General features: G+C 39.4%; 5 protein-coding genes across 6 annotated transcripts; 4 read left to right on the forward strand and 1 right to left on the reverse strand.

Annotated features, from left to right (window-relative positions):
• The first annotated feature begins 15,372 nt into the window (after positions 1-15,372).
• Positions 15,373-21,480, forward strand: LOC120626303 (inorganic pyrophosphatase). The gene is made up of 5 exons (XM_039893772.1): positions 15,373-15,584; positions 19,907-20,511; positions 20,619-20,680; positions 20,749-20,858; positions 21,371-21,480. Exons 1-5 carry the CDS (start codon positions 15,389-15,391, stop codon positions 21,400-21,402), a joined length of 1,005 nt encoding a protein of 334 aa, XP_039749706.1. The 5' UTR covers positions 15,373-15,388; the 3' UTR covers positions 21,403-21,480.
• A 9,351-nt stretch (positions 21,481-30,831) lies between these two features.
• Positions 30,832-42,652, forward strand: LOC120626417 (proteoglycan Cow). The gene is made up of 11 exons (XM_039893939.1): positions 30,832-31,107; positions 31,828-31,879; positions 34,387-34,489; positions 35,190-35,264; positions 35,966-36,143; positions 38,487-38,562; positions 38,633-38,725; positions 39,138-39,236; positions 39,322-39,612; positions 41,174-41,343; positions 41,654-42,652. The coding sequence occupies exons 1-10, from the start codon at positions 30,832-30,834 to the stop codon at positions 41,332-41,334; spliced, it is 1,404 nt and encodes a 467-aa protein (XP_039749873.1). The 3' UTR covers positions 41,335-41,343; positions 41,654-42,652.
• Positions 42,653-44,613: 1,961 nt separating this feature from the next.
• On the reverse strand, positions 44,614-44,986 carry LOC120626352. Its single transcript, XM_039893849.1, has one exon. The coding sequence runs from the start codon at positions 44,850-44,852 to the stop codon at positions 44,676-44,678; it is 177 nt and encodes a 58-aa protein (XP_039749783.1). The 5' UTR covers positions 44,853-44,986; the 3' UTR covers positions 44,614-44,675.
• Positions 44,987-45,641: 655 nt separating this feature from the next.
• LOC120626343 lies at positions 45,642-46,975 on the forward strand. 2 transcript variants are annotated; one of them, XM_039893839.1, is made up of 4 exons: positions 45,642-45,793; positions 45,899-46,231; positions 46,277-46,474; positions 46,553-46,975. In XM_039893839.1, the coding sequence occupies exons 1-4, from the start codon at positions 45,695-45,697 to the stop codon at positions 46,682-46,684; spliced, it is 762 nt and encodes a 253-aa protein (XP_039749773.1). In that variant the 5' UTR covers positions 45,642-45,694; the 3' UTR covers positions 46,685-46,975. The 2 variants fall into 2 exon arrangements, with proteins under 2 accessions (XP_039749773.1, XP_039749772.1); XM_039893838.1 differs by having other exon boundaries at positions 45,899-46,474; positions 46,553-46,972.
• Positions 46,976-49,756: 2,781 nt separating this feature from the next.
• LOC120626418 (protein ST7 homolog) lies at positions 49,757-55,846 on the forward strand. The gene is made up of 5 exons (XM_039893940.1): positions 49,757-49,796; positions 49,945-50,112; positions 51,270-51,449; positions 54,757-55,502; positions 55,555-55,846. The coding sequence occupies exons 2-5, from the start codon at positions 49,969-49,971 to the stop codon at positions 55,844-55,846; spliced, it is 1,362 nt and encodes a 453-aa protein (XP_039749874.1). The 5' UTR covers positions 49,757-49,796; positions 49,945-49,968.
• Positions 55,847-72,089: the final 16,243 nt, after the last annotated feature.

Genomic DNA, 72,089 nt, shown 5'->3' on the forward strand with positions numbered 1-72,089 from the left:
GGTACAATATTGATATGATATTAAAAAAATACCATTAATAAATAACATAATAAAAGACCACCACTTTTATAGAGACATAACGCCACATAATTATAAAAAGTATAGTGTGTGGATCTAATCAACCACCACTGGCACCAGACCCTCAATGCCCTTAAATTTTACCTCGTTAAAATATTTAAAGTGTACTCATTCCGATTGCGAGACCTCGTAAGAGTCCCGTATCGTTATTTTTCGTCACTACCTACCCGTACCTCCCCCCTGTGCGGGGTACAATATTGATATGATATTAAAATAATACCATTAATAAATAACATAATAAAAGACCACCACTTTTATAGAGACATAACGCCACTGTGTGGCGCCGCCATCAGTCTCCTTAGACTCGGTACTTTGTCGTCGCCGTCGACTTCGCACCTTCGCCCCATAAAGTAGTGGCGCGGCGCGACGGGCCTGTAGTGTATTGATTATAAATATATATACACACACACCGGCGAGGCGTGCGAAGGTGAGGGCGCGGGGAGGGATAGCTCGCCGCGAGCTTGCCGTTCGGACGCCGCGCGGTCGAGATGTGTTGTGGAGTAAATTGGTGTTTTATTGGTGAAACCTGATCCTGTACAAGTGGCGACCCTGCCAGAAACTAAAATATTCAAGGTACGTGCCTATACGCCAATAAGAAAAACATCAAAGATGAAACTTAGAGGTAGATCAATAAACATGATTGATTTTATCACGTTGCGATATTTTATACTAAATAAAGGAAGATGTAACTTAATGAACTAACTATGTAAAACTTTCAAATATAAAGCCGGATGTGTAATATTGATTGGTACCTAAAAAATCTACAATCCTAGTACCTACATTATAGTATCAATGATGGATGCTTTTACTTGTTGTCAACATTGTAAACCTATGAAAGTGTATATTACCATAAAGTATCGATACCATGAACTTACATTAATATTTGATGGTTAAGTTATGACCATTATTTACAAGTCGTTCGGTTATAAATACTACGATTCGACTATTGTTCTCATAAGACGAAGGGAAGACGCAGGCGCCTTTAAATAGGCTCGTTTTATTATATGCATTCAGCGACGTTGTTTAAGCTGAAAATTACTTCAGGTTTAAAATCATAACAAACCAGTGATACCTACCTACATTGTAAATAATATGTTAGTAGGCAAAATGAGCCTTAACCTACTGTGTTATTTTAATAATATTTTTTTTAATTAACTACCCGTTTTCATTACGGCTTAAAACGTTAGTATTGTTGTTTATAGTTTTTTTGTAACACGAACTTCAATCATAATCTTTGTTGATATACCTACTTACGTTGGTAATTCTTTTTTTAAAACTACATATTATGTTGACAACAAGTGAAGTTGATGCTGAATGTGAGAGGTAGTTTGACTAGCCAAACTGTACTTAAATGGGTTTTTAGTTTGGTAAACTATAAAGTAAGTTATTAAACAAGTAAAAAGGACAATCACATTATAAATACCAAAAGTTCAGAGGTAGTTCGATGAAATTCGGAATGGTACCTACAAAATTCCAAGAGGTAGTTCTAAGCAAACTAGAACGGTACCTAGAAAAAACCAAGAGGTAGTTCTATGTAAATTAGAACAGTACCACCTACAAAAACCAAGAGGTAGTTCTAAATAAATTAGAACAGTACCTACAAAATACTCAAGAGGTAGTTCTATATAAATTAGAACGGTACCTACAAAAACTTAAGAGGTAGTTCTATGTTCTTAGAACGGTACCTATAGAAACGCTTGTTTGCAGGCAGTTCCACACTCCAGAGCCATGGCGCAAATACCGCCAATGGATCCCTTAGACGGTCAGGGTAACCCAGCCTCAATAGGGTTACGTTAGCGAGGCCTACAGCTCACAGCAGGAAAAAATTCGCTGCCGGAAGAAACAAAGGCCACACTCTTGCACATGGGTACCACCTCTTATTCTCTTCCTGGCTTCCATCTAATTCGAAATGACCGTGTGGGTAAAGGTGGTGGGGGAGTTGCGATCTACCTACGCAGCCACATTCCATTTTCCATTTTAAATAAGTCATCGTCAACTTATGCTGAATCTTCGGAACATTTATTTTTAGAACTACTGTTTGGTAATTTAAAAGTGCTCTTAGGTGTATTTTACAGTCCATCGCTTCGAATAGATTACTTTCACGAATTTGAAACTCTACTAGAGACTTATGTGCCACATGCAGATCATATAATAATTATGGGTGATTTTAATACTTGCCTCGTTAAAGATGATTCGCGGGCCCATAAGCTAAAAAATATAATAAATAGCACAAATTTGTCTTTGCTTCCAACGAGTCCCACACATTTCTTTCCGAACTGCTCGCCTTCACAGCTGGATTTGATGATTGTCTCTGCATCGGCGTATGTTAGTTCTTTTGGCCAGCTTTCTGCGGAAGCCTTTTCTTACCACGATTTGGTATACCTATCCTATAATGTGCGCCCGCCTAAGCTCAAGCCAACAACAGTCATGCGTCGTAGTTTTCACAAGTTTAGTAATGATCATTTCTTGCGGGATCTAAATTGCATACATTGGGACGTAGTTTTCAATGCTCCTTCGCTGGATGAAAAGATCTCTATTTTCAATTCTCTTCTTATTGAACTCTTTGATACCCATGCACCTTTTCGACCGATTAAACTAAAGCATCTGCCTGCACCGTGGCTTACTTATGATATAAAGCTTGCCATGTCTAAGCGTAACGCGGCGAAATCAAGGTATAAGATCCAACCCTCTGATGCCAACTTGCTTAAGTATAAGCGGCTGCGGAATCGGTGTAACAAGATGTGCAGAGACGCTCAGCGCAATTATATCCACTCTTCAGTTGATGGAAAGAGTACCCTTAAGGTGTGGAAATTTTTGGAAACTTTGGGCATTGGTCGCCGGCAAAAAAGTGTTCCTGATAGTGTGGATATAGATGCTTTGAATCGTCATTTCAGTAATGTGACAACTAGTATTAGTCGCAAAACTGAAACTCTGGCTTCGATAAGCTCGCGTTCAAAGCCTCATTTTCCATTGTTCCAATTTAGCGTGGTCAGTCCTGGCGAAATAATAAAGCACATAAATGCAGTTAAATCAGATGCTTTGGGAAATGACGGTATCAGCCGTAAGATGATATTGTTAAGTTTAGATTACATCTTACACGTTCTGTGCTACTTATTTAATCTATCTCTCTCATCTAGTTCCTTTCCTAGTGCCTGGCGTATAGCTGAGGTCATACCTATTCCTAAAAATTCTAACCCGTCTTTGTTTTCTCATTTCCGACCTATTTCTATTCTTCCGTTCTTATCTAAAGTCCTGGAACGTATTGTTAATTCTCAATTATCTTTATTTCTTTCTAAAAATAATATCCTTAGCACTTTTCAATCTGGCTTTCGTCGTGGGCACAGCACTGTCACGGCTTTAACCAATGTCTGTGACGATATTCGTTTAGGTATTGATAATAAGCAGGTGACCATTTTGGCTTTGCTTGATTTCTCCAATGCATTCAACACTGTGGATTTTGAGATTCTCTTGGCCATACTAGATTCCATTAATATTTCTTCACCTGTAGTTAGATGGTTCCATTCTTATTTACATGATCGTACGCAATGTATCAGAGTCAAAGATAAATTCTCTTCTTACTGCCGCCTCCTTGCTGGTGTTCCACAGGGTGGCGTACTATCTCCTCTTCTATTCTCCATTTTCATTAATACCATGACTGATCTCCTTTCTTTACCTTATCATCTTTATGCGGATGATTTTCAAATATATGTGTCTGCTCTGGTTTCTGATATTCCTGAGGCTGTAAATAGACTCAACGCTGACCTTAGTGCTATCTGTGACTGGAGCAGATCTCATGGGTTATTGGTTAATGCCAGCAAGTCTCAGTCAATTATTTTGGGTAATTCTAGGCAAATTGCGAAAGTGAATTTTTCTGGTATTCCGCAAGTCACTTTTGATGGGTCTCTGCTGCCTTATAGCAAAACTGTGAAAAACCTAGGCATTCTCATGGACAGCAGTTTATCTTGGAGGCCGCAAGTAGCCCATGTAAGCCAGAAAGTTTTTAGTGCCTTTGGGTCCTTAAAAAGATGGAAAAATCTCTTGCCTATCAAGACTAAGATTTTATTAGCCAATACCCTTCTTCTTCCTATTTTAGATTATGCCGATGCCTGTTATTTAGACTTGACTGAGGACCTTCTGGATAAGCTGGAGCGACTACAAAACTTATGCATAAGATTCATATTTGGTCTTAGGAAATATGATCACATCTCTGAGTATCGCAAAAAATTGAAGTGGCTTCCTATTAGGCATCGGCGTAATCTGCATGTCCTTTCAATCCTGTATTCTACTCTTTTTCATCCTTGGACACCACCCTACCTTAAACAACGCTTTCATTTCCTTTGCCCGTGTCCGTCTCAAGGATCTCAGCGTTCTGCTAGGGAGAATATTCTCCGAATGATGAAATGTAAGTCGCAAAGTTACTCGGAATCCTTCACAATAAAAGCTGCAACGCTGTGGAATGCACTCCCTGACGATATTCGTCGCTCTAAATCCCTAGCTATTTTCAAAAGCCGTGTTAGACATCACTATTTGTCATTATAATTTTGTTGTTCGTATATGTGTACTTATGTATCTATAGTAAATGTAAATATTTGTTAATATATATATATATATATATATATATATATTTATTTATATCTTATTTTATTTATCTCTTTTAATTATTTATTATATTAGTTATTAGTAGTATGTACTTAAGTGTGTAAATTTATGTATTGTTTATTTTAATTGCGATTTCCCGTCTCTCATGTTTTGTTGTGTACTATCGGTAAGGTTACCTGGCAGAGATCACTTTTAGTGATAAGGTCGCCTTTTGCTTTTAATTTTTTGTTTAACTATATTTGTAATTTCTCCTTTATTACGCAATAAAGATGTTTAAATAAATAAATAAATAAATGGGTGGGCTTCCCTTACAAGAGATTTATTAAAACATTCCAGAAACAGCAGCCGAAGGCGATGACGTATATACAGCAGTCGTCGGGAAATTAGATAAATACTTTTCCCTAGCCTAGAATCTGCAAGTTAATAATTTTAATTCCTCAGGAACCAACCAGATTTATCAATAAATCTAGTAAGACCTGTAGGAAATAAAACAAATCATAGTTTGTATTCTCGTTGTGGTAGAGCTCATTCCAACGATAGCAGGCATTGTCCGGCGGTAGACAAAACACTTTCGGAAATTTAGCAAAATTTAATTTCCGATAGATAAATCTGTCAAGCCAGTCTTCCAATCATGCCCATGCTGCTAGGGTCCCTGTCCCTTTAGAATTTAAAATAAATAAAAAAATTCAAGAACTTATTCATACATATATTATAGAACCTGTTAATGTCCCATCAGATTAGATCCCTCCTTTAGTATCTGTCCTCAAAGGGTATGGCGATGTTAGAATTTGTCTAGACATGAGGAAAGCCAATAGGGCTATTATCAGGGAAAAACATCCCTTGCCTATTATGGAACAGCTAAGCTCTACCCAAATTTCGAAATGCTAAAATATTTTCTAAGCTGGATCTAAAAAAAATCATTTCACCAGTTAGAATTAAGCGCAGATAGTAGGCCTATTACAACTTTTATTTGTAGTCAGGGTTTATTTAAATACAAACGTCTCATGTTTTGCATTTCATGCGAGCCAGTGTGCTTTCAGAAAAATTTAGAAAGAGTGTTATTGCCCTGTGATATTATTATTGTAGTAAACTTCATTGATGAAATTGTCGTATTTGGCGGTGATGTGCCCGAACATGAGATGAGTCTCAAAAAAGTCTTACAAGTTTTATAAGGAAATAACGCCTTACTTAACGATGCTATAGTGTAAGAAGTATCGAGTTTCTCGGACACCAACCTTGTCACCTGAGGGGAACAAACCCCTTGATAAATATGTAAGAACTATTTAGAGAACCTATCATAATTGAAGAGGTTCAAAGCTTTCTGGGGCTAGTCAATTATGTGGGTAAATGGATCCCTAATCTAGCGACATTTTTCATTTTTCATTTTCTGGTCGGATTAGGCGCAGTACTTGTCCAGCATAGAGCAACTGAGCCACAGATAACTGCATTATATTATTTATTTATTATTATTAGGTCCACAAAACAGGTAAGAACTAAAAGTAGATCTAAATATGAGTAATAATAAGTTTTGTTCTAAGCTACAACCCAAAGTATGTGTACACAACTTGGAATTAAATTAAACAAAAAGTAAAGATAAAATTAAAGTTGAAACAAAAAAGAAACACTAAAAAATAATATATATATAATTTCCGTAAAGGTTATGTAAAATAGTGCTTAATAATATGATTTTTAAAAATATTCATCCTTTTGTTAAAAATGTCAATATTACGATTACTTGATACTAAATACTTGATACTTGATAATAAAGGCGGCACATGCGAACGATTGGACTGCAAAGGGAAGTATTGTTCTAGTAGACACTTAGGACAAAGGGTTTAAAATATTTTAATCTGGTGTTAACGCGAGTATTTATAGTAATGAGCGAGAGTAAGAGGGAAGAATAAATTTGGGAGTTAAAGAGCTTAAATAAGAAGATCAAATGAAAGTATTTTCGACGATATTGCATTTGGAAATAAGAGTCTGACAGATCGTGAAAAGCGTTATTGTCAGACTGAGAAAGAGGCTCTCTCGTTAGTATGGGCTGTTAAACATTTTGAGATGTATCCATTTGGGAAGGATAGCTTTGAATTAGTTAGCGACCATAAACCTCTGGAGGTAATATTTGGTCCCAATTCAAAACCGTGTGCCCGGCTAGAACCGCTGGGTTTTACGGTTACAGTCATTTAATTTTAAAGTTGGGCCTGGCAAAGAAAATATCGCAGATTCGTTATCGCGATTAAGCTCTAGTGTTCCACCATCACAGCCTTTTGATGATGAAAATTAAATCAATTTAGTAATTGATCAGTACCGCCCCGTGGCAATTTCCCTTGGCGAACTGAAACAGGCTTGTGACGGTGACCGTGAATTAAAACTTCAAAAACGGTATTTACCAAAATAACTGGGATCAGAGTGTCAACAATTACAAGATCTTTGAACATGAGCTATGTTTCCAAGACAATTTGCTTTTGAGGGGCACTCAAAAGCAAATTGCTTGCGGGCGGGCAAAAAAAGCGGGCTTGTTATCCCGACCTGTTTGAGGTCAAAGGTTTTAGCCGCTGCCCACGAAGGTCATCCAGGGGTCGTGGCTATGAAAACGCGACTACGTACTACGTACCATACCTTGGTGACCCAAAATTGATACAGATGCAGAACGCTGTGTAAGAGCTTGTAAAGGTTGCACTCTGGTGTCTGAACCAAACCCTCCTATCCCCATGCGTAGACGACAACTACCAAGTCAACCCTGGATTGACGTAGCGATTGATTTTCTCGGACCATTATCTTTTTGTGATAATAGACTATTTTAGTCGATATAAAGAGATAAAAGTAACTAAAACTATAGATTCTTCATATACCATAAACACACTTAAGGAAATATTTTCACGTTTAGGTGCGCCGGTTAGTATACCTGTTAATGGCCGCCAATTTAGTAGCGCAGCATTCGAGAGTTTTTGTAATGAGCTCGGTATACGTCTGTTCCATAGTATCCCCTACTGGCCTCAACAAAATGGTGAGGTAGAAAGGCAGAACCGAAACATTTTAAAAATACTACGAATCAGCCAAAGTCAAAAATCGGATTGGCAGAATGATTTACTCCAATACTTGACTATGTATAACAGTACGCCTCATTCAGTTACAGGAAAATCTCCGGCTGAACTTTTTTACAGGCGTCAATTTCGAGATAAGTTTCCTTCAATTGTGGATGTTGAGTTCGCAGAGGTAGATTCAGAAACCAGGGACAAAGATACAGAAATGAAGGCTAAAGGAAAAGAGTACGCGGACAGGAGAAGACATGCAACAGAGTCCACTCTTCAAGGTATACGTGGAGAATATGACAAAGGACAAATAATAAACAAGGAAGGAAATGATGTGGAGCTGCAGAATGACGACAGTGGGCAACGTCTACGGAGGAACGTAGTTCACCTGAAAAGGGTCGAAGGACAGTGGAAGGTTTGTGAAGATGGAAATCAGAAAGATTGTGTTGATACCAACGATAATAACGATGATCATAAGCAGACGACTTAGGTTATGTTACTCAATAATTATAGAATAGAAAATCTGTAAAAGATTATTTGATTTGTTGTTGATCGTAAGGAATACGTTTATTTTTGTTATCTGAAATAATTCTGTCCGCAGTGATGATAAAGTTTCATTTTAATTTTGCAAAAGGTAGATGTAGTGTATTGATTATAAATATATATACACACACACCGGCGAGGCGTGCGAAGGTGAGGGCGCGGGGAGGGATAGCTCGCCGCGAGCTTGCCGTTCGGACGCCGCGCGGGTGAGATGTGTTGTGGAGTAAATTGGTGTTTTATTGGTGAAACCTGATCCTGTACAGGGCCTAATGTGTAAGTGAAAAAAAAAAAAAAAAATTAAATTAATTGTTATTTTACAATATCTTCTAATATGAATAAGAGTACTTTGTATTGGTACGTTTTGTTTTTTGTTTTTTTTTTTTTAAACGGAACTGAACCTAAGAGCCATAGCACACGGCGTATTTTATACGCGCAGACGACGCACAGATGACGCGCGTATACGCGCTTCATACGAGATTTGAACGCAACCTTCTAACCTAAGCTCACGGGGCGATCGTGAAACGCGCCTCTACTGCGCGTATACGCGCTGTAGTCGCTCGTAGCTTTTGCGTTTTGATCAGAAACTCCTCGAATTCAGTGTTATCAAATGTCATATCCGTCATTCCAAGAACTTTTTTTGTATCTAAAACCGGAGTTAACTCGCCAAAATACAGTAATGAGATCATATATATCGGCAGAAGAACGTTTACTCATCACATTGAGGTAAGAAAACAACCAGTATTTATTTATTTATTATGTACCTATTTATTTATTGACCAGTTACAGTTCTAAATCAATCTTAAAAAGACAAGTGCACTTTGATTATTAATAAGAGAATAAGATTTATTTATTCAATATCATCATACATGTCAGATATGATATCGGAGTCATTTGTAACCGATTCATTGCTATCCCCATTTCGGAGTGAACTGCCAGATTCATTTCTTGACGCTGATTGATTACTAGGATATTGTATAATGTAAACGCAACAATCAGCGTCTACGGCGCTGAAGACGCGCGTTCCTAATACGCGCGTCGTCTGCGCGTTAAAAATACGCCGTGTGCTTAGGCTCTAAGTGACCGGCCTGCGGCCGGGCACCCGTCTTATTCATGTTCTAACCTAACCTAACCTATCCAAACCTTTTAAAACTAGTTTGGATTCCTTTAGACCTCAGCCCACCGGTAACTACGACTAACTAAACACTGATCTAGCTATCTGGATTTCATCAGTGCATCAACAGCAGCATAACTAGTATTAACACGTTGGCTGCTGAAAACACAACGTTTGTGTTTTAAAACTACGTAACGCGTGTGCGGCTCGAACACGCTAGGCGTGTTAAAATAAATGTACTTACAAGGATGCGGCCGAACACGCTGGGCGTGTTTTTCCGGCGTTCTGCGAGTGCGGCAAACACAAACGCTGTGTTGTTTTAAATATACTGCTAGAGCGGCATTTACGCAACAAGTGTGTTATACGTTACCGCAAGTATGTTTTATTAAATATTAGTTAAACGTTAACGCAATAACGTTTTATTATATATTAGACAATATACCTACTTAAAATTCGTTGTTTTGTGAGTTATCATTATTGATGAGTGTAGATTTCTTAATAAGTCTCATGCCATCGAGAGAATCAACCATCACACGTATAACTATAATAATGTTCTAATTACTATAATAAAATAAAAAACATGTTTTCGACCAAATATTTGAAACAATAGTATAATACCATCAATCACTAATAATAACCACCTAGACAATTGCATTGTTTTAAAATATTTTATAGGGACGCGAAATAGATATTGATATCGATATAGGATCGTCGTCGTATATGTTAGCATACTTTTAAATGTTTTTCTGCAATAAAAGTTTCCGCAACATAAGTTTGATGTCTATTTGTATATTTTTTAATATTTGTACACCTGAGTTCGTCTGCACTATTTTCACTGGTATCGGTATCGTCGATAATTTATTTTATAAATATTGGTTTGCATTATACCGACAGAAGTACAAAACGATGCATCCGCATCCCTATTTTTTCTTATCGTCTTGAATAAACCTTATCGGTGCGGCCAGCGGTACCAATAAACTACTTAGTAATGAGTTACTATTGTTTGGAATTTAAAGTAAATTTAACAATGGTTCTGTATATTTACTGGAGGGATTATTATATTTCAAATGGACATTATTTTAACTACGTAACGCGTGTGCGGCTCGAACACGCTAGGCGTGTTAAAATAAATGTACCTACAAGGATGCGGCGTGTACGTGTACCAACTAAAATTATTTTATACTTTTAAAGTGTTTGTAGTCAGTTTTGTAAATTTAAACGCGGAAACGTTTGATGAAAAGTGTATAATCTCCAGGGTACAAGCTATAAAGGCCTTCCTTCATCAAAATCGGTGCAGTGGTTGAGCCGAACATAGGTAACAAACAAACAGACACACTTTCACATTCATAATAATAGAATGTTGTTAATAGAGTGCATTTAGTTTGGAGTAAATCGGCGTTTATTATGACGCTATTTTAATCTAATTTATTTTGCTTTCCTTATTGCATAAAATCATCCAACGATTCCAGAGACTGCTGATTGGTCCTGCGCAGCCGCGGCACTACGTAACTATCGGCCAATCAAGCTTGGTCCCGTGTCGTACGACAAATAGAAGAACCTATTAAGAGCTCTTTGCGACTCAAGTTCCTTCTTTTAAAGGGCGTGCGTTTATTGACTAATTAGTACTAGTTTCGAAAGACAATTTCTTAGAAACGCGTCTTCTATGCTTTTTTCGTTCGCTGCCTTTAGTGACAAAGATTTTGCTCCAACTGAGGTGTACACATCCGGTAACTTAGAATATGTGCCTCCTACACAAAACGTCGTTGAAGATTTATCAGCACCTAATCTGCAGCAAGTGTCTCTGAAATCCGGCAACCCTCTACTGCTGGAACACAGGATTCATTGGAGGTTCCGCGAGAATCTACAGAAAAAACTATTAACTCACCATTGATAACCTATGATGATGACCTACGAAGGTTTAATTTAGATGCTTGTGAACCAGACTCTTTTAACAATTCACCAATCCATCAAATAGTAGCTCCTTTGAAGACAGTTTTGACACCGGAGGCAATTCGACCCTATCCGATTGTTGTAAGAAGTAATCAAATAAAAAAAGGACGACGGCCAGGGAAATCACGCATTTATACTGACACACCCGAAAAAAAAGCTAATTGAAGAGAAACACAATGAAAAGCAATTGAAAAAGCTAGAACAGGAAAGAAGGACTAGGGCAAGACAAATGAAACTTAGTTTAGCTGATTTTAATTTAAAAACGAAGAACAAGAAAGCTAAAAACACAGATAGTGATGAATCTGATTGTGATGGACCTGATATAAGCTTTCAAGAGAGTTCAACTTCTATCACAGATGAAGATGAAACCGAGCATGAATATTTTGAAATGAACAGAAGCCAATTGACAGTTGATGTAATACCAGAAAATATTAAAGACGATTCGTTTATTTTGGTGAGGTTCCCTATTTACTATGTAGGAAAAGTAGTCTGTCAATATAGTCAGACTGAATTTAAAGTATCTTATCTAAGAAAGAAGCCAGGCTTTTCGTGGACGTTTGTTTTCCCTAATGTTGAAGATATTCATACTGTTTATATAACTGATGTTGAAATGATTCTTCCTGATCCTAAGCTTCCAACAGTACTTCTAGAACATCAAAACTTATCAATTTTTCAGTAAATTTTTCTACTTTTACTGTTCAATAGTTTTATTATTTTGTTAATTAACAACAACTTTTTGCAGTACTATTCCCCACCAAAGATTAAAAAAATGTGATTCTAAATTTAAGATAGCTAATTTATGTAGAAAATGAAACCATTTTGTGTATTATTGTTAGAGAAAATTAAGTTTTGTTTTACATGAGAAAAGCTATGTAATTTTTAAACTATAAGAGAAGTATTTTATTTTTGTTTAATAGAAGTTAAATCTTTATTTTTGTGTTTAATTTCATTGCTAATAAATAATAATTTTGATTTATATGTGTTGTTTAAACCGCCCGTACGGAACTACCCCACTGCGTACAAAGGTACCCCCAACACTGTATATAGGTGCCCCGCTGTTGGGGCAGATTCGTACATATTCCAGATTTAGTTTAAATCATAGTTATGATTGAAACATCAGTTGTCATCATCTTTAATTTTTTATATGAATCTCAGATAGTTAGACTATAAGCTGTCAGGTGATTGATTCATGAAAGAATAAAAAAAAATTTGGAAACCGTACAAAGGGACACCACCCTTCCCCTATGATTTAATCTAGTAATATGTATCACGACAGATCAATATTATTACAACATTGAAAGTATTTATGTATATTATTTATAAATATAATCGTTAGTCATCTCTGTACCCATAACACAAGCTACGCTTACTTTGGGTCTAATGGCGATGTGTGTATTGTCATATTATATTTATTTATTTAAAATACCAACACAGTGTATAACACCTTAGCAGCTGGAAAGTGTGTCAATGGAATAAAGGGAAAGATACATAACATTACCTGTTATGTGTGTGATATGTTAAGATAATTTAAAGTTATACATCCTAGGATCTAATGTACATTAATATACATTATAGCTGCTGTGTGTAAAGTCGTTATAACTTTCCATGGTAAAATTGATTTATTAATGAAATAAAATAGTTAAACTCTCAATAGGTTACTTACCTCCATGATACCTTTTGAATCTGCAAACTTGTACAGTAAATATTAATAACTTAAAAAACATGCCTGTATGTACCTTTTCTATAACTATATTTTCATGTCTTTATTTTGATAATAATACTAAAGTGTTAGTAGACAATGCAATCTAAAACTTCCCAGTGAAATTGATTAATTAATGAAATAAAATAGCTTAACTCTCAATAGGCAAAATTTAGCTATTTCCAATTTTTTTTTGTCAAATAAAGAAAATATATTTCCACTTAATGAAATATCTCCTATAAGAACCAATCACCAATGTGTAATTAACAGATGTTAAGTCATAGCTTAGCTGGTTAATGAAGACCATTGTGTTTGCAATAACGGTCTTTACAAACCTCCAAGCGTTAATCTTATGAATACATGCTAGTAGTAACCACATAGTACACATATACATTAAATCAATCCCTCCATGAGTGGACTTCCATTTTTCTTGTCCAATTAAAGAGGCTTCTGGATTCTTCTGGATCTTTAACTTATTGTTTTGATGAATTTAAATTGAAGAAAGATAATTGTATGTTTTCTTGGATTTTGTTTTTGAATTGAAATTGAATTCAAACTCAATTAATAACACAATATCACATGTGCACGTTGTACAAAATCCCGGCTTCCGAATTAAAACTTAGACCGGGACGCGTTTGGAACCCTCGTAGCTTTAGTTTTAAGTTTACGAATGTGGTTATCGCCATCATCTCACTACCGTGTAATTCTTATGTACGCATCAAAAGTGCCACCTGTGGGCCTACTTGAATAAAGATATTTTTGACTTTGACTTTTGAAAATATAAACCATATTTATATCTAACATTGTTTTAGTAATTATTTCTCTAATTACAACAAAGCACATAATAAACTCAAAAATCAATATGTCTGAACTTATCACACAATTAACTACAAAGAAAACTACTTCTTCAATCTTCCCTGGACTTTGTACGGAAAATTAGAGAAACTCTTCAGTACCTCTTTTTTTTTTTTTACTTTTTCGGAAGGACATTTGCCGATAACCACCTAAGGGGTTGCTACGGCGTCACCGGGGGAGTGGGGCGAGCGCGAAAGCTCGCCATGAGAAGAGCCCCAGGGCTCGTGACAGACTCGGACCTCGGCTCGGTTCGACGTTAATCTGATTGTTGGAATTCAGTACCTCTATTTTTCCCGCCATTTTAAATGATCTTCCTTACCCCCTTCCTTTTTGATCAGGGTTTCTGTCATGTTGAATACCTACACCAACTTATATCGACCACAGATTATGCATTATTTTGACCAGTCTAAAAGAAGATACCCTTTCCTTGAACCTTACGTATAGTTGGTATATACAAAGGCAGATTTGCTAACACTATAATATTGTGTCTAGTAAATATTCTTGGATGGTATAATAACATAGTAACATATTATTAAATCAATCATATTAACATTTACAACCAAGATTTTTCTTAACCCTGCAATATTCATGTTGCTGTCGGCTAGTGACGCTGGGTAATTTGTTGAATATTTAAGGCGCCATAATGAAAATACATATCATAAATATAAGATTTGTGCTCTAAAATTTTATTAAATTGTCGGTGGAAATAAAGTGTTAGATTTTGCATAAATTTTAAACTTTTGAAGTTATTACGACTTAAAAAAAATTAAATACTACATCTAAACAAAACAGCTGCAGAAATAAACTTAAATTAAATTTTATGCCACACATCTCCCAAATAAATTACTGTTCCTACGTGATGCTTTTAAACCAAAAAACCATAGATGAAAACGCGGGCAATCCCAACTAATATTATAAATGCGAATGTAAGTTTGTTTATTACGCTTTCACGCAAAAACTACTAAACCGATCATCAACCTTTTACACATATTTCTGAAGGTATTAGAATTAATATAGGGGGCTTTTTATCCTGAAATTAAGGTCAGTTATTTTGGGAGAGGGGTAGAAGGTGTTTGACGATTTTACACCATAACGCCGTCAAATGATAATCGATTTACATAATTATTTTTGTACTATAGAGGTTATAATATGTATTTAATTTTTCCCAAACTTTGTGTAGATCTGATGAATATGGTTGGAGATAGAGCACAGAACTCCTCAGCGGACAGTAGCAAACCCCTCATTTGAGGCTTAGCGATACTGAATACTTTAATTTTTTTTAGACCTCCAACTAAATTGAATGCCACATCAAAAATAAAAATCAAACGCAGATGAAGTCGCGGGCAACAGCTAGTATTCTGTAAATGGCATATGTGTCGTGGCAAAAATTGTAAAAGCGCTAACCTTTATTCTTATCTTTATGAATTTTATAAATAATTAGTATGGCACTATTGTGGTCTATTTTTGAACGTCTTTACGAATGTCAACTGTCAGTGTCAATCGGTGCTAGCACTCCGCAGCATGTCAGCGACGCGCATTTATTATGCAGCGCCGTCGCGGCGCAGCTTGTCACTCGTGAAACAGCTGTGCAGGCTGCTAGCGACTCCCAGTGCTCGCTCCGCCATGACGTCTACAGCCGACAATCCAGCCAGCGCCTCGACGTACGTCGCCGAGGAAAGGGGCTCGCCCTACTCGCCGGACTACCGCGTGTTCTTTAGTAAGTATCAAGTACCTACAGCGGCCGCGATCACTTCCGTGTCCGGGTCGAAATGCGTGCACTCCGCAGTGCGCTGTGCGAGGCCCTGACCCGGCACTCGCCGACGTGTCAAGAACTGAGCCTCGACCGACTGCGTGTAACGTCACAGTGTGGGCTCCTGGCGACCGCACGTGCCGCTCGTGCCGATGTCTGTACAAAGTCAATACCTGATTGTTATACCTGACACTGTAGTAATATTTGCGCACCTAAATACGTTTTTATAAGATAGTAACACATTGCAGAAAACAATTGCTTGAGAGATGAATTCGAAGTAACCATAACTGTGGAGGTCAAGACTGAGGACAGGACTGAGACTGTCGTTATTTATGCAAACTGGGGTGGTTGAATTACAGATGTTATTGTACAAGAAAAATAAAGATATGTGTAGCATGCTTATATAATAAGTAAGAGGTTCTAGTGCCAGAAAACCAAAATTTCATATAGATATGTAGTTGTTAGACATTAAACATTTAATAATTGCAGCTTGAATGATTGATTGAAAGTATTTTTAGTTTAACCTTGTGAATAGAATGTCTGCATCTAGGTTTTCCGTGTATTTACATTAGACTGTCATTAGGCTCCTTTTATCCTAGGGTAACTTCACCAAGATGTTTTGTTTATGTGTTTTAATAAAATATTCTCTGCAGAGCATTTTATATCTTGTGTACAAGTTATTACTCTTATCTTATCTATGAATAATTTACTTTTCTTGAATCATTATCTTTATTATGAATAATAATTAAATTATTATAAGTCTTATAAGATAATGTATAAAAGCATATTGATATTACCATTATCAAAAGCCCCGTTGTTGGTGATCTCTCTCACAGCAGAGAGAAATTAAACTCACCACCATGACCATTTTTGAATATACTGGATCAAAATATGTTCTGAGCTATTTAAGTAAATGTGTTAACAATCAATATCTGCTTGTCAACCTGCATTATAGCAGTGTGGTAGGTTTTGCTTATTATATTGACTAGTTTTGAGTCAATATAATCAGCAGAAGTCAGTATTTTGGTGTTCGAGTCAGTTCTCTGAAAACAAGTATATTCAGTATTTTTGGTAATCAGAAGACAACATTCATCATGTCCATTGCAATTTCAATAAAAAATTGGAATTATACTCTTTTCATAACTTTTTGATCTGCATATTCCACTGTACATGACAAGCAGACCCTGAAGTTCAAGATTTAATTCCTGGGTCTGTTCTGGTATTGTTAGGTTATTTTCTGTTAAGAAATCCTCAGTGCCACCAGCCTGCAATTAGTAAATTGGGTGTCCACCCCTTGTTGTTGTTTTGTACAGAGAGCACATGCAGCTGTTTCATGGTGCAACTTTGCCTGGGTCTCTCTCATAAGTAAAAGCCATTATTCCTCATCATCATTTCATGCCTACTACAAGGCAAGGGTTTGTTAACACAATGAGAACTAAGGTTAAACTACTGGGGTTAAGGCTGTAGTCCAGCACACTGGCCCAGAGTGAGTTATAGGTAAAAAAGTTTAACATTTTCAGTTAAAAACAAATTTGATTACTCATCTTACTTAAGATTTCATTACAATTTTATATTGGGTTAGGACTATTTTCACTTTGGTATTGAATGACGGGAGTTTACTAGTTGTATGTTCCTAAACTGTTCTTATTTCCATATTAAGTATAAAAAACGGCTGATTGGCGCAGTGGGCAGCAACCCTGCTGTCTGAGTCCAAGGCTGTGGGTTTGATTCCCACAACTGGAAAATATTTGTGTGATGAGCATGAATGTTTTTCTGTGTCTGGGTGTTAATCTGTATATTATCAGTATTTTATATACAAATATTCATTTTCATAAAAATATTCATCAGTCATCTTAGTGCCTATAACGGGGACAGATCACCAGACTGGCAATGGCAGGCGTCCCCTCATAAAAACAATGTTTGTATCCGTCAGGTAATTATTTTACAAAATAATATAATATATGTTCCCTTCCAAAGTATGGAACTCATAGACTCTGAATTGGTCCTGCTGGTTTTTCCTTATTTTGAACACAATAGAGATGGTTCTATATTCCACCTCAATAAAGATGCTGCTAGCTAGACTTCACATTGCACAATTGTAAGGATTAAGTGGCTCAGTAACAATAGAAGATCATGTTAGTGTAGGTGACATTTGGACTTGTCAGCTTCTCAAGCTCTTTTGGCTAGGCAGTAGACAAATGTGAGGGCTTATAGGATCAAATCCGACCTTTAAGCGGCGGGTAATAAAATATTTCAATGTTAAGTGTCCACTTGGTAGTTTGTTTGGACTTCCTGTGCTGGAGAGTGTGAGTCAACTCCACTAAATAAACATTTGCAGGAGGCTTGTGTGACATGAAACAGTTTTTACTTATTATGATATTTTATCATTTCAAATATTACTTATCATATATATTATCAAGTGGCAGGTATTACAAGTTTATATAATATGTGATAAATTGTATACTATCTATTCAAATCTTTTTTTACTTGTTATTTTTTATCCATACCACTATTTAACTCAGCCTTCTTGTATCTTTTCCGTTCAAATTAATTATAAATGAAAGGGGGCTGTTTGAGCAAAGGAGTAACCGACAAACTACATTTTAATTTATAGCAATATTAAGTTTTCACGGATTGAAAGAACCCTGTCTATTATTCTAAGATCCATCCTTTGCACAATAAATCAAAATTTAGTTTAAGATCTCTCAGTTTCTGTGATAACTCACAAACAAATTAAGTAGATTTGTTTTGAAAAAATCAACCAACAAACAGCTATTTCCCGTGGACCTTCCTACAAACTTGCGAGCCCGGTTTTACCGCTTTAGGAGTAGATCTGGGCTTATTTTTTCTTAACTGATATGTCTATGCTTCAAAAGAAAATTAATTTCTAAATTTCAGATTTGCATACTTTATAATGAAAAAAATCTGTAGAAAACTATTATCAGCCCTAACAGGTTATATCCAAACTAATGTAGTATAAGTATTCTCTATATATCTAATAAGTATTTTTTTTTTTAAAACTAGCGGACCCTTGCGACTTCGTCCGCGTATGAGTCAATCGAGAAGCTAGAATAGATCTGATACTAACATAATAATCATCGCATCCTAGCTATGTACCTACTGTACTGAGTTAGTAAGTTGTCATTATTATAGTTTTTACATACACACAAATCCTCACAAACTTTCGCATTATTAAGTAGGATGGTACGCATATGCATTCGATCGTTGTCCCAAATGCCTTGCGACTTGCTGTTATTCGTGAAGAGTTATGTCCTTTATCTCCGACAATATTTATCAGATCTTCATCAAAATAAGACAATGCATGCTTGATATTATACGATTTCAAATAAAAAAAGAATTTTTAAAATAGGTTCAAAATTAACGGAGCTATGAAGTAAAATTGATAAGAACTTTTATCCCATTTCACGGAGGAAACTTATTGTTTATCGGGATAAAAAGTACCCTATATTTCGACCCGATACATTAGCTACCAATTTACCAAATTTTATTTAAATCCGTTCAGTAGTTTTCACGTGATGCCCGGACAGAAAACAGCCCGACAGAGAGACAGACAAAAATAAAATAAAAATCTGTTTCGAACTCAGTATCGATTATAAAGGATCCTCCGATCAAAAATTTCAAAATATATTAAATGTACAGAAATCGTCCAGTAACAGTTTTTTTTATAACAAATGTGTAGTACCCTCGCTGTACTAGATGTGTATTTACACATTTTTTAAATGTATGCCTTGGTAAGTCCAGAATTACCTCAGGAATCATGTTATAAAAGCGTATATAACCGTAAGCGTATCAACCCCACAAAGGAGTTCTGCACCTTTCGCAGATGATATGCAGATATCACCCATCTACGTCCGTTTCCGGTAAGTCGATTGTTAATATCACCGTTTTGTTTATAAAGAGTAAGATTTTGTCTCACTAAGACTGTATTATTATGGCGGTATACCAATGGCGTCAATTTGAATTGACCGGTCGCGCAACACAATCCAGGAGCTTAATTTTTAAACTTAAATGCCTTGCAATATTAGCATACAGCGTTCATTCAACATTCAAGGTCCAATAGAAACGATTTGTTTTGAACTGTACTCGATTTCTACGTTATAATTGAATGCAGCTCGAAAGGGGTCAAACGCAACATTTCTATGTTGTCGATTTCGATTCCGTTCAACATCGTTCCGCGCTTCGCGTCGCTCGTCAGTTCGACTCGCTCTCGTATATCTTCGACTCGCCATATATTCGCGCCCCTCGGTGACCGCTCGCGCCCGTTGCAGGGGACGCCGCGGGGCCCGTCTCGCCGCTGCACGACATCCCGCTGTGGGCCGACCGCGGCGCGCGCCTGGCGCACATGGTGGTGGAGGTGCCGCGCTGGACCAACGCCAAGATGGAGCTCAGCCTGGCCGAGCCCCTCAACCCCATCCGCCAGGACACCAAGCGCGGCGCGCTGCGCTTCGTGGCCAACGTGTTCCCGCACCGCGGCTACATCTGGAACTACGGCGCGCTGCCGCAGACGTGGGAGGACCCGCGCCACGTGGACGCGGCCACGCGCGCGCGCGGGGACAACGACCCCGTCGACGTCATCGAGATCGGCTCGCGCGTGGCGGCGCGCGGCGACGTGCTGCGCGTCAAGCTGCTGGGCGCGCTGGCGCTGCTGGACGAGGGCGAGACGGACTGGAAGCTGCTGGCCATCGACGCGCAGGACCCCGCCGCCGCCGCGCTGGCCGGCCCGCGCGACGTGGAGGCGCTCTTCCCCGGCCTGCTGCGCGCCTCGGTGGAGTGGTTCCGCCTCTACAAGCTGCCCGACGGCAAGCCGCCCAACGCCTTCGCCTTCGACGCCGAGTTCCAGGACGCGGCCTTCGCGCACCGCGTGGTGGACGAGGCGAGTGCTCCCCGACGTCGCGCCGGCGGACTGCGGCTGTCCGGGAACGCTTCCGTATCCCTGTCGCGGTCATCTAGCCCGTAGTGACGCGGCCGCTCTGTCCGCAGGTGCACGAGTCCTGGCGCGGCCTGATGCGCGGCGACGCGCCCGACTCCGCGGACATCTGCAAGTGAGTGCCCGGCGCGGCCCGCTCGGCGTCGTCGGCTTCGTACCGTGACCGCATGTGTGTGTGTGCAGGATGAACGTGAGCGTGTCGGACAGCGCGGCGCGGGTGCCGCGCGCGGAGGCGGCGCGCGTGCTGGGCGCCGCGCCGCCCGCCGCGCCGCCGCTGCCGCTGCCGCCGCACGGTGGGTGACGAGCGACCGACATACACACTACACTTGACATATTCACTGTCAATTTATTCAGCGAACAGACAGAATATTTCAATAGCGGCGTTAGGAAAAATCGTTGGATTGAAATTATTCGATGTGACGAAATGCGCGCGCACATGGTTTCACGATTCTAACGGGATGAAGTTAGTTGTGAAACCGAGTGAGAGGGGAATACATCGTCCGCCAGCGGACTGTTTACGATGCGCGCGCACCGTCACCGGAAACCGACACCGTGAAGTTAACTATAGTGGGTATTTCAGTTTTGTCAAAAAAGGTTTGACAGTGTACACTTTTAATTGTCGAAGTCTGCGGACTCATTCCGGTAATTTCAATCATTCAATTGTACAAAGCCGCGTACAACAGCTATTACTGAATAAAATTGATAAAACAGAGAAAATAAAGTAATGTAAATATTAAACATTTTTTTTATTTTGATCCATCTGTCCCCGTTAACGGGTATCTTGAAGTATCTAACTTCGTTGCAGTGGACAAGTGGCACTTCGTGTCGAGCCTGTAGGGCGACGTGCGGCGCGTGTGGCGTGGTGCGTGCGGTACGTGCGGCGCGTGTGGCGTGGTGCGTGCGGTACGTGCGGCGCGTGTGGCGTGGTGCGTGCGGTACGTGCGGCGAGCATGTGCGAGTTCGTAGCGTCGTAGCGCCCTCGGAGGGCGCGCCCATCGGCGCCAGAGCGTTGGAAACAGTTTGTTATTAACTTATTTAAGCTATTATACTATCATTATTTTTGTATATAATCTTTTAATATGAACAAACCCTCGCTTCCAGTTCTGATCCCACTGTTTAATTTTGAGAGAAAGAGATCTTTCTCGTGAGATTCCCTTACAGAAATCGATTCGACGATCGATTAGATGCCGGCGGCTCCGTGACACGGGCGCGGCCGGCAGTGGAGCGCAGGGGATTGCGTCACAGCGCCGTGCGCTCCGGTTCCGTGAGGGCACGTTCGGGGTTGGCTTCGCGGGCGGGGCGGAATCAGTTTTAAAAATTCGGGATGTGTCATCTGCAAACAGTACAATGTACCAAGTGTCACTGACATTGTGTGGTAGATCATTTATATACACCAAAAATAAAAAATTGAACCCTGTGGGACACCCATTGACTTAGACGACCCCCTGCGACTTAATGTATTTTATGCATACTCTTTGGGTTCTGTTATTGCGATAAGAGGCAACCAAATTAAGTGCAACGTTTTTTTAACAATCAAAGGTTAAACCATAAAACAAAGGTTTTATGATCAACACAATCGAATGCTTTGGAAAGGTCACAAAAATCACCAATGGCATTCTGCGAACGTTTCCAGGCATCGTAAACATGTTTTAAAAAGTTTAGCGCCTGCGTCCGTACTGCTGCGACCTTAGTGAATCCGTACTGCTCCGGATGTAGTAAGTTATTTTCATTGAAGTCATTTAAAAGTTGATGTATAATTTAAATAAAATTTATTTTAAGAGCTGGTATCTAACGGTCTATAATGTTAGATATAACACAAACATACACCATAGATCACCTATTTTTTTTTTCAGTTTTAACAACTTAAAATTCTTTATTATATCCGATGCGAATATCATATGTTTAAAATCAAATAAAACATTGCACTCCTTAACGTTGTTTCTTAATAAACTCTGAGCTGTAGTAGGTGAAGAATTAAGTGAGTCAGTTAACATAATATGGACATTCGGAAAAAAAAATTCAAAGGTACTTGCAACCTCAATTAAGGCGGTTACTTTATTATCATTAATAATTAATTCAAAGTTTACGTCGCGAGATTTAGCTTTCCCAGTTTCATTATTAATAATTTTCAAGGTCGTTTGTACTTTGCGACTTAAGATGAAAGCAAACGTTCTTAAACGTATTAGAGTATTTTTTTATGTGTTGGATTAAACTTGGAGTATGGTTATATTGTTTGTCACCATCATACAACCTTTGTGTATGCCAATAGTTGCCCAATCGCTAAACTTTATTTTATTAAAATCTACATATTTTAAATTGAATATTTTGTTAAATTCATTTTCTATAATATTAAAGAGCATACCATAAAGGCTGTCGGGATGACGTTTTTAATGACAAGGGCAGGAATTTTGGATAATATTTCACCTTTGAATCCTATCAATTTGCTCGTAGTTATCGGCCTACACTTGACGATTTGCTCGTTTTTATTTATATTTGTTGGCCACAATAATTATTTATTATCTACTTACCTATATTATATCACAGTAGAGAAAAATCTAAATATAATGCTGAGGTTGTTATGATTCTTGTAGGTTCACTGAAAGTATAATTTAAATTAAAGCTTTAAATAACTTGAGGAAACTATTCGTAGTTTTATTACTATTACAAATACACACACACACACTATTAAAAATATCTCCAGCTCCACACAAGACAGTTCTACAGTGCGTTCAACAGGCCACCAGGAATTGCAGTCTTTCTAAAGAACCCACTTGACATTTTGAAGTTCCTTATGTTAACCGCTAGATGTGCTTTAGTGAGCCAATGCTCAGTAATACACAGTATGTGTATATTGAGTTTTTTTTACAAACAGTTCAATTTTTAATCCTTTACCGGTGAAGCTCTGTATATTTTGATGTAAAATATTCATATATGACAAAGGAGCTATCTAGTTTAAATAATTATCCGAATTATTCTTAGTACTTGAACAAGTACTTGGGTCATTAGCAGAAATATTTGTACTTATAGTACAATCTGTAAAGTTGTCAATAGACTTTTTAATTGTATTGTAAGCTAATATAAAGAAGCTTATATGTTCTTAAATTTTTTTGACAGATAAAAAGTATCCCTAGCCAATAATAAAGGTTACATACATTGATTAAAAAAAATAAAAAACTGCCTCACTATGAAGGCATGTCAGGTTATAAATTTATTTATTTATTTATTTATTAGCTTTTCAAGGGAAACAAACAGTATAATTATACATAAAAGTAATGCCGTATTTTTGTATCACATAGACCAATGAAGTTTCCACAACTTGGTTATACATATAACACGATAACATTAACCACAATTGCTTAGGAGTAAGTACCTAGCAAGCAATTATTATACATATTATATATATAATTTCAGTTGCAGATATACTGTGATCACATACTAAATTACGACGTTTAATATAACGCAGAAATTTATTATAAATCCTTTCAATTGCATCAATGTACACGTCATACTGCGGATTCCAGCATGCTGAACAGTATTCAAGAATAGAACGTATTAAGGCATTAAATAAAAGAACCAGAGTTGACGTCTTCTTAAAATCCTTAGTAACACGCATGATAAAACCAAGCATTCCAAATGCCCTATTAGTAATTATATTTATGTGCGACCTGAACAAGAGCTTGCTATCAAGTTGTACACCCAGGTCACGCAGCTCATCCACTCTAACACGCAAGCTATTGCTTAGGTAATGATCACTAATTATATGATTTTTCTTTCTGGTAAAAGTAATAACATTACACTTCTTGACATTAATATCAAGAAGGTTGACTTTACAATAAATAAAATAAATAAAATTTATATTATAAATTTGCTCATTTCGCTTAGAACTAAGATGTGTCTTTTATGCTCACATGATAAGTTATAATCTAATGGTGTAGTGACAGGAATGACACTTGCACACTCACCAGCTGCCTCAGAATTTGTACACTAATCTGCTTTTGTGACAGCTCATATATTTTAATAGTCATAGTTCTTAGTGAGTCTTTCTACTGTTGAATAACATCATTTAAGGTTTGGATTTCAGTCTCATATTTTTCCCTGCTACTTTGAAAAGAAAAAGAAAAGGTATTCAACTTATGAAGTAAAACTGAACCTTCTTCTGGTTTTTTATTCAATTTTGAGCTTTTTATAATAATGTATATTTTTGTTTTATTGTAGCTATTTAAAAAGGTCTATCTAGTTGTGGCTTTGTTTTTTTAAAATAAGGGCTATAAGAAGTCATATTGATGCACATTGGCATTGTTGAGGATGCAACAAGCAGTTCATCTTATCAATTATTTGTTGATTGCATTTCAACAATATGTAATTGGTATTGGAGGTCATCAATAGTTTTATGTGCGCTACTTAATTCACCCTCCAACATAGAAATTCTTCCTACAGCTTCATCATAAGTAGATATGCATTGGTTAAAAGAATTCACTGCCTCCTGGAGTTGGTTGCGCTTGTTAGGAAATAGGGAATTATAGCACTTTATCTATGATAAACCCGATGATTATATTAAATATATCAACAAATCATAGTTTGTATACTCATTGATAGTGTATTGAAAATAGAATAATGGCCTTTAGTAGACTGTCAAAGAAAAATATAGGATCTATGGCGGGAGACGCGAGTTGGACAAGATCGATTGGCGGGAAAGAAAAGTTAGCACGGAGTTTAATTAATTAATTGAGAAAAGTAGATTAATTAAAGTATTGTGGATAGAACGTTACAAATTGGGAATAGATGATTTATAATGGAAACGATATACTTAAGGATATATTGTTGTGACGAAACAAGAGTCGTATGTATTGGTGATGGAGTTGAGATAAGTTGTTGGTACTATGTTGGTACCTGATGTTGCAATCAGATAAGTATATATCATCTTTTGGTTTATTTAGGTATCATATATGGAGCCCTAGCATAACTTTATACCGACAGTTTATGTAGCAGAGGTTGCTCTATACAAACAACTTGTTCCAAAAGTCCTGATGTTATAAGTGATAATAGTAGTTATGTTTGACCTGTCTTATATGTCTTGTATCAAAGGGCCTAGCGTTATTACATATGACAATGTTGTAATTGTGTTGATAAGTTGTTTTAATTGATTGAATAAAAGAGCAACGGTAGAGTTTCTTGCCAGTGGTCTTCTCTGCCGAAGACAGCATTCCGAACTGGTAGTAGAGTCATTTGAAGGTAACAAGTAATATGAATCATAGAGAAGCCTAATATACAGTATTAGAGTCAGTCTAGTTGTTTTATTTCACTCCTTGGGAAGACAGGTTTATAGAGTACAGACCCACAACACTGCTCTAAAGCACGTTGGTGGGCTTTAATGATGTCTTTTATAAAATGAATACTTTAATATGAGAAACTAGGTATTTAGCTTCAATAATACTGTTAATTAATGAAAGATCTAAGTGCCATCCAGAACATTGTTGGTATTGAAAGGAATATCTGACTACCATGGCTTTCCATTCTCTATATTTTTTTAGCACGCTCCTCTAAGACCAGAGTGCGAGCGCTATGTAGGTCAGCTAGTTCACCCTTTAGCTGGGAGGCCTCAACAATGATTGATCTCAATTCCACTTTACTGTCATTCCACAGGGAACAATCCCTCATTAAATCTGCATTAAGTTGTTTCAGTGTCTTTAGTTCACGGAGGGCATTTTAAAGTTTAAATTGCTTTTCCAATGCAGCCGCTCTTCTGGTTAGGCCGCTCTATTGGTGGCACCATTTTAAAGCACTTGGCCGTGAAACACAACTAACCGTAGGTAAACATAACTGAAGGAAAAGTGATGACCTACAGAAGAGAGAGAGAGAGAGAGGATTAAAAACATATATATATATATATATGATGAGAAAGTTATAGGAAATAGGCTATAATGATTAATACAAAGTATTATTACAGATTTGTACTACAAATACAATTACATATCAATTTGGCATATCTGTAAGTCTTAGAAATAGCAACTTTTGCAAAGAAAATTGAAGGCATGTTTTCAATAAGCTGATTAATAAAACTTTGAATCCAGATTTGTAAAATAATGTTTTATTTGGTTGTGAAATAATGTTTTTGACGGCCGACTGGCGCAGTGGGCAGCGACCCTGCTTTCTGAGTCCTAGGCCGTGGGTTCGATTCCCACAACTGGAAAATGTTTGTGTTATGAACATAATTGTTTTTCAGTGTCTGGGTGTTTATCTGTATATTATAAGTATTTATGTGTATCATATTCATAAAAATATTCATCAGCTATCTTGGTACCCATAACACAAGCTACGCTTACTTTGGGACTAGATTGCGATGTGTGTATTGTCGTAGTATATTTATTTATTTATTTATTTTTATTTTTATAAGTTACATCCTATGGACGTAAAATGTACGTCGTTAGTTTGTAACAATCGTTGGATTTTAAATTCTAGTCGGACGAAAACCTGTCAGATGGATTTTTTATTTACGTGGTCACTGTTTTAGTTACATATTTGCTTTGATTTGCACATAACAAGAACATTGTATCACATTTAATTTAACACAGCTTATACAAATATAACCAAATTCTATACTTATAATAAAACTGTAACTGGAAGATTTCTGTACATCCCTATCCCTATCCCTATCCCTATCCCTACTAATATTATAAATGTCAATGTAAGTTTGTTTGTTACGCTTTCACGCAAAAACTACTTAACCGATACTCATGAAACTTGTACACATATTTTTGGAAGTGTTAGAAGTAATATAGGATACTTTTTATCCCGACATTTAAAGCTCTGTTCCTTTGGGAGAGGGGATGATAGTGTTTGACGATTTTACACCATAACTCCGACAAATTATAACCGATTTAAATATTTTTTTTTGTGCTTTAGAGTTAATAATATGTGTTTAATTTTGCCCAAACTTTGTTTAGATCTGAATGTGGTTGGAGGTAGAGGACAGAACTCCTCAGGGGACGGCAGCAAACCTCTCATTTAAGGCATAGCTATACTGAATACTTTAATTTTTTTTAGAACTACAATTAAATTGAATGCCACATCCAAAAACAAAATCAAACGCAGACAAAGTTCGGGCAATAGCCAGTTTAATGTATTTTGAAAATGTTGACCGGGGGATGCTTTATAATCGATACAGAGTCCAAAACAGATTTTTATTTAATTTTTGTCTGTGTCAAAGCATCACGTGAAAAGTACTGAACGGATTTAAATACAATTTGGTATAGTGGTAGCTGATGATGATTCCGGGTCGACATATAGGATACTTTTATCCCCATAAACAACCTAGTTACCTCCGGGAAATGGGATAATTTTTTTTCATCAATTTTACTTCATGGCTCCCTTAAATTCGAACCGATTTTAAAAATTCTTTTTTTATTTGAAAGTGTATAGGTACTATGAAGCATGTATTGTTCGAATTAAATGAAGATCTGATAAATATTGTCGGAGATAAAGGACATACCTCTTCACAGATAACAGTAAATTGCAAGGCATATATGACAACGATCGAATGGATGCGTACCATCCTACTAATATTAAAAATGCGTAAAATCGTTAGGATGGATGTGTGTATGTATGGATGGATAAATGGATGTTTGTTACGCTTTAACGCCACAACGAATGAACCGATTTGGCAGAGACATACAATATGGTCTTTTTATCCCGGAAAAGCAAACAGCTAGCATCGCTATTTTATCCGCATTTGTCTTTCAAAATCCGCGCAACGGAGATTGACGTTGTTTGTGTGTGACGTGTGGCATAGTTGTAATATAATAATTTTTTTTTTGGAGTTCGTTTGGTTTAACGCGCTTATCTCAGAAAATGCCGTTTTGATTTCCAATTTTTTTTTGGATTGGTAGTATCTATGAAGGCGTCACAACATCACGCTACGACCAACGGCTACTATGAATTATGAGAAATGTTGCGAAAACTGCAAAAATTACATTTTTTGAGAAATTCCGATGCGTGCGATGTATGAACGGTAAAAGTTATGCGTAATGGTCCCTTAAAGTTCTATAAAACGGCCCGCGACAACATACGACTATTTTTTGAAGATGAAGAAGCGGGCGAAGTCGCGGGGGTCTGCTAGTTTCAAATAAAATACGAGCAGCCCAGTTCACGACATGTCCGCTTCACAGCGACCATAGGCCATAGTGGCATAGACTAAAGCCCAGTGCAGGTAGTTATACAAACGGTTCACCGACGCCGAATATTGGTATAAATTAGAAATAGTGGAGTAAACGACAATCATTTTAAAGCAAACATGTGTTTTATTGATTTTAACCTACGCGGCTTTGTGTCCGCCAGCCTGAGGCGTAGACCATAAGCCTCTTGTGCCTGTAGTTACACCCGTAACCACGCCCTCACAGCGGAACAGCAATGCCGCGAAACACTGCGATGCTGATCAGCGGCAGAAATAAGCGTGACTGCTACTATTTCCCCGGACCAGCTCTGCCACAAAAAGTTCTTTTAAAACCGTATAATAATGTCTGGATAAATAAAGTGACGACCGAAGCCCCTCCCGGACCAGAGTACAGAAAATTATGTAATTAGTTCTCAAAATTGCCCCTGAGCGGATCGAACCCGGCGCTCCACCCTACACCCTATTTGTAAGACCACTGCGCCACTGAGCTCATCTACGGACTACATATTTGTATGTACGGTACATACGAATAGTCTGTCCTCACTTACACAGACTTCCCGGCTGCAGCTGTTGCTAAAAGGGCATGGGTACCAAGAAACAGGTTTTGTTGGCATAAATAGGTTTTGGTCACTATGTCTATTTTTAATTTTTAATTTTATTTTTAATTAATAAATAAATAAATAAATATACTACGACAATACACACATCGCCATCTAGCCCCAAAGTAAGCGTAGCTTGTGTTATGGGTACTGAGATAGCTGATAATTATTTTTTTATGAATATAATACACATAAATACTTATGATATACAGATAAACACCCAGACACTGGAAAACATTCATGTTCATCACACAAACACTCTCCAGTTGTGGGAATCGAACCCACGGCCTTGGACTCAGAAAGCAGGGTCGCTGCCCACTGCGCCACTCGGCCGTCATCACTATGCAAACAATCGCGCCAATCCTTTGTTCTGTTGCTGCATGAATGTAAGACAAATTTACAAACCAACAAATACAGGTACTATCGTATTCATAAATACTAGAAACGATGTCTAGGTTAGGTACTACTTGAACGGGCTCCATACTACATTCCGCTAATAATTAATATTTCGAAGTAGGGTTGCCGATGGAATTCGTAGGACTTATTCGAGAGCTTCTTGCGCTTCCACAATAGAGACGATCGTGAATGCATTTAACTGACTACCTACTTCCTACACGACTTCTTTTGAAAGTCGGTTAGAAATATAGAAAGTGACATCCCACATACAACCCGGTATATCATAGTTTATAGGAATTCAGCGGAAGTGGGTAGAGCACTCTGCTCACCGCACCTACACTCGTATCACTTCATCGGGAAAGAAGAAAGAAAATATCTAACTAACTATTCCTCGCTTTAGAATATGATTAGGGCCATGCAGCCAAGTAGGTAGGTACCAGATGCCTCCCGTATGGCGGCGGGGCGCGGGGCGCGGGGCGGGGCGGCATCGACCGGTCCGAGGGCCGCGCGGCGCCACTCCACACAGCCGCGGCGGCGCCTGATGCCAGACTTGTGTATGCAATGCAGTTTAGCCAATCGGGAGAGGATCCGTGTTTCGACGTCCATCGGTTTGCCACATAGCTACGCGCCCTGTCTATTGCTGCTTTTCTGCAGATGTTTTTACCTAATCTTCTAAGGATTTTCTAACTTTAGATATAGGTCTCTCCATGTCCCGCCGATTGACTCTGAGCGTTCTTATCGGGTCCCTTTTTAGCGACCTCGACTCGGAATACGTCGTTAGGCAGCACTAATTCAAAAGTTTTGATGTTGTTTTGAAACACTACCTATGCGACTTAACTTAAAAACACGAAGTTGAAGTCTAAACGAAATCGAAATCTTGAAAATTATCGATTTCAACTCTGATGGCTCATCTGAATAGAAAGTTTTTCCACCTTCCATAACCTGCCCCATTCAAGTAAGTTTACCTACTCTACTACAATTCCCAGTGCAGCGTATGTACCTACTGAACCACGACTCGGTGACGCCGTAGGTATTCTGGATTAGACATGCAATATTTCATCTCGCTGCCGAGCATGTGGGCCTACGCGCGGCGGCGGCGCGATGGCTGCCGGCGAGGCCTCGGCCGGCGCGCGGCCCCGCGCCGCACTGCGCACCCGCGCGGCGCTCGCCGGGCGCCAGTGTCGCGAGCCGCGGCGCGCCGACCGCCGCCTCCACCCGCCACGAGACCGCCTCGCCGCCTCGCCGCCTCGCCGCCTCGCCATGCGCGCCTCCGCCTCGCGCGCGCTGCCGGCGCTGCTGGCGCTGTGGGCGCTGGGCGCGCCGGCCGCCGCCTCGCCGCGCCGCCTCGACCAGGACTTCGAGTTCGACGACGCGCCGGTTAGCCGCAGCGCCCGCCGCCCGGCCTCCGCCCCGGCCGCCGAGCCGACGCGCCCCGGGCCCGCCTCGCCGCCCGCCTCGTGCTACCGGCCGACTCCGCTGTCGGTCGCGATGAAAGCACGAGGCGCGCCCGGCGCTTCGCTGCAGCGAGCGTTATCGGACGGCTCCCTAGTATCGATTTCCCACGGCGGCGCCGGCGGATCTCGGCGGCCGCCATTGATTACCTTGATGTTGGAAACATATAAACGTTTTCACCTTGACCTTCGGGATCAATTTAATTAAATTGTAATGGCGCCTCGGGTGGCGCCGGGCGTTCATTTCTGTAGTTATTGAGAGGGGTATTCCGAGCGCGCTCAGAACCTTGGAAATCCTTATCAGCGTACCTGCCTCTAAACTAATCGTAACCTGAGAGGAATTGTAAGTTCTTCAGAGGGAAACCTCGTGAGAGGAGCAGCGCGGTGGTTCTAAGCTCTATAGCCCACGGGGAGGGAGCCCGGGGTGGACCGCTGAGGGAAACCCGATGCATTCGTAAGGAGGCAGATATGCGTATCGTAGTTTTAACACATTGAGTGCCCTCGTTAAACGTGTGTGGGTCGGTATACCCATCTCTCGCATACTATTAGACGGTAGGAACCCCGGCCTAGAATAGTATATTGGAGCAGGTTTCAGTTGCAGCGATGCGAGCGACCGCAATGGCTCTCACGCCGCCCCGTGTTGCAGGCGGCGCCGGGCCCCCCACGCCGCGCGCACCGCTACGTGTACGACCCCGACAGTGAGTAGCGCCGTGATAAAGAGATCTTAGATTTGCCCCACTTCAAAAACTTAATGGTCCCTGTTTTAAGATTAATATTTTTTGTTTTTTATTGAAAATTGACATAATAGTTTCCCAGTTGCCTATTTTGTTTCAAAAAAAATGCTAGCCAGTTTGTCCGGGCTATGCCTACGTAGAAACGACTAAACATAAAACGACGTGAAAGTCGCACATATTCCGCGCGGACGGAGTAGCGCGCAACGCTTAGCTAGCGTAGCTCTCAAGAAAGTCGTGGAAATGGGCGTCCTCAATATTTGTAAACGTCACTAAAAGAGCCTTTCGCAGCGCAGCGCGCATTGAGAGCGCGCCTCGCGACAATGCACTCACTGCATGAACTAGTTCTCTCTTCTAGGACTTGAGTGCGCCTTCAGAGTTAGTTCGACACATTGCGAGGAAACAAGCGAGCTTGACTTGGCGCCTACTGTTATACACTTTTACTTATTGACATACCTATTTAGTGAAAGTAGGAAAGTTTTTGTTTCTATTTTAGTTTTGTTCGTTGTTTGACTGAACTGAATGAATTCTAATGAAACTTGGCATGATTTGAGATCTTACTATGAAGTATGACATAGGTAGGTACTTTTTATCCCGAAATTCAGCATAGTTCCCTTGGGAGAAGGGACGAAATTTGGACTATTAAGAAACATAGCATGATAGCTTAGTCAAATATTACCCGTATTAAATTTCAGTTTTGCCTTTTCTGACGAATTCTCTTTCATAGTTTTAAAATCGAGTAACAACTCATTTATCAATGCGCGCGGGTTGCTGCTACCTGCCACATCGTTAAGTCATTTGATACAAAAGTTAAATATTCGTTCGTCCGGACGTTCATTGGCGACTGGCAATGTTTACATGATTAAAGGTTTTAAATACTGGGTGATTACAGTCAAGAGTAAAAATAGAAATATTGTATTATTATGAGCACACCTGCACTTTGTTTAAACACGTTGAAAGAAGTAGCTATCTGTACTAAATATCGTGTTTGGTTTTAGCCATAGCAATGTTATTTGGAACAACCGGTACGATTCTTGTTCGAACATCTTTTTGTTATGTAGCTGATTGATGGATGAACCATCTGGAGGTACTTAGGTACGCAGGGGCAGACTAGCCTTTTCGTGTACAGTGACTTCATATTCCCTAACTGCGCGGTACCACCGAGTAATAGGTATTATATACCTTAAGATCCAATTCTCATCTCACTCTCAACTAGAATCTGTGAAGTACGTACCCCGATAGTGTTACTGGGCATAAATACTCCTACTTACCGAGCCATAAAAGAAAAATCAATCTACTTCGCTTGGCCATAAAAGAAAAATCAATCTACTTCGCTTGGCGAATATGATACCTTACTATATTTTAGACTTACCACTGTACCTTATGACTGTTATCTTTACCCTCGTATAACCTTGCATACCTTACCACATTATTATCAATTGCTCTGTAGATCTCATACTCCCATGGCTCTTTCTCATATCTCCTCTATTTCTCACAAGTATCTAAACAGTCTAAAGGTCAGTCAACTAGGACCTTGTTTACTGACCACATCTCAGTGCCTCACTCTCACTGATCTCATAGCTATGTCCACTGTATCTCGTACCGACTCAACCGACGTACCTACTTACATCTTACATCCCCACATACCGACACAAATCCACCTGAATATTTATCTCAGCGCATTACTTTAGCCCCTACTCTTAGCTAACCGCCAACCATGGCGTCACCATCTCGTTGCACTCAAAGTTCACACTGAGCTCTCTTCCAGCTATGGAATCTCCCATCGTGATGAAGTCACGGTGGGATGACGGCCAATTTACTGGCATCAAACACAAATCTCCATCTCAAAATCACCGATTATAATTATTAACCTGTTTTTCCCCAAAAAATATCTGTCATGCGAAATACGCATCACAGATAATAAAGCAATACGAAAATACAATAAAAAAAAAACTAAAATTAAAAATTTATTTTATACATTTATTTCAAGTAGGCCTAATATAAGCACTTTTGAAACGTCAAATATAATAATAAACATAGATTAAGTTTAAAGTTGTTACTAACACATTGTTTTGCTTTGTTTTGTTGTTTATATGGACTTTGTCAGAAATACAAATGTATTATATGGAGGAAGTTTGTAGACTTTGTAGCAGTAAATTCAAAATTCATTTATTTCAAGTAGGCCTAATATAAGCACTTTTGAAACGTCAAGTCTGTGTGTCAGTAAGCTGCGCGTATGGTGGTTTGCGCGTATAAACCTGCGGAGTGAAGTGAACCCGTGTGAAGAGTGGGTAGTGTCGTTCACCAGTATAATTTGCAATAGGTATATTATGAACGGACAATACTATGAAAACGGTATTGCGATAAACCCATGCATATTATGTACTTGCAAATACACCGGCGATAATCGGAGGTATCATGCAAATTGCAATCTACAGCTTTTCCGCCTACAAGTAGTTCCTACGGTTCCGCAGGCCCGCTGTGCCGCGCGCTGGTGTGCGGGCCGCGCGAGCTGTGCGTGCTGCGCGACGCCGCCACCGCGCTGTGCGCCAGCCGGAAAGACGTGCGCGCGCGCGGGTGAGGCGCCGGAGCCGCGCGGACGGCCCGCGGTTTATGAAGCGTTGCTTTTATTTATTAATGTTCTGCGTGTTACCGGTGAAATGGTTGAACGAACCGAAATGCTATAAGTTACCGTTCTAATTGAGCGAACGATATCATAACGTTCATTAGACCTAAATTTAAGCAAGACGCGCTGGGCCCTTTGACAAATGCCTGACATTTAACCAATAAAACGCAGAATATTTAAATAAACCGGTTATTAACCAAAATTGAAACCGGTTCTGACCCCTGGCTTATATTAAGCACGTAACGTTGAATACTTATTTCTAACATTTAAAATAATATCGGTTGATGCCGCAAATGCAATTTTAAGCGAAATGGTAAAATGACTCTAAAACAGACCATAATGCTTCAACTATAACTGTGTTTCGTGCTTTGATAATACGAATATATCCAGTAACTATACCTCAAAACACTACTACTTCCTGTAAATGTTCAACATTTAATTAATTCTGGAAGCAATTTATGTAAAAAGGAAACAGATTTTTTTCAAATAGTAGAATTAAATTAGGTAAATTATTAAAGTTTAGCTGGCAACACTTAATGTTTCATAAGTAAGAGCGTTTTTCAACAAAAAAAATAAATTTAGCAGATAATGAAAGTAACTTTTTAAAATAAGTGAAGCGAATGAGTCACTCCAGCTGCGCTGTCGCCGCAGGGACGTGGTGCTGCCGCGCGCGCGCGACGACGACGTGTTCTACGAGGCGCGCGCCGAGCCCGCAGAGCCCGACCGGTGCGTACGCGCCGCCCGCACCACGCCGTCACGGCAAACATGTCGCTTGCTTTTATTCGTCACAGCCTAAAAATTCCAATTCTACTAATTCAGTTCAAGTAGGGCCACTTTATAAGAACTTGTAAAACGTCAACTTTTTCTGTCTGTTGTGTCTCTGCCACCGGTTCGGCGGGCAGGCAGATTCCACCGAGAAACCGGCAAGAAATTTAGCGATGCTCTTTTCAGATACCTTTATAAAATCTAACAATCATTTTCAATAATGAGTGAGATAGAAGCGGAAAGGTCTGCTTTGAAGGAAGCAATCTTGTCATAGAAATTCATCAACTGTACTCGTATAATAACCACGATTTATTAAATGTGTTTTCTGTACTCGTCTCAGACGATATTATGCAGATGTCAGTAATTTATATCCATCCCCAGTAAGTCGATTGTTTAAATTTATTTTGGTTTATAAAGACAAATATTTGGTTTTTGTAACATTATGTTTGTAATTTTGAAAAACTAACTAAGTATTCAAATTTCTTCAAATTTTTACGAAGAGAGACAGAGAGAGAGAGAAATTAAAATGATTTAAAGTAGATTAAGTACCGTACGTAGGATTTACATACGCCTGTAATTATTTAGATTATATTGACAACTAAAATTTGTAATGTTTGAAATCTATTTGGCTATCACTGCACGTGAACCCCCGAATGTCGCAGGTGCGTTGGCTGTGCGGGCGCGGCGCGCGGCGCCTTCCTGTGCGGCTCGGACAACCGCACGTACTCGTCACTGTGCCGCCTCGACCTGCACAACTGCGTGCGGCGCGCCGCACCGCCCGTGCGGCTGGCCTGCCGCGGCTTCTGCCCGTGCCGCGCGCCGCCCGAGGTGCGGCCCGAGGTGCGCCCACTCTCGCGCTCTAGCGGTCATTCATGAAAGATGATTCTTAATATTTCCACGGGTACATTTAGTACGAAACAAAACCCACCACAGCTGAGCATGCTGTATAATTATAAAGATTAGTTAAAGGAAAAATTATCTGAAGTAAATATTACAGACGTTTGGAAATTCATAAAATTTTGAATTGTTAGCAAAATTCCTTTTTAGGATCTAAATTTTAACCCATGTTTAATTTTAAGCTGTCGAAGTCCTAATAATTGACACAAGTTTTCCTTCCGCAGAGGGCAATAAGGCATTTATTTAAATGTTGTGTCCATTAGTTTAAACCCGAATAAATGATTATTATCTTGGAAGTCTAGTTGGGTAGAGTGTATGCATTAAGTCAGTACAGTACCTACTACATACGTATTCATTTAAATGATTTAAAATTTGATGGTTATAAAAAAATTGTGGTTGGTATTTTAGTATCCCATAGTACCCGCTGGACTTCTATCAGTTTACTGTGCAAAAGATACTAATATTTATTTATTTATTTATTTAAGGGACAATCAACAGGTTACAACAACAACTCTTAAAAACTAAACAAAAAATGAAATAACATATAAATGTAATATTGTAGACCCACTTAAAGACTGCCACAACTTGCAAATAAAAACTATATTGTTAGTTAGAAGGAGAAAAAACGATTAAGAGAGACATAAGCTAGCTAAACTAACACAAAAAAGAGTAAAGGAAAAAAATAATAATAATAATAACTAAGTTTAAACAGTACCACCGTATTGCGATAGGAAGTGATCCTTTAGTTTTTTTTTAAATATAGGAAGACTATCCCCTATTATGTCTATGTCAAGCACTTTATTAATGCTGTTATACAAAGTTAACAACCTATTAATAGGCGCTGAGACCCCCAGATTTGTTTTCGAGACGGCAGCTTTAAAAGGCATATAATTTTTTACACGACTGAACGGCCTTGGGATTCTGACAGAAACTTTGTAAAGTAGATCAGACGCATCTAGGGCATTATTAAAAAGTCTATATAAAAAACAAAGGTCCAATAGTTTTCTACGATCAGATAGAGTTAATAACTTATAGTGCCGCAGTCTGGAAAAGTAGCTAGAATTAATATTACATAACTTATCACCAAAACTTACATAATGCAGGAAGCGCTTTTGGATTCGTTCAATTCTCATAGAGTGAACATTATAATGAGGATTCCAAGCAACTGAACCATACTCAAGGAGACTCCTTGAAAGAGCGTTAAATAACCATATTTTGGTGTTCGAATTCCGAAAGTCTTTGGAGCTACGCTTAATGAACCCAGTGATTTTTGATGCTCTTTTACATATATTATCAATATGAGGAATGAAACTGAGTTTATGGTCGATGGTGATCCCTAAATCTCTAACACAATTTACATTTTGAACATCATGGCCATTTATACTGTACACGAATTGAAAAGGATGAACTTTTCTATGAAACGAAACACTATAGCATTTTTTATGATTTAGATCCATTTTGTTAGCGATGCACCACTGAGTTAAACAATTTAGATCATCCTGCAATAAGTAGGAGTCATTAAAAGAGTTGATCACTCTAAACGCTTTCAAGTCATCAGCGTAAAGCAAAACTTCAGAGTTAAAACAATGTATTATGTCATTGATGAATATATTAAAAAGCACCGGACCCAGGATGGATCCCTGGGGCACTCCTGAGCGAGCTATATAAGAAACAGAGGATTCAAAGCCTCCCAAAACTACTGTCGTATGTCTATCTCTTAGGTAAGAATCAAACCAGTTAAGAATATTTCCGATAAAACCATAATATTTAAGCTTGTTAATAAGAAGTTCGTGGTCGACTAGGTCGAACGCTTTTGAGAAGTCTGTATATAGTCCATCTACTTGTATATTTCTATCAACATGACATGATATATTATCAATATAAGTAACAAGATTCGATGATGTAGATCTATGTTTATAGAAGCCATGCTGTCTTGTAGTTAAAATAGACTTCATGTGCCAGTTAATGTGAGGGCAAACAACAGTATAATTTTTGAACGGAATAAACACGGAAATACACAGTTATCGAATTAAATCGAGGGAACGCGTTGACACCGTGTAACTATTCGACACCCACTCGATACTAATATTTTATATGTCAATTTTATTACTAATAATAAAGAGCAGAATAGGCCATAGGAATAATGCCTCGTTAAAAGGGCACTTTACTATCAGTCGGTGCTGTTGGATATTAATAAATCACTGGTCACATGGAACGGGAACGGTCAACTTTATTATTTGATAAGGTGTGCGTAATTTTAAAGTATTTCAAATGCGTGCGTTACAGGACCGTCGACGCCGGCGGCTGGAAGCCCACAACGAAATTTACGCTGAGCGCCCCCACCACCGGCGACAGCTTGCAGGTGAGTGCCGCGCGTGCGCCGCCCGCGCTCGCGCGGCGCCGACTGACGCTGGTGACCGGTGTGTCTGCAGGCGCGGCGGGCTGCGCGCTCGACAAGATGGCGGACCGCCTGCTGGACTGGTTCGCCGTGCTGATGGACGACGCGCAGGCGCCGCCGCCCGACGGTACGATGCGGCCCGACCGCCGGGGCCGCCCACGGACACGGGGGCTTTTGAATTAAACTATTAAAGAATAATCCTAACGTCCTCGTAAGAGTCATCTCTGAACTCTTATGGAAAGTTATAATACCTATGTATATGTCGCTTTTGTAACGGAAATAGTTGTAATTTTTTCAAGGGTGCTAATTCATCGAGGAGTAAAAAAAAAAAAATTTTACAAATCATAATATATTATGGTTCCCATTAGTGTTACAGGTAATAAAATCTTTTTTCAAATTCCAGTGTCTCCGTTAGCGAGGATAGCTGACGGGGTCGCCGGGAATCGGGATTATTTTTTAATATTATACTTCAAATGCCATCGTCAACGGGCACGTCGGAAGTTTTTTAAATCGATCACCGGCCGCCGTCGGCGTTGCAGGGTTCCCGCGCGACTGCAAGCCGGAGGTGCGCTGGATGTTCGCGCACCTGGACCAGGGCCGCGACGGGCTGCTGTCGCCCGCCGACCTGTTCGCGCTGCGTGAGTGCCCGCCCCGCCCCCCGCCCCGCCCCGCCCCGCCCCGCCTCCCGCCCCGCCGCGCCCCGCTCACGCCCCGTCTGCGCAGGGCACGACGAGCGCGAGCGCTGCCTGCGGCCGTTCCTGCGCACGTGCGGCGCGGCGCGCGGCGTGTCGCGCGCGGCGTGGTGCGGCTGCCTGCGGCGCGCCGCGCGGCCGTGCGCCGCGCTGGCCCGCGCGCACCCCGCGCCGCCGCCGGGCGCCTACGTGCCGGCGTGCGACGCGCGCGGCTGGTACCGCGCGCGCCAGTGCCACGCCGCGCTGGGCGTGTGCTGGTGCGTGGACGCGCACGGCGCCGAGCGGCCCGGCTCGCGCACCAAGGGCGCGCCGCAGTGTGCCGGTACGACTGAACGCTTTTCAGATGTCGAAGAGTACGCCACGGCTAACTACTATTCCGACTCAATTGCACGCAGAAACTGACGGGAACGGGGTCACGATAGCTGACGACCGGGTTGACCCTTTTTGAGAACGGTTTTTGATGAAATTAGTTAAAGTATTTAAAAAAAAAATCAGTATTTGGCCGCCATTGTATTTGTCTCGGCTACTCGTGGAACTTGATGGAATAGTTAGGTTTCTGAGATTTATAAGCTACTTATTCAAAATTAGGTATACCTACTGATGGCATCATCTGTGAAAAATTTGTCATGACTTAGTATGTAGGAATAAAAATTTGAAAAGCCGGAAGAGCTTATCGGTCCAAATTTATGATTAAAAATTTAACTATCACCAGTTATAGATTTACAAAAAAATAAAGTAGCCTCAATTTACAAAAGGAAGAAGAAGAAATTGTTATTGCACACCATTATCAAAATATACACAAAAAATAAAATAAAAAAAAAAGTTTTAAAATTTTGTAGTTCCTAAGCTACTTTCAGTATAATATCTGTTGATGAACCTAATAAATAAATAAATAAAATTATACAAAATTGTAGGCATGAAAAGGCGACCTTATTGCTGCAAGCAATCGCTTATAGGCAACCTCTGGCAAGAGGAACTGCTGAGACCTGGATAGTGATCCTGGTCTCTTGCAGCAGTTTATGTATGTCTATAAAACTTGTTACTTGTTTGGTGCTCGTTTTAATTTACAGACTATTTTCGTGAATACCCAATGCTATATTTGAACAAGACTTTTCAAAAGTGATCTTATACTTTTTTTTTTATTGTTAGGTTTTTATTTAACGACATAGAGTCCTAAGTATTAAAGAGGATTTATGTATGTCTATAAATAATTGCACTCAATTATTTATAGACATACATAAACACAAATATAAATTAAAATAAAAAAAAAATATATATATATATACATCAATTTTTAACATTCAAAAATATAAGCCCATAAAAAGAGAAAACACAAATAATACACATTAATAAAGATATTTGTTGAAATTACTTCACTCATAGACATAATATAGTCAGATAGTCTTTCAGACGGCACTTAAATAACATTAAAGATTTTTTTTTTTATAAATTTCACATTAATAATTCAGTTTGGGTTTCTAATTAAAAACTTTTTTTTTATAAGTTCTATGCTTCTTGAGCTCTGAATTGATAACTGTTTTCGATAATCCTATTTATCACTTTTTAATAAATTAATAGTACTCGGGTAAAAATATAGGAAGTAGTTAGGTACGCATAGCTCGTAACACGACTGAGTGCCAAGTGTGAGATTTACTATATACCTTCGTTTGCCTACTAATTAGATCGTTTGACAGTTAACTGCGGTTGTATGATGTCGAGGGAGCGCCATCTGGTTGCAATACTGGGAAACCGCGCGGTCACTATGTGACGCTCCTACAATACACTTCAACATCAACTCAATTTAGGTAGTAAATCTTAAACTTGGCGCCCCTAGCGTTGCTTTGAAACGATAACAAGTAGTCGATCTATGTTGGTATCTTCAGGAGAGAACGAGACGGATAACAGCGTGAGCGACGACTCCGAGCTAGCCGAGGATAGCGCGCACGCACCCGCCGATGACGAGGACCTGGGCAGCGGCGACGGCGACGTCGACGACGACGACGACGACGAGGACGATGACGTCGACAACGAGCTGCGCTTCTGAGCCACGCCGGTGAGCACCCGCACGCCCACACGCCGATGCGGACAGCACTTTAACAGCTTGGTTCCAATCTTTTTTTTCTGAATAAGAAACGTCCAATTTTTATCTAATGTTATTTGTGACTTAACAGCAAACCTTAACCTAAGCTAATGGTACGCATGTAAACTATTTTCATATTATCATTATCAAGCCACATCGGCCGGTTTGGAAATGAGCATGGCTTCAGCACCTTCCCGGACGGGACTTTCTAAGACGTATAGCGGACGTTTATATCTTGCTTGTTGACGCGAAACACTAAAGAATGAAATCTCTGATGTTGCAGACGCCCCCGCCCCCCTCGCACCCCGCAGAGCAAGGCTGGCGCAGATACTTCATCACTTTGCTTTCAAACGGTACGGCCTACGAAGTCGGCCATGTTCAGTAGGAAAACGGTCATTTTACATACCTACTTTATTCATTTGTCCTTCATTGGACCTGTTAGTAAGAGTCAAAGTAAATACCTAATTAAGTCGTTGACGTACATACCTACGGGCCTACTATATTTTATTGAACGTTACAGACTTAGATGGAATGAGAGAATAAGGGAGAATATTTTCATATTTAAATTTAAAAAAAATGTTTGCAATGATAACGCCGCGGTGGTGACGACTTACCTACTAGAACACAAGCAGACGTCTCGTCTCGCGGGTCTATGATCCGGAAGTAGCCCTAGGCTTAGTGCATTCATACGTGAACACCACTGCGCCCCCCATTGGCTTGCAGAATAAAGCATACACATACAATGCGCCACCAGCAGTCGTCAGGACAGGAGACAGGCAGTGTTCCCAGCGCTTTGGAATAGACATAATAATCTTACACCTCCCTAAGTAAACTGCCGCGTGCGAGTCGCTGTGAGCACATAACATATGGTCGATTGGTTGCTGTTTGACTCTTGTAAGATTATGTAAGATAGCATGTTAAGTAGCAATGTGGAGCCTTTATTAGTTAAGGATAGAATGTAACATGTATTGTAATACCTAATAGTTAAATACTCTGATATAAAAGAAACCTATGTAACAAGCTTATGAATATTTGGTATAACATTATTAGACCGTAGGATAGATTTGATGATGTGGATTACCATATTAATCCTGCAACATCTTTGCCTCCATGTGCACCACAGATAGCATCTGATTTTGTTACAACAACTGGCAATGTTATCTCCAACCTGTAGATGTAAACAAGAGAGTGGTGAAACAATTTGTAAAATAACAACATCAAAAGGTTATTTGCACTTTTTTAAATCTCACTAGTTTAAGTTAAATAAATAAATAAATTCCTACACGTTTTTCATTATCCCCATGTAAATATAACTTCATTTCTGTCAATGACAATTTATTTTTCTATGCATTAATTAAAATATGCTATCATCATATCAAACCATTAATGGCCTACTAGAGAGCACGGGTCTCCTGCCACAGTAAAAACACTAACTTACAACTACACAGAGGAAATAGGTACTTATGGCAAATATGTTATAAATAGTTTACTTACCCTTTACCTTTATTTATGCGAAAAAAACATATTAATATATATATATACACATATATATATAATAATGTTTATAATACTCCCTTCAATGGGTAGTTGAAATAAAGACGATATTGCGTGTCTGTGAAAATACAAGAAACAACATTTAAAGCCCTTACTTCAGGTCTTTAAATCAAAATATAAATAAATAAATAATAAATAAATATACTACGACAATACACACATCGCCATCTAGCCCCAATTTAAGCGTAGCTTGTGTTATGGGTACTAAGATGACTAATGAATATTTTTTTATAAATAATATACATAAATACCTAGAAAATACATATAAACACCCAGACACTGAAAAACATTCGTGCTCATCACACAAACATTTTCCAGTAGTGGGAATCGAACCCACGGCCTTGGACTCAGAAAGCAGGGTCGCCGCAAACTGCCCCAATCGGCCGTCGAAAATAATTTCTTCTTAAACATCCTTTTCTTTATGTCACATATCACTGTAAAAACATTGGTGACTTTCAGAAAAGGTTCGATATATGAACTCGAGAAAAGAATTCTTTACATATATTTATTTATATACCCTACCTCAATGTATATATCTATCTAATTGTATCTTGGTACCTATAATATATAAATATTTAGATCATGAAAGGAAGTCTCCTAGTCCAATGTTAATCTAAACGAGAAGTCATTCATGGTCTCCAAGATATAGGCTACCTAGTGTGGAGACCACTAGCAATTGATTTTTGTAACCTTTTTTAAAATAAAGACATTTTATTTTATATTTAAATGAGAAGGGCTGCAGGCCATCACGCTGGCCCAGTGTGGATTGGTGGACAAATAAATCATATTGTTAACAAATTAAATTGTGTTTTGGGAACTGGAAATCATTTCATTCAGCGGTGTGAGCACTTGCCTGATAAAGTGGAAGTCTTTGGGTCAAGATAGGGACTACTCTTTTGTGAGGTTGGTGGTGGGAGGTAAACATAACTCTTATTTTTAGACATTTCAAGCACATGGGAGGGAACAAGGACTAACTACTCATTGAATTAGACTTTTGATACAATACCTACATGGAACAAGCTAAGTGCAATAAAGTACAGTTTTATATGCTCACTAGCTGTTGCTCATGTTCTTCATCTATGTTTATTAGTTTCCTTTGTTTGTTTTTCTACGATAAAAATTAGCTTATTTTACTTTCTGTCCTTTCAACCAACTCTAAATGCCAAAACTCATAGTGATTGGTGGCATAGTTGGGGCTTAAAGAAAAGACAAACAAATACACTTTTGCATTTATAATATTGGTAAACATTGCATCCTCTAGTATTACAAAGATTTAGTTTTTAATTAAGAGGCTTTTTACGAACTAGTCTCTCAACTCTCACCTGCAACATTGTCATTGCATGACACCAGTCTCTTTTAGTGATTTCCACACTAAGCCCTGTAGCTATGCACATCCAGCTACAAATCAACATTATTAGGTGGTTTACTCGGCTAAAGCAGCCCAATCTTCACTGTAATTAACCTTTTGATACTTGTATCAATAGGTATGATCTTTACCTTACAATTGAATAAAAATCATGTAATTAAATCAATAACCAATAATACACTAACAGTGGGGAGCAGAGTAATAGAGATCCTAGGTAAGGCCAAACTCAAATATCTTCAGACCTGACAAAGCGCGGCTGCCGATGGTGGTGAAGTCCGCCGTCGGTAATTCCAACAGGGCCCGGGGTGTAAATAAAAAATCAGTTACATGTACTATAACTTATATTACACTAGATAAATTACAAGAAACACAGTCTCGCTTAGGCTCATTCGCTGGGCGGCAGATCCTTGAACTGGCTGCCGTAGTAGGGGATCTTTGTGACGAACACCTTCCAGTCGGTCACGTACAGCAGCGCCAGGAAGGCGCAGCCACCATACCCCGCCGCGGACGAGACAAAGCTCGCCGCTACCGCTGCCTGCTTCCTGCCAATCCTGCCCAGCATTCTTGATGGCAAGTATACTTATTCGGAAGAAAAATGTTACGTAAAAGCACGTCAATGTTTCTAGCAGTGAACAGATGTGATCAAAGATCCACAGACCAGTAATGATTTGACAGCACAGTGACAGACCTCTAGATATTGACAGACTGAGAATGTAGATCAATGATGTCCATTTGTCAGTCGACACAACACGCCACAGATCAAAGACCATAGACGAGTTTAGACCAATGGCTCAAAAAGTAGTAAAAGGTGTTCGTTTTAGGCCCATGTATCTGAGGATTTAGTATTAGGCACACAATATAATATATATTCATATATAGAATAAGAACAAAATAAAACTGCGTCGACCTATAATAATAACCTTATTAAATTTTGACAGTATTACTATAGCGATAATCAAACTAAAATATTTGCATTGTAACAATATAAAATTAGTAGTTCATTCAAAGGAAATTGTATAATATTTTATAACATATATCCGAATCATGGAGTATAGAGGTAAGGAGAGTAATCTTATATGGGAGAAAAGTTGAAAAAGTGTCCAGTTGTTGCGCTAAATAACAGTTCAAAAATACTCCACAATGGCGCTGGTGGATGCATAAGGTATGGTATGAATGTAGCAATTATAGCAATTGTAGATGAATTGAAGTATGCCGAGTTAAAAAATTTAATGTCATTATCGACTAAAGTAGATAAAGTAGTTAATTATTGAGAATTTCAACAACTTACGTCATTATAACCAAACGTGCGTTTAGAGTGATTTTATTTCGTAAACAGTAAATAGTACGGTTATTGATATATAAATATTTAATTTTATGAAAAAGTGAGTGAATAACAGAACAGTTATGGGTAAAATTTGTGTTGTGAAAAGTTGTCCAAGTGGACGTAATCCCCAAAACAAAAAAAATAGTTCACCTCAGCCTCTTTCGTATTTCCAACCAACAGTATGTAAATCAAAATTGTCAAATGTCTGCTAATTTTAGTGTCGTGAAAAACTTACATTATGGTAAACGAAAGCATATTAATTTTTTATTTATCTAATTTCACAGACACCGGCAAGATTACAAAATTGGAAAATTTCGCTGGGTATTGAATTAAAAGCTACTGATTACATCTGTCATCTCCATTTTAAAGAGGAGCAAATAAAAATGTACGAGCAACTGTACATAAAAGAAGAGCTCGTAATTATGCCTTTAGGAAAAAAAATACTAAAAGAAGAAGCTTTACCAACAATCCAGCATCAGTTTATTCCGGTATTTGAACATGAGTTTTTAACAAGTACTGTAGATGAACTGAAAATACCAAGCTTACATTCGAATAACAATGGAGACGAAGAGCTATTTCTAGTGCAAGAAAATAACATCGAGCCCCAGACAATATTAGTAAATGATGTTCCTGATAATCTAATAGATGATGGTGTTCAAAGGGAGCAAGACTTGATAGAACCACCTTTCAGTCAACACGCCTGTAAGGATTCGAAGAATCTACAAGAAATCGAAGCTCCAAAATTGCCACCGTTTTGGTTGTATATACCCGAGCCCAATGGATTTGTATTTATGCGAATGGATCCAACAACTCAGCAGATCAAAATTCGGTTACGCTTAAACAAGGATACATCTATTACTGTATGTATGTATCATGAATGTCCGAGCAGATACATCTATTTTTTTTTTTAACAATCATTGATTATTATTTTTTTTCAGGTTCTTTTTCCTAACAATGACGAACTGCCTCTAAACGAAAAAATTAATTCATTAAGTTGTATCTATGACTACTTGAAATCAGTGGAAAGATGGCCTTTATGTGTTGGTACTCAGATTCACAGTATAAAGTAAGGATTGCTTGTTTCTGCTTAAGTGATTCATACAAGAAAAGGATTCATACAAATTGCTAGCGATGCGGTCCAATCGTACATAGCTGGTTATATAGTTCGAAAATTAAGAAAAACCATAAAATGTCAAATTTGTTTAGAAGCTATAGAGACGCATGCTGAAGTTGGTAAACAATTACAGCGGAATGATGTTATCAATAAAATGGACTTATATGGTGGACTGCGGTTTGCAAGTAATCAATTATTTGATATGACAAAGCAATTGGAAACGTGTGTTAAGAGCTGTCAGTAAAAACTTGACTAATGTAGAAACAATTTGCGGAATAACTATGGAACTCAGAAAACGACGGCCGATTGGCGCAGTGGGCAGTGACCCTGCTTTCCGAGTCCAAGGCCGTGGGTTCGATTCCCACAACTGGACAATATTTGTGTGATGAACATGAATGTTTTTCAGTGTCTGGGTGTTTATCTATATATTATAAGTATTTATGTATATTATTCATAAAAAATATTCATCAGTTATCTTAGTACCCATAACACAAGCTTCGCTTACTTGGGACTAGATGGCGATGTTTGTATTGTCGTAGTATATTTATTTATAAAAAAAAAAAAAAAAAAGAAACTGTTATGAAAATTGGGTGCTTGCAACATGAAAATAGTTTAACTGCAAAGGTTATAGATATTTATATTGTTATGCGCGCCCATTTTTTGGCTAAGTCAGAGAATAAGCGTTACGAATTAGCAAAAATTAAAACTAAAATGAATCGAAAAAATGCCAAATTATTATCATAAAATCAATACTTGCGATATTTTTTTTAATTTTTAATATTAATTATACTATCATTTATTATTTCTTTTTTAAATTATTAACAATGCTTAAGAATAAATTAAAAAACACTATTAAAAATTTATAAAAAAGAAGTTTCTCTTTCCTTGTATATTTTTCAAGCCTACTCTAACAATATTTATATTTGGCGCTTCTTTTAAGAGTTATCCTGATGCATATGTGGCGCCACCCTAATTTAATACATTTTGACGACACTTTTTCATATACACAGATGACTCTCCTTACCTCTATACTCCATGATCCGAATGAAATCTTTGAGATTTTTCTTAATAAGTTTAGAGTTTATATTAAACGTAAGCTTATAGAAAAATCATATAAGGATTACTTAAACGATAATAAAGCTTGGGGATTGAATTGGTCTAACTTTTTAGCGAAATGTAAGTTTTTTCTGGGGTCATCTTAGAGACACGAGGTCTATAGATTTAGATTGGCGAATGTAGTCATTACCATTGCCTAACAATTGTGTAAACATGTACGCGTATGTATGACATAAATAAAGTATTCAAAAATTAAATTTGAATTAGAAAGTCCCCCGACGCAAAAATAACGGTTTGTTATAAGTTTGATGTGTGTGTGTGTCTTTCTGTCGGTCAGTAGCATCGCAGCTGCCGAACGACTGAACCGATTTCGATTTAGTTTTTTTTTGTTTAAAAGTTGAATTGGTCGGTAATGTTCTTAGCTAGGTTTGATTAGAATCCAAGTTGATTACCGCCACAAAGAGGAGTATTTTGTTTTTTTTACAAACTCACTTAATATGGGTATTAAATGAAAGGGCTTGACTAGTGGAACAATGTACTTTAAGGAACGTCGGGGGTAATTTTAATTTATATTTTTTTTATTTAAGAACTTTGTGTGCAAATGCATATTATTGTCAAATGGTTCGTTTGGGATATTCATAGTACAGTTCTTCTTCGAACAGTGCGTGTTGCCCGTGATGACCTATGGTTTCGAAACATGCACCCTCTAACTATGGGCCTTATAAAATGGTGCTGGAGTGGCAGCCCGCACTGGTCGACTCCCAAAGGGTAGTCAAACGATTTTAACAGCGGCACAAAACCGTGTAATTTGGAACTCCCTACAAAAGACCTATGTCCAGCAGTGAACGTCTCAACGGTTATTTGAAGATGATGGTGACGACGATTCATGGTAGGTACTCAAAAGTTTTAAGTGATTACGGAAGTGTTTTTTTGTCAAACTACAAGCATCTTTCGGTGCATTCCATTATGTGGCATATTTTTTTCGACTTTTATTCTGATTTAGTTATTGAAAATATGTATATAATTTACCATTTATAGCACAAAAATGTTTATGTATGTTTACGAATTTATCTAAATTAAAGGGTGACTGCAATAGTTTAAACATTAGAAGCTAAAATAAAATAACAGTGCAACAAACTAGACAATAAGAAATGCGTAATTTATTTAAACGAAATTGAATAAAATTTATTAGTACTCGTAGGTGATATCTTTGACGTCTCTTAAAAAGATCAGTTTGTATTAAACTTAAGTGTACATTAATTCCTATAGAAGTATAAAGAGTTACGATAATAATGAAAAAGTAAGGGTATGCATTACTGCTCTAACCTACCTTTAGCTTTTTAAATATAAAAGCGCAGAAGGGCCTTCTTCTAAACTCATTTCTTAACTTATTGTAAATTAACAACTCTTCTTTTAAAATAACAACACAAGTCAGTACAAAAACAAAATTATTATATTCCTCTAGTATGTATTATATCACAATAATAATTATTTCAATCTATATTACTAATTATCAGTATTTCAATAAAGACTATCATAAAATAATTTGTTTAAGTTAACAAACAGCGGTTCGTCGCAAAAACGGCGCGCTGGTTCTTCCCGCCTCTCGAGAAAAACCAGATGGCGATCCTTTTCCCCGCTACCATAAACGCGACGCTCCGCTAGTGACTTTGACAGGCCGTATTCACTCTAAACTTTGACGCGCCGTCAAATATTTATTTTTACTCTTTATTTGTACACCACACAGAAAAACGAAAAAAAAAAAATAGTTTTAAATGATAATGTGAGATGGTGATAACAAAAAGGATACCTGGATAATTTTGTTGTGAGCTTTTTTAGATCAGGGCGCGTTTGGAACCCTTTTGTAGTTTAGCTAATTTTTTATGTAGTACCTACTCAATTCAGACTTCAGTATAGGTATAAATCCGACGTATTATTCTGGCAATCAATAATTAAAATGTATTATCTGTGACAGGCCATACACCACAGAGTACAGTTTGTATACAATACAGGTACCTACAAGACTGATTAAATCTCAATGTTTTGATTTTGTTTAATGAATTTTTGATTATTATGAATGAGAAAATATAAAGATTTGAAATTTTTCCGTGCGAGAAAGTGGTATATACGTATCTTCTCCGTTGTGGGTGTTGGTTTCAGCGGCAGCGTCCCGAGCGCAGTGAGATGTGGGACTCGTCGACGTTCCTGGGTGCGCTGACTCCCAAGTTCTACGTAGCCCTGACGGGCACCTCGTCGCTCATCTCCGGACTGATTCTCATCTTTGAGTGGTGGTACTTCCGCAAGTATGGCACTTCATTCATCGAACAGGTCAGTGCCGTTGAACACCCTTGCCCACCCCTGCCGGCACTGTGCACGCGACTCAAAACCCGGCCCGCTAGTCCCTGGCGGTGCGCACCAACTAGGAGCCACGAGCATGGGCAACCTTAGGTCTTAAGCGAATGAATGAGTGGTGGACCACCACCAATACAACCATTTCCACCACTAGGTGGCAATACAACCATTTCCACCACTAGGTGGAAATGGTTGTATTGAATAACCTGCCTGGCTGAACGGACTAAACATGTAACATTACAGTTTTCTTTGTTAACATTGAAATATTTTCAAAAATTAATTTATTGGGAATTTTCACAATTGTTATATATTAAAATATCATCTTTCTAAATAATATAACAGTGTCAAGATAAGTAGGTTCTAAACTTGAACCAATTTAATAAATTAATACAATAAACAAAACAAAAAATAAATAGCCAGTGGAACGCACTTCACACAATTACTAACATGCTGCATTTTGCTTACCCCGAAGGAATTTTCAATTTCATGCCAATTTCCCACTTTAAAGCTACCCTGATCAAAATCCTCGAGCATGCCATTGCAACCTGCAAATCTGAATCTTAACTTTACAGTTTTAACCTAAACACTTAAGCTTTTTCTATGAAATATATAACCCGAAAAATAAATTCTAAATACTGCAAAACTAAAAACCAAGACCTTAATCAGCATAACTTAAGAGATACCCTGTGGCCTTTATGGACCCTAGTTGGCTATTCTGTTATACAAAGATGCCAACGAAACTTAAGATGTAGTCTCAAAATCCCCATTATCTTTGGATATGAGATTTCTCCTCCATATATACAATAGACAATATTATATACAGTCATAAAAAACACAAAACTAAAAACTTACTATTGTAATATTAAAATTAATTATATTTACATAATATAAGTTAGAGAATTTATTATTGTCAATATTTGAATTAAGTTACCTAGTTCTTACGGGTCAGAATTATTTTCTAATACTTTGTTTATTCTGATAACCACATCATTCAAGTGGGGGAGTGCTTGTTTAAAAAAACATTACGCTATATACTTTTTTGTACGGGTGAGAGCAGTGCCAACTGCAAGGCATAATTGGCTTATTTGGAGTAAACTATGACTTCGGCGCGAGCTGTAGCGGAGTGCCCGCAGGTGTCGCTGGCGCAGCTGGGCCCGTGGCTGGGCGGCGGCGCGGCGGGCGCGGAGCCGGCCGGCGACTGCAAGGTGTGGCGCAACCCCATGGCGCTGCTGCGCGGCGCCGAGTACGGGCGCCTGTGGAGCGCGGCGCGGCGCGCGCCGCTCACGTACTACGACATGAACCTGTCCGCGCAGGTGCGCCACCCGCCCGCCATGTGCGCTGGCACAGTGTATCTAGTTATTAAACAAAGTCACTATTCAATATCTCTCATAAATCACCCACTATGAATGATTTAGAAGCACCAATCACAATTTACGTTTTATTTTATTCGTATATAACATTAGCTTTAATAGCATTATAAAATTCTATTTACAAAGTTAACATCAACACCTTTGGGTAAACATTTGCATATATGCTAAAAAAATGTGATGGGAACTAGTTATAAACTAAAAGACTAGCGATGGTCAGGATGGCAATTAGATCATTTCATTAATTAATTTGTATTATTGAAGCGAAACACCTTGTTTCTTAGCAGTAATAATTTATTCTGATGAATATTGATGTTCCTTACTTATGAAATACTATTTAAGAATTAATTTTATAAATGATATCATTAAAGCCGACACCTGTATGAGATCACTGCTGTGGGTCTGTACCCTATAAACTCCCTCTCCAAGGAGTAAAATAAAACAACTGGACTGTCTAATACTGTATATTAATCTTCTCCATAATTCATGTTACTCGATACCTTGAAATGACTCTACTATCAGTTTGGAATGCTGTCTTTGGCAGAGAAGATCAATAGCAAGAAACTACCATTGCCCTTTTATTCAATCAATTGAAACAAGACTTATAAACACAAATACAACATTGTCATTGTCATGACCTAGGTCATTTGATTTTATTATGGGGAATAGGGTGGAATAGTCCTTACAGAGGACTGATCACCCGTCTGGCAATGGCAGGCGTCCCCTCTATAAATAATAAATAAATAATAGGTCATTTGATACAAGACATATAAGTAAGATGGGTCAAACATATTATAAATTATAACACCAGGACTTTTGGAACAAGTTGTGTATATAGAGTAACCTATACTACATATACTGTCTCTTTAAAATAATGCTAGGACTTCATGTATGATACCTAAATAACCCAAAGTATATTAAAGATATACCTATCTTATGCAACATCATGTACCATCATAGAATGATGGTAACAACAACTCTGTCACTTCATTTTGTATGTGTATATAATAATGTTTATAATATTACCTTCAATGTTAAGCTAGTTGAAATAAAGACGAGATTGCGTTTCTGTGGAAATATAAGAAACAACATTTAAAGTTTTTACTTCAGGTCTTCAAATCAAAAAATCTCTTCAACTTTTGTTTTTGGCAACCGAGTCACTTTTAGGATAGCGACCATTACTGCCAATGACTTTTGGAAATAGCACAGTATATTATGGTTTAATTGACCGGTTTTTTTGAAAAAAAAACCTCTCCTTAAAATAAACTCTTAAATATCTTTTTAAATGACAATTATGAATGTTATAAACACTGGTGACTTTAAAAAAAGTTTCGATATACGAACTCGAGAAAAGAGTTCCTTGCATGTTTACTTTCAATTTTATATAATCCATTTCCAATTTGTGATGTTCTATCACCATGCTTTACTTTTTCTCATCACAATTAATTTATTCAATCCGTATTAACTTCGCTTTCCCGCCAATCAATCTTGTCAAACTCGCGTTACCGCCATAGATAATATATTTTCCTTTGAGAATCTATAATTATATTTTCAAAGCACTATAAATACACTGTCAATGAGCACACAAACCATACTATGATGATATATTTAATATAATTATCGGGTTTATAATGTGTTTTTCATAGATAGAGTGCTGTAATTCCCTATTTCCTAACACGCTAATAATACCCTCTTTATTATATAACATTTTTTTTTGACAATTTAATAAACATAATGCTCTGAGTATGTGGTAGAGAAGTAATTAGTAAACTGATACTTTTGTCCAGTTCGATCGGTTATTTATAATATGTTATAAGCACTGGTGATAAGTTATAAATGAAAGATTATATACTCATTGACATATTGCAAATAGGTTGCCTATAGTTGAATTGCGGGCGCTGAGTATTGAATAATGAAATTTTTAATTAAATTTAAATTCAAATTCAAAATTCAAATTATCTACTAGCTGTTGCCCGCGTCTTCGTCTGCATTTGATTTTGTTTTTTGATGTGGCATTTAATTTAGTTGTAGTTAAAAAAAAAAAAAAAGTATTCAGTATCGCTAATGCTTAAATGAGGGGTTTGCTGCTGTCCGCTGAGAAGTTCTATCCTCTATCTCCAACCACATTCATCAGATCTACACAAAGTTTGGGCAAAATTGAACACATATTATAACCTCTAGAGTACAAAAATAATTATTAAAATCGGTTATAATTTGTCAGAGCTATGGTGTAAAATCGTCAAACACTTTCATCCCCTCTCCCAAGGGAACCGAGCTTAGTGTCAGGATAAAAAGTATCCTATATTACTTCTAACACTTCCAAGAATATGTGTACTACTTATGTGTGCAATATGTGTATTTCACGAGGATCGGTTAAGTTTGTTTGTTTGTTTCACGCAAAAACATTGACATTTATAATATTAGTAGGGTAGGGATAGGGATATGGAGTCTTCTGTACTAATATTATAAGAGGTAAAGTTTGTGAGTTTGTGACACTGTCGGGGTAATCTTTGGATCTACTAAACCGATTTTGTAAATTATTTCACAAATATAAAGCCACATTATTTGCGAGTGCCATCGGCTATATTTTAACGTGAAAACTGAAGAGGACTTTTGTTGTAGTCGGATTTGTAAAGTAAGTCGGAAAAAAACCGGCCGAACGAAAACGTTTCTTACGATGAGAGACATATGATTATTTTTGTACCAAATAATAACATTAGATACCTACATATTGGAAAGAAGCCGGCTTTACTTTGCGGAATCGGCATGATGGATGTTTTATGAAAATTAACTTAGTTTGCTATAGGTACTTGCTCGGCGAAAACAGGAATTTCTTTAATCACTCGCAATCTTCTTAGATTTGCAAAATACATAATTAAGTATGTAATAACAATAAAAATAATAATAATCATTTATTCAGGCTAAAAATGATGGATACAATAATTACATGAATGCCCTAACCTCTGCGGCAGGAGAACCTGTGTTACAGGTCTACTAGGTCACAGGTGTGTGCTAGGTCCTTCCTGATGTTACAAAGGGTGCGTTTTTATTGGAAACCTATGTTTTATAAAATATACATATTATAAAAATTTAAGAGCTAAAAATAAGAAAACAAAATAAAAATTAAACTAGAACTAAAGAATAAAGTTTGTAGGTCTGTAACAGTATACAAGTAAAGTAAGTGAGTAGTGGTGTCCTGAATATAAGTAAGTATTTTTCGGCGGGATGATTTCTGAACTGAAACCCTGCGCAGGAGCACCAGGCGTGGTTCGGCGCGGGCGCCGGCGCCAGCGGGGCGGACGAGGCGCTGGCGCGCGCGTGGCGCGAGCGCGAGCCGGCGGCGCGAGTGGCGGGCGCGCGCGCGGCGCTGGCGCTGCGGCCCGACTGCGCCGCCGCGCTGCTGCTGCTGGCGGAGGAGGAGGCGGGCACCGTGGCCGAGGCGGAGCGCGTGCTGCGGCGCGCCTGGCGCCTCGGCGACGCGGCGTGGCGCGCGGCGGCGGCGGCGGGCGCGGCGGCCGCGGCGCGGCGCGAGGCGGCCGTGCTGGCGCACGTCAAGCGCCGCGCCGCCATGTGCGCGCGCCGCCTGGGCCGCCTGCGCGACGCCGCGCGCCTGTTCCGCGAGCTGGCGCGCGACGCGCCGCCCGCGCTGGCGCCGCTGGCGCTGCACGAGAACCTGCTGGAGGTGCTGCTGGAGCAGCGCGCCTACGCCGACGCGCACGCGCTGCTGGCGCGCCTGGACGACGCGCCCGCGCCGCGCTCCGCCGCGCTGGCCTACTCCGCCGCGCTGCTGCGCGCGCGCGCCGCCGCGCCCGGCCACGCGCCCGCGCTGCGCGCGCTGCGCCGCGCCATCGCCTACAACCCGCACGTGCCCGAGTACCTGCTGGAGCTGCGCCCGCTCACGCTGCCGCCCGAGCACGTGCTGCGCCGCGGCGACAGCGAGGCCGTGGCCTACGCCTTCTGGCACCTGCGCCACTGGCGCGCGGCCGACGGCGCGCTCAGGTGAGTTCGGCGCGCCGCCGGGGCCGGGCCGCTCTCACGCCGCGCGTTGCAGGCTGCTGGGCGCGGCGTGGGCGGCGGCCGAGCGCGCGGGCGGGCGCGCGGGCGGGCGCGGCGCGTGCGCGCAGTGCGCGGACCGCGAGCTGCTGCCGCCGCACCACGCGCTGTCGGTGTTCCCGCGCCGCGCCGCGCCCGCGCTGCTGCCGCTGGGCGCCGCGCTGTGCGCCGCGGCCGCGCTGCTGGCGCTGCTGGCGCACCGCTGGCCCGCCGCCGCCGCCGCGGCCGCCGCGCGCGCCGCGCACGCGCTGGACCCGCGGCGCCTGCTGCCGCTGCTGGCGGCGCTGTAGCCGGCCGCCGCGGAGGGGCCGAGGGATGTAAGTGAATGATGAAAATGAACCCTGTTACTATGACGCAATAAAATGTGACCAAACTGAAGCCCTCGTTTTTATTTCCATCGCCCTGCGTAAATGTTTATGAGGAAAGTTAGTGCATTCAAGATTTCTGTGCCTTTGAATGTGACGATTATCAAATTTGTTGGAAAAAGCGTACAGACTGGGAACTTTACCTAATATTAAATGAAATGAAAATACACTTTATTGTACACCTAACAGAAATTAAATTATAAACAAAAACAACACAATAAAACACAGGTACAATGGGCGGCCTTATCGCTAAAAAGCGATCTCTGCCAGGCAACCCAATCAAGGAAAGGAAAAAAAATCAAAAAAACACAGACTTAAGGGTTAGGTTGTACACAAGAGCAGAGCAGTTAACAAATTAAAAATAGATATATATATGAATTACTATATCATACAAAGTACAAGCCAACAACACAAAGAAAAGTGACTCCGAAGCAAAAAAAAAAAAAATAACTAATTAGGGTGGCATAAAATGTTTTTTAAGGAGTCTTTTAAAAATCGGTAGTGACTGCGCGCGCCTAATTTGAAAGGGGAGAGAGTTCCATAGCCGAACAGCTTCAACTGAAAAGGATTTAGAATAGAAAGAAGTACTATGGGAAGGAATTTTTAGTATAAGATTATCGTATGATATTATTGAACGGAGAGAGCGACAGTGAGAATCACTGAGAAACTCAAACCGTACTTTAAGATATGGAGGAGTAGCTGGATTGAACAGAACACAGTATAAGAGAGAAAGAATATGAATATTCCTGCGAAGGCGAATTGGAAGCCACTCGAGTTTGTCGGGAAATTCTGAAATGTGGTCATATTTACGAAGGCCAAATATAATATTGTGATGTTAAACAGATAGATCCAATCCAATCCAATCCAATCCTTTTATTTGCATAAAACATTGTAGGTATAGTGCTATATAACGTTTATTTTTTGACAATCTCCTTTGTGGATCTTCCGAGTATACGCACATTGGCGAAATACAAAGTGCCGATTTGTCACACCTAAAAGCCAAAAAAAGCAAAAGAAGTCGCTAATACTCAGCTCAGCTGCATATGCAATCAGGACAGTTAGACAGCTTACCGATGTTGAAACAGCTAGGCTCGTTTATTTCGCATACTTTCACAGTATTATGTCCTATGGGATCTTGCTGTGGGGAAAAGCTGCCGTACGATAAATATATAAACTTGGATCACGCGAATCGCATCGAATAGAATAGGTATTCTTACAGTAGCCCCGCAATATATTTATAATAATATAGTCTTTGTGAGACAAAATATTACTCTTTATAAACAAAAAGCTGAAATTAACAGTCGACTTACCAGAAAAAGACATAAATTAGTAATCTGCATATCGTCTGCGAAAGGTGCAGAACTCCTTTGTGGGGTTGAGTATACGCTTTTACAGCATGATTCCTGAGAAAATTCTTGACCTACCAATGCATACATTTAAAAAATGTGTAAAAACGCATCTAAGTACAGCGAGGTTACTATACATTTGATAAATTCCTCAATGACAAGGTAGATTGGAAGCAGCCAGCCTCGCTCTCATCTCCCGCAAGATAGAAAAATGATTGTAAATGTTGATGTTGGAAAAGAGCAACTACTGAGTTTCTTGCCGGCTCTTCTCGGTAGAATCTGCTTTCCGAACCGGTGGTAGAGTCGTTACAAATATACATACTTGACGTTTCAAAAGTGCTTATAAAGTAGGCCTACTTTAAAAAAAGGAATTTGAATTTTTTTTTTATTTACGGACAAGCAGGAGAGTACGGCGTAGTGAACGGGTACGTAGCGGCAGGGCCCGAAAACCGGAAAAAAATTCAAACCGGTTTCGGTCATTATCGGTCGGTTTCGGTTAAGGTTTCGGTTCTTAAGTAATTTCCCTCAATCGATTGAAATTAACCGGTTTTACGAACTTTGATTTTAGTTCTTTTTATGATCTGCACGCGCTGCTATAAGTACGAGTAATCTGAAGCGGCAGGACATTCAAATGGACATAAGTTATTCAATGCACAACATAATTAAGCTCAACATTTCTTAAATTGCTTCCTTTTTCTTTGAAATCAAAGTGTCGCCAAAAGTGTCGTCATAATACTATGAGTGCCTATGTATTTTTTATTCCTAAAATTGAGCTTTTTCTATTTCGACATCTTCATTTATAAGAACCGACACTAATATATTTAAGAAGATGTATAATTTATATCATTTTTGTTCTTTGCAGCGAAGTAGGACTCGCATGTACCACGAAATAGGCTAGGCATTTGTCAAAAGATATATGCATAAATCGTATAATTTAGGTTTTTTAATCGCTCAATTAGAATGCATTTCGGTTCGTTCAATCATTTAACCGGTAAAACGCAAAACACTAAAGTAAACCGGTTATTAACCAACATTTTCCGGTAAATTGAAACCGATTCCGTGGCCTGCGTGGCGGGAAGACACGCCGTGTCCGTGGCTCGGTCGCCAGCGGGGCTGGCGTCGCGGCAGTGTCGCAACGCGCGCTGTCGGTGAGGACGTGCGGTGCTCCTCCGGCACAACCTCCGGCTTACGATACAACAAAACTTTTAGTGACGAAAACTTTTATTCAATATTAATTTCATTCACTTTTTTGTTGGTAATGTATTATTTATTAACAGTTTTTTCACAAAATGTATTGACAAAAAGTTTCACAAAGTTTTCTTCGTTCAATAAGTATTGAGAGGGTAGGTACTATTTTAGATAAGAAAGAGAAATGTTATGTGTCTACTGTAGGGTTTGAACTAAACTTATTATAGGTAGGTAAGACTACCCAAATAAGTACCTAGGTAATTGCTGGCATTTATTGTAAGACGTTGATTTGGTTGCAGCTCTTGACATCAAATTGTGTGATGTTTATTGGCATTTGGCACCGTGTTGTCTATAGCATGAGGACTGTAGCGGGAAATTCTGCTTGGGAAAATCATAAGTAACATGGTTTGGTGTGTAGGTAGTATAATTGTAAATGAATACCGACTAGGTAGACTTATTTGCATCAGCAATCTTCGTACACACGTAGGTATGCACTAGATTTGAGGTGCAAAAAAGGTGGCTTTTCAAAGATTACCTCGTACCTACCCACTACTTTAAATATTAATTTAAAAAAAATGGGAGTCAAGTGCGGTAAATAATAATTGTAAACACAGCATAAACATAAAAACTTTTAAAAACAGTTCGTGTGTATAGTTTTAAGACACCGGGGACATGCAGCGGGTTGATTTATTGATAATTTTATCTAAATCCCGCTGTCCTTGTTAATTTAAAATACGACGACGAGCAAAATAATACACCAGCAAATTTTTTAAGCTCGCGATATCTTTTAAGCTAAATGTTCGAATAAAATAATAATGATTAAATTGAAACTTTATTTGAATAAGAATTAATACTGCGATACAAAAGTAGTAGTGTTCGTATTTTCCGGCAATCTATAATACAAAAGCTGCTATTGTGACTTAGCTGTGATGGTAATTAGTAGACTTATTGGCGTTTCAGATTTTTGCGGTTAATAATGAGTTGGGACTTAAATTATATGCCACATAATTTTTATATATCATCGATAGTTATCTCAGCGCACGCAAAGTAATGAATTTTATAGGCAAAACTTTTGCTAGTGTGGGTTACATTACTAAGAAATATCAAAAAATGTTTTTCTTACTTTTGCAAAGTGTGACGAGAGCGCGGGCCGCGGGCCCCCGGGCGGCAGGCGCGGCGGAGCGCCCATGCGGCGCCGCGCGCGCCATGGCGGCGCGCCGCCTCGTGCTCAACGGGCTCACGGCCGAGGTGTCGGGCGCGGCGCGCGGCGCGGGCGCGCCCGCCGACCCCGAGTTCTACCACGAGCTCGAGCTGTACCGCCAGCTGCTGGCGCTGCCGCCCGCCGCGCCGCGCCGCTCGCGCACGCCCGGTGCGTACCGCCCGCCCCCGCCCCGCCCCCGCCCCGACTTGCTATATCCTACTCACGACGCAATGGTGTTGTGCAGAGCCGGCGCCGCGCCGCTGCCGCACGCCCGCGCCGCGCAGCGCGTCCGCCTCGCTGCCGCGCCGCGCCGCCGCGCGCCGCGCCCGGGTGAGTGAACTCCGGGGTATTTGGGCGCACAGAAATCTTCTCATGTGCATTTATATTCCAAAAAGCGAACAACTCCACCGTATGTTGTGAGCGAGGACTTCCAATTCCTGATGATTTATTTTATTCCAAGCGAAAACTATTCCCACAGTAATACGATGGTCTTAAAAAGATCTCCCCACTTCACTTCACTTCACTTCTTTTAAGCGTATCCTGACTATATCTATATATATATATATATTTAGCCCTAAATGCACAGCATAAGCATTTTACTTTTATATAAAAGTTCAGTCCTCAATGGATGACTCCCATTTAAGTAGTATGCAACGGGGACGGCGGTATTCAATTTTCCACTGTCCCCTTTATGGGGGATATAGATGCTGGGATGCAGAAAATATGTTTATCATGTATCTATCTAAATTAAAATATATATAAACCACTTAAATACTTGAAAAGGTACACAAGGATTTCTTGCTCTTTCCAATAGTAACGTTTTAGCCATGATAATCTTCTGCGGCGGCCGGGCTCTTTTCTACCTGCTACTTTAATGAATAAGTGACTAAACTTTCTGAGTTCGCGTATTACATGCCCAATGTACTCTTGTTTGCTTATTGATTATTATTAATACTTTTGGAGCCTTCCACTTCCTAATTACAGTGTTATTTTGAACGCGGTTCGTACATAATATTCTAAGCATACGCATGTACACCCACATCTCGAACGCTACAACTTCTTGGTCATGGTCTCTGGGTTTTCCCAGATGGCACCGTACTATTATTTTGAAGAGCGATGCTTAAGATTTTAGTCAAAGAGTACGTTTTTCATTCTAGAAAATGTGTTATACTAAAATCCTACATCGCGCTAGCGAAGTGTTCACGAAGATTGCCTATATATACAACTTCCAAAAATGAATGTTCGGACCTCGGTCCCCGAGCATGATCACCCGCTCGGAGGAAGATCTTCCGATTGTTACGGTCGAGCTTATCACCATAGCTCCCGTACATAATAAAACGTAATGACAGGTAAAAATATTCACAAATATATACAACTAACAGGTTTAAAATTAACGGAAAATTTAAGCTCCCATACAACAGGCATAATTTTTTGGCGTCTTTATAGATGTTACTTTCGTGCGCGAGTCTAACTCCTTTTGGAAACCTCATCATATAAATGCCATGAAAGACGTAACGAATACGTTAAGATTGGTGAAGCTCTCCAAAAAAGTTTTCAGCATGTTATTTGAACTGATCCGAAGATCATTACTCTTATGACGAGGAGGTAATTAGTTCCGGTGAAATGGCAATGAGAACGGCGTCCTCATGTAATGCCGCCATTACAGCATGGTAATTTCCTTCCCTCCCCCGAGATGCGGTACTTATCGCGGAGTTACTCCGCGTCGTGACATAGCTCCCCTCCCACCGGCCCGCCCCGCCATAAACGTTGACGCTCTTTTATCCCCGCCAAATGAGTTTCAAATTATAAGAGCAAATTATGAAATGGGCTGCGGAAACAGACTAGCTCGGCCGCGGGGCAGCGGCTGCTTTACGGAGCCAGTTCCAACTGATTACACGCTGAGAGGCTGGTCTCAGGCTTCTCTTCCCGCGGTTGCAAGAGGCGGCTCGGGAATGTACCGGAGGTCGAGCAGCAACATCCTCTGTGCTACTACTACCATCTTCTGCAATCACCAATCCTTGTGGCCAGCGTGGTGGGTATGGGCAAACCCTCCCGGTTTTTTTGGTTTGGTTTGATACGCGATACGTGATATGCTTAGGGCGGCGTTCGCCTCCGTGTTAGCAAGCTTCCATCTGCATCGACCCATGGACATTGTATCACTTTCACAGCTAAAATTTGTAACGTCAAACTGAGGAACTCCAGAATGAAGTTTCCAGTTGTCGTCACAAAATTGTATTAATATTTTTGTGATTGGGACTGCAAGCTTGCACTCGGCTCGTCTCCTCACTCCAGCAAGTCTGTTGAATCGTCTATCATCTCCGAGGGTCCAAGCTATGGGTTCGATTCCCACAACTGGAAAATGTTTGTGTGATAAACATGAATATTTTTCAGCGTCTAGCTGTTTATCTATAAACTCATTATAATTATTTTTGTTTATTATTTATCAGTCATCTCAGTTCAGTCGCAAGCTGCTCTGAGGATCTCTTAAGTTTTATTTTATCCTACTAAAAATATTGAATAGGCCGTTTCCCTCACAAATTAATTTCGAAAATTCATTTTACGTTATATATTTTGATAAAATATACGGTCGATATTCCTTTATACACTAACACAGGTGACGGCGAGGCGTTTGACTACAGGTCAGTCGTACCCGTGGAGGGCAGGTCTTGCCAGTAGGAATAAAGTTTCACTTGAAATTTCCATTATTAGCACAGATTAGGAATCGAGATAATCTCACCGTGAGACCCGCTCCCCCTTGCTAAACCATTTAGATATTTTCAATTTATTACATATCCTAATGTGCTTTAGGGAATATTTTATTCGAGATAACGTGTTCTAATTTCCTGCCACAGTGCTGCGTGCTACATCTTTACACTCTGACATTTGTGCTATACGAATAAAACGATCAGTCGTGTCCGGAATCCATGCGGTACTTTGGGTTAATTTATGCTGTGGGTACGATTTCAGGTTATGCGTAATGACACGCCGGAGAGTTGTCTTTACCGCCGTTTGACTTGCGAGTGCTTTTGGGTATTAGTCCGATTTAAGATTACCCTTACCTTAGAGGTTATACCTACAGGCATAATATATTCTCATGTTATGCATTATTGTAAATGTTTTTAACTTTAATCTTGATTCGTTAAGAATTTGAATAGATCTATCTTTTCCTTGTGTAACGAGAACCGAGGCCTACATGGTACATCTCGTTGAGGTACGGGGGGGCAACGCCAAATTTTAAACCCAGGGCAAGTATTCACTATTTCAAACGTGAATTTATTTTGCCTGATCTGAGCCCAAAATTTAGAGATCCATAGTTGAATATTGTAATGTATCCAAAGGCGTAATCTGTTATTTTTATCGCCATTAATTTGTTGATACAGGTGAGTGTAAAGCCCCTTCTCTACAGTATGGCGAGTGACGCAGACAGCAGATAGAGTGTAGCGGGTTGTGGCGTCACACGCCATATGTTTAACTAAAAGATGAACGTATGCTAATTGCCTCTCTACCCCGTCCCAGTACGGTTGAGATACATATATTATGTTTTGATTACATTACAATTGTTCGCTTTTGCTTTAAAATCCGATTCGATTTGGGCAACAGTTAATAAAAATCCAATACAAGGGAGCTCTTAACTGCAATCAAAGACGGTATCGCGCTAACCTCTGTGGGGTTTGGCAGTTATATTAAACACATACCTCTAATCGGTTTCTACCGGAACGCTTGGCGACATGTCTCGTCACGTTTTTAGCGGTAAATTCTTAAAGATGGCGCTCACCACTGCGCCACGGATATCGATTTAATAAATGGATTCAATAATTAAGTCCGCTGATGTAGGCGTCTGATCTACACAAGTCACAGCACGACACGCAGGTCCAGTGTGTATCCGACTTAATAAAATTGAAATTTCATGAACATTTTCACACGGAATTCAGAAAACTCTTATTAAATATTCTATGAACATTTTAAACAATTGGAATATGTATTGTTCAGTGTTGTTAGTAATTATGCGAAACAAAAGCGAAAAATTTGGAAAGCTCGCTACCCGTCGGGTAACTAAAAACAAAGAGTCAGGAAATGAAAACTTAACGAGGTGCCAGACCCTGCGCCGCAAGCGCCGCGGGGACGCAGTGCCCACTGGGACAGGTGGCGAAGCGGTCCCCTGATGATGTGTGGCGTCATCAGCTGCGGCTTCTGAGCATTTCCATGTACACAGTGCATGCAACAGTGTTCCACAATTTACAAGAGCGTTATTTTGTTTGTACGTACCGTAGAAGTAGAAGAATTGCAAGCATTTAGATTAGAAGGATGAAAGCAAACCATATACACAAAGATGAAACCAACAATTGGCCGTTGCAGCTGAATTCGGGATATCTCACAAGTTGGTGTCTAATTTATTATTATAAATTGGACTACAATTTATCACATATAGAAAAAATACGTCTTTTTTCGAAGTTTAGAGTTACACGTGTTATAGTATTGCGGAGGAGATTTTCTTTTTTGTCAATTTTCTATAGTAATTGTTTCAGAATTACAGTTATTTATTTGTACTTAGCAAGAAAGTGATGTACAACTACACGGACGGACTGACAGATATATTTGTAAAAACTATAACTTATAGTTCATAGAAAAGGGAGTATACCGCTAACGGCCGACTAGCGTAGCTGGAAGCGACCCTGCTCTCTGAGTCTATGGCTGTGGGTTCGTTTCCCACAGCTGGAACATGTTTGTGTGGTGAACATGAATGTTTTTCAGTGTCTGGGTGTTTATCTGATTTATGTATACTATTCATAACAATATTCATCAGTTACCTGAGCACCCATAACACAAGCTACGCTTACTTTGGGGCTAGAAGGCGGTGTGTGTATTGTCGTAGTATATTTATTTATTTAATTTGTTTTTTTTAACGCAAACAATGTTGCTATGAAAGTGCAACGTGCGTAGCACATAGCTACAGAGTTGCACCGACAGTTTATTTTATTCCACAAGTTAGCCCTTGACTGCAGTTTCATCTGGTCGTAAGCGATGTTGCATTCTGAAATGATAGCTTGCCTGTAAGGGGTGTGACATTTGGATTAACTCCATACGCCTAATATCTTTCTATGTTGCATCCTACTGCAACGGAACATCACCTGGTGGCACGTCTTTGTCAGCTAGAAAACTAACTACGGCCGTGGCCTGCAACGAGACTAGACCACAGAAAATTCAGAAATTATAAGTTAACAAACAACCGGGAATCGAACACGTCCACTTGTAAGACCACAGAGCTCACTTATTCATAGTTCTTTTATTTTAGTGATAGTGAAGTCCGTCGCCTTCGCACAATCCATTATGTATGGCTTAGGTGCATCGTTATCTGAAAAACTATAATATACACGACTCATCTCCGCGCTGTCGAGCAAAAACAGAGGGAATTTTAAGATAGTTCTTCGTCAGAGCATTCGGATCATGTTTTGAAATTCGTTTACGTGTTTGATCCGCGTGCCGACATGTCACGGATGAGGCTGATAGTCGGAAAAATTCGGAAAATTGTTGGAAAACACACAAGAGTCAAACGTGCTTTTAATAGGCTTTAGCCTCGGCGACGGCACGCGCCGTTCATTATGCCGGAATCACGAGAGCTTGGTCTTTTGCAGTTCACGGTCGTTACTCTCTACGTAGTGACACCACCTTCCCTGACGTCGGACTGTTCCATGTACCGCAGCTGCGTCCACCACCACTGATGGATGGTAATCGTGGACCGTTCGGTGTACCAGCTTTCCCAGCACTTGCACATCGTGGAACTCATTATTTTTCAAAATAGTTCGTGCTGCTTAAATTTTAAGTATCCGAAATAATGTAAACGAAAGCGAATCCCATTGAATTACTATACAATTGGGTTTGGAACCGCGGACGTGAGTCGCGCAGATAACAAAGTTAGTTATTTTAAACCGCACGGGCCGGTTATTATGTGATTCTCCGCAATTAAAAGTAACCGACAGGACCTGATTTAGATATTGAACCGCATCATCCGAAAGCTGAAGAGTTTGCTTAGTTAATTGCGGTAGTCTGCGGAACCACTGGTTCGCATTGACAAAAAAATGTGTTGCATAGTCCCATTTATCGATGAAAGCTATATGCTAATATAGCTGTTGATAAAGATAATGTTTCTAAGAATAGGAGTAGAGCATCAATGAAAAATGTGTAAACGATTAAAGCCACGCCAAAAAATGTATCTCGAAATTGTTCCTCTTTAAAACTTTAAAAAAAAAGTTCGCTTGTAAAAAATATGTATATCTTTAATATTACTTGTATAAAAGACCGCTAGAATATAATAAACAAACAATTAGAAACATTACTTAATATTCTTTGAAATACATTGGTAATTCCAAGAAAGGAGGCAGGTAAGGCGCTTCGATTACCACAAATACCGCTAGGTAGCAAGATAAGTAGTTTGTGCGGCCCCTCAGCGCATGGGAAGGGTGTTCGCCTTTGTGCTTTTCTCCGCCGCGTCGTACTTTGTTTCCACATTGCTTGAAAGTTTCGTTTGAGAGCTGCGCGGAGACGCTCCTGCGGCTAATCAGCAAATGGCTCGCTCCCGGCGCCTTCTGCGGCGAGACTTCGCGCGAGGGCGCTGCGGCCCGGTGGGGCCCGGCGCGCCGAGTGACGGGTTTCAACCCACACTAGCAGTGTCGATGCGATAGTGCGACTGTTTCTTTGTTTAATTATTTCTTATACACGTTTCAATGCCCGGCAATGCATTAATTACTGATCTTGACAAAATTGGCACATACATTGTTTGCAGCCCAAATTTAACAAATTTAGATGCGCCCACCAAGCGGGCAGACGTTCCACAATGACAATCCTACTGACGAATTATGAGAAGGAAACACTGCTCTTACGTATGCCTCTTTGGTCGAAGGGGTTACCACGTTCAACTGTGGATCACGAAGTTCTGGGCTCCATTCCCGGGTCGGGCCTAGAATTGTTAGACATTCGGTGGTGCACGTTTAACCGTCGGTCCTGGTTATTGTAACATTTCTCCGACCCGCATTAGAGCAGCACGGTGGGTCTATGCTCTAAAAATTACATACTTCCTCTTCGTTCTTATTTTAGAGGAGGCGTGTGCCCAGCCGCGGGACAGATCATGAAATGTCCGCAGGTCCTTCTCATAGGTCTCTATGTGTCGCCAACACGTTCAGTGTCTGTCGTTGTAGCATTGTGTCCAAGGCCAACAAACTTTGGTTGCTCACAAGACACTGCCCCCGCTGCTGGGAGCTACAATTCCATAATGAAAGATAATTTACACGCGTTTCACGCGACATTAGCCGCTTCCGGCACTTCCGTAGTAAGCAGTAACAGTTAGCCGCCGCGGTGCCTTTCATTTTAGAACCTTGTTATAGTCTCTTATTTCTCTTAAGGGTAATCCTAGATTGTTAGATATATGATTGATTTTTTGTATTTCGTATTTAATAATAAAAATGGATATTAATATTGTAATAGACAGTCATTATTAACCGACTTACAGAAAGGAGAGGTTATAAATAAATAAATAATTTATATACTACGACAACGCACACATCGCCATATAGCCCCAAAGTAAGCGTAGCTTGTGTTATGGGCACTGAGATGACTGATGAATATTTCTATAAATAATATACATAAATACTTAAATATACATATAAACACCCAGACACTTAAAAACATTCATGCTCATCACACAAACATTTTCCAGTAGTGGAAATCGAACCCACGGCCTTGGACTCAGAAAGCAGTAGCAATCGGTAATGAATTCGGTGGTATTTCTTTTTTATTTTCGGAACAAATGTATAATGCTTTATCTTTTCATAATGCAATATCTGATTCCTGTCGTATCGGTTCATAAAAGTTATAAAAAAAAAACCGATGTTTCGCACCTGTCAGGCGTCCCGTGACGGAAACACATTTTTATTTCGCTAGGACGGTAACCAGTGGCTTGCATACAGGGTATGCACTAAGCGGACAATTTATATGTAATATAAAAATAAAATCTCCAGTACGAGTTATAATAACTAAAGGGTAGATTTTTGTAACTCTTACAATGTAACTCATACTGGAAATTATATTTTTTATGATGAGCCCGCTTATTGCATACGCTGTATGCACGCTGCTGATGGCAGCCCCGGCCGACCAGTCAACATCCCATAAACACAAGTGAATTATAGTGAATGTGCTAATTCCCTGGCCGCCGCTCTCGCGCTCGGCTCCGCTCACGAGTGCGGCGCGCGATGCATATTCATACGCAGCTCACTAGCGCGCCGGCTGCGGCCGCTGACTCAGGGGCACTCGGAACTGCGGAGAGACGACGGTCTCGTACTTAAGAACTGCTTTCAATTGACTAGGCCGGGACAGGCTTTCTTTGTTGGATAAAAAGCATACTTTGCGGAAGGCCATGATAACAACATACAGAAACCGTGTCTACGATTAATACGCTCACTACTTACGCACAATTGCTCATTGCAAGTCAACATCTCCTTAATCCTGACTAGGTGGCAACTGCGAGACTTCCGCCGGGCTGGCTTAGCAACACTAGCAACGTACTCGGCGATCGAGCTTCAATCTAATAAGCTTCGTCCAGGGACAAGTTTAAAATGATCCCGTGTTGGGAGCTTGCCGGCGGGTTGTAACCTACAGCGTGATAAGAATTTTAACTAGACCTGAGCTAGACATAGGTACAGTTCACTTCAGTTTCAATTACACCATCTTGGTGCGTATTATTCTTCGCGATATAAGAACTAGATTATTTCTGCTTGTGAAACTAGCTAGGTGCATCATCGGTATTGTTGCAAAAGCGCAGCGAGGACTTATCGATAACACCCAAGGAGTATACAAGCACGACGTGAGGCCACGCTACCTGTCCGCGGTGCAGTATTGTATGTATTTATTTGTACATGTTGTGCATGTATTTATTTGTACATGATTGTTGTCACAAAAGATAATTAAAACTATTATTATTATTTCAAGTTATTAGCTTGTTTTTACAAAATATGTTATGTAATAAAACTATTCTATTAGCATCGTTAATCGAAAGGCGTTACTGGAATCAAAGAATACCGATACATTGTGAATAGTCTCAACTAGTCCGCGTGTCAGGCTCAGCGTTGCGTGTGCTACATACTCGGGTCGGCACGTGCCGCTGGGACAATGGCCGCTGAAGAATAAACTGCTGAGCCGGGAACTTGTTCTTTCTTACTTCCTTATTTCGTTCCATTCTGTGAATGAAACAAAACAAACGTAAAATAACGACTTTCCACACGGAAACATTATTTTTACTAAACATTATTTTAATTTAAGCTATGTTCACGCTTGACTTTTCAAACAAATATCCTCAGCTTACTGATCCCGCTGCTGGGCGCAGGACCCTCTGTTAAAGTCAAAGTCAAAGTCAAAAATATCTTTATTCAAGTAGGCCCATAGGTGGCACTTTTGATGCGTACATAAGAATTACACGGTAGTGAGATGATGGCGATAACCACATTCGTAAACTTAAACTAAAGCTACGAGGGTTCCAAACGCGTCCTGGTCTAAGAAGAAGCCCACAACAAACTTAGCCGGGTGTTTTTTGTTTTTGTTATCACCATCTCACAATGTCATTTTAAATTATTAGAAGAGCAACCTGGTTAGAGCAATAATTTACACACAAGCTTTTTTATCGTTTACGTAGTCCTTTATACTATAATAGGACTTTTCTATAAACTTACGTTTAATACAAACTTTAAACTTTTTAAGAGACATCTCCAAGATGTCAATTGGTAATTTATTGTAGAATTGTATGCAATTTCCTTTAAACGAATTATGAATTTTATGTAACCTAGTATTGCACTGTAAGTTTATTCTTACTTAAATTAATTTATTCTTGTTTAAATCATTGCATTTTTTCTTAAATTTAGAAATGTTTTTATGAACGTACATTAAATTTTCAAATATGTACTGACTATACACTGTCATTATTTTAAAATCTTTAAATTTATCTCTCAATGACTCTATCGGACCCATTTTGTAGATAGAATGAACAGCCCTCTTTTGCAGCACGAAAATAGTGCTAATATCAGCAGCATTACCCCAAAGTAAAATTTCATATGACATAATGCTGTGAAAGTAACTAAAATATACCAGTCTAGCAGTTTCTACGTCGGTCATATGGCGTATCTTCTTTACCGCATAGGCAGCAGAACTAAGCCTGTTCGATAAATTATTTACATGAGGGCCCCATTGAAGTTTAGAATCTAACGTTATTCCTAGAAAAACTGTCGTATCCTCCAGTTTCAGTTCCTCATTATTAAATAGTACAGTGGTTTTCACGTGTTTAACATTAGGTAAAGTGAATTTTATACACTTGGTTTTTTTTCCGTTAAGAACCAAATTATTAGCTTCATACCACTGTACCACTTTAGCGAGAGAGTTGTTTACGTCGTCAAAAGCTAGTTCACGTCGATTTATTTTAAAAGTCAGTGATGTATCATCGGCAAACAGAACTATCCCGTGTTTGTCCTTGGCAAGGTAAGGAAGGTCATTAATGTAAATAAGGAACAGAAATGGTCCTAATATTTGTATATTGAAGTATTTGAAGTATTTGACCCCTGTGGGACACCTATTTTCACAACTGATCCATTAGACCGTTTTCCATTCACGTCGACATTCTGAATTCTATCGCTTAGATAGTTACTCATTAAGTCTAGAGCTACACCCTGAATTCCATAGTGGTGTAGTTTCCTAACTAACGTTTCGTGTTGAACACAATCAAACGCCTTAGATAAGTCACAGAACACACCAAGTGCATCACGTGACTCCTCCCAGGCTTCAAATATGCTTTGTATTAGCTCAACACCTGCGTCGATTGTTGAGCGACCCCGTGTGAAACCAAATTGCTTAGTATGAAGTAAATTATACTTATGAAAATGGTAAAGTAATTGATTTAAAATGAGTTTTTCAAAGATTTTACTGAAAGTGGGTAGTACGGATACTGGTCTTAAGTTAGTGGGTAGTAGTCAGAAGTACTACCCGATTTAAACAATGGAACTATTTTACTAAGTTTCATTAAGTCAGGAAACACACCACAATCTATACAATTATTAAATATTAAGGCTAAATCGGGTGCAACAATATCAATTAATGATTTGACAACGTTTACGGAAATGCCCCACAGATCATTTGTTTTTTTATTAATTAATAATTTAAAGGCTTTAATAACGTCAGAGCCACTAACATGCGTGAATTTAAATGAATGGTTACACTCAGGCTAATTTTCCTTTAATAGAGAGAGAGCCATATCTGGTGAAGAGTTTAATGATTCTGTTGTGGAGACGGGAATGTTGGTAAAGAAGGTTTCAAAAGCAGTAGCCACCTCGAAATCTGTTGTTAAGGCTTTATTATCTACATTAAGTTTCAAGTTATTATTTCGTGGTGTCACTCTTCCCGTCTCCTCATTAATTATGTTCCAAGTAGTTTTGATTGCATTGCTGCTATTTTTAATTTTATTTTTGATGTATCGCGTCTTTTCTAAGTGGCAAGCGCGTTTAAAATTCTTGGAAAACAATTTAACATAATCCCCAAACTCATCACCAGTGTTATATTGACGTTCAGCATACAATTCGTACAGCTTTTGCCTATTTTTATGAAGTTCAACTGTCGCCCACTCACTAAAATTTAATGTATCAGTAATCACACTTACTAGTAAATCTAGAATGAAATAGTCTATTAAAGGTATTGAAAAAGGAGCTGTACATTGCATTTGGAGTCGCCCCTGAGGGTAGGAATGGGAGGTCATTTACTAGGCTAATTCTATGCGGTGCGGTGTTATATCACAGAGGGAGTTAAAGGGTTGATCCGATCTTGTTAGGTTAGTCCATCTAAAAACAGGCGAACCTCCGAATACTACTCGGGTCTGCAGCGTGCGGAAAACTTAGTTTAACCTTTTGTCCAATTTTTTTTAGTGAAGAATAAGTTTATTCTTCACCAAATAAAAATAGAACAAAGTTTTCAGTGTCGGTTGCCATCCAGGACTTGAAACGGGTTGCTTAAAAGTTCCACAGTCACTTAGCGGGCGACGCGACGGAGGGAACTATGGTCGCAGTATAATCTTTTTTTTAAACCGAGGTTCCAGTTGGCATAGTCAACTTCAGTATGAAGTAAACCTCAGAAATGTTTTATTAGCAGCGACTAGGTGACACTGCGGGCAACGCAGCCCGCGAGTGCGGCGCTCGCACTCCTGCGGGCGATGTGACGTTGAAGGCTCGCGAACGTCCCGCGCTCCCGGGAGCCCGAGGTGCTCGCAAACAGCTCACGTAACTCCGCACTACACCCGTTATATACTTACATCAAACAAGTTGCTCACAAACTTGTGAAATAATGTTTAATTTCAGTTACCCACTTACTAAATGTATTTAGATGTTCATAATGGATTTATATGAAGGTACTT

Source organism: Pararge aegeria, chromosome 9, assembly GCF_905163445.1.
Source record: "Pararge aegeria chromosome 9, ilParAegt1.1, whole genome shotgun sequence".
In the NCBI taxonomy this organism is placed as follows: domain Eukaryota; kingdom Metazoa; phylum Arthropoda; class Insecta; order Lepidoptera; family Nymphalidae; genus Pararge; species Pararge aegeria.

Excerpts from the sequence above, each read along its gene's own strand:
- LOC120626417 (XM_039893939.1), top strand. The coding sequence starts at position 30,832 with ATGGCTGCCGGCGAGGCCTCGGCCGGCGCGCGGCCCCGCGCCGCACTG. Across the intron at positions 31,880-34,386 it reads CTACGTGTACGACCCCGACA|GCCCGCTGTGCCGCGCGCTG; the intron begins GTGAGTAGCGCC and ends ACGGTTCCGCAG. Across the intron at positions 38,726-39,137 it reads GCAGGCGCCGCCGCCCGACG|GGTTCCCGCGCGACTGCAAG; the intron begins GTACGATGCGGC and ends TCGGCGTTGCAG.
- LOC120626352 (XM_039893849.1), bottom strand. The coding sequence starts at position 44,852 with ATGCTGGGCAGGATTGGCAGGAAGCAGGCAGCGGTAGCGGCGAGCTTT.
- LOC120626418 (XM_039893940.1), top strand. The coding sequence starts at position 49,969 with ATGTGGGACTCGTCGACGTTCCTGGGTGCGCTGACTCCCAAGTTCTAC. Across the intron at positions 50,113-51,269 it reads GCACTTCATTCATCGAACAG|GTGTCGCTGGCGCAGCTGGG; the intron begins GTCAGTGCCGTT and ends GAGTGCCCGCAG. Across the intron at positions 55,503-55,554 it reads GCGGCCGACGGCGCGCTCAG|GCTGCTGGGCGCGGCGTGGG; the intron begins GTGAGTTCGGCG and ends CGCGCGTTGCAG.
- LOC120626303 (XM_039893772.1), top strand. The coding sequence starts at position 15,389 with ATGTCAGCGACGCGCATTTATTATGCAGCGCCGTCGCGGCGCAGCTTG. Across the intron at positions 20,512-20,618 it reads CGCACCGCGTGGTGGACGAG|GTGCACGAGTCCTGGCGCGG; the intron begins GCGAGTGCTCCC and ends CTCTGTCCGCAG. Across the intron at positions 20,681-20,748 it reads GACTCCGCGGACATCTGCAA|GATGAACGTGAGCGTGTCGG; the intron begins GTGAGTGCCCGG and ends GTGTGTGTGCAG.
- LOC120626343 (XM_039893838.1), top strand. The coding sequence starts at position 45,695 with ATGGGTAAAATTTGTGTTGTGAAAAGTTGTCCAAGTGGACGTAATCCC. Across the intron at positions 45,794-45,898 it reads TTTCGTATTTCCAACCAACA|ACACCGGCAAGATTACAAAA; the intron begins GTATGTAAATCA and ends CTAATTTCACAG. Across the intron at positions 46,475-46,552 it reads ACAAGGATACATCTATTACT|GTTCTTTTTCCTAACAATGA; the intron begins GTATGTATGTAT and ends ATTTTTTTTCAG.